General features: G+C 56.4%; 2 protein-coding genes and 1 long non-coding RNA gene across 6 annotated transcripts; 2 read left to right on the forward strand and 1 right to left on the reverse strand.

Annotated features, from left to right (window-relative positions):
• The first annotated feature begins 21,231 nt into the window (after positions 1-21,231).
• Positions 21,232-41,521, forward strand: BLCAP (BLCAP apoptosis inducing factor). 2 transcript variants are annotated; one of them, XR_011379914.2, is made up of 4 exons: positions 21,232-21,246; positions 21,495-21,661; positions 29,557-38,066; positions 38,301-41,521. XR_011379914.2 is itself a non-coding variant. In XM_008256011.5 (2 exons), exon 2 carries the CDS (start codon positions 29,732-29,734, stop codon positions 29,993-29,995), a length of 264 nt encoding a protein of 87 aa, XP_008254233.1. In that variant the 5' UTR covers positions 21,579-21,661; positions 29,557-29,731; the 3' UTR covers positions 29,996-31,554. The 2 variants fall into 2 exon arrangements, 1 of the variants encoding a protein (XP_008254233.1); XM_008256011.5 differs by lacking the exons at positions 21,232-21,246; positions 38,301-41,521 and having other exon boundaries at positions 21,579-21,661; positions 29,557-31,554.
• On the reverse strand, positions 25,350-29,557 carry NNAT (neuronatin). Of its 3 annotated transcripts, none has more exons than XM_008256010.5 (3): positions 27,602-29,445; positions 26,598-26,673; positions 25,350-26,363 (listed from the first exon to the last, which is right to left on the reverse strand). In XM_008256010.5, the coding sequence occupies exons 1-3, from the start codon at positions 27,671-27,673 to the stop codon at positions 26,134-26,136; spliced, it is 378 nt and encodes a 125-aa protein (XP_008254232.1). In that variant the 5' UTR covers positions 27,674-29,445; the 3' UTR covers positions 25,350-26,133. The 3 variants fall into 3 exon arrangements, with proteins under 3 accessions (XP_008254232.1, XP_002710820.1, XP_002710819.1); XM_002710774.6 differs by having other exon boundaries at positions 26,593-26,673; positions 27,602-29,438; XM_002710773.6 differs by lacking the exon at positions 26,598-26,673 and having other exon boundaries at positions 27,602-29,557.
• An 11,123-nt stretch (positions 41,522-52,644) lies between the features above and the next one.
• On the forward strand, positions 52,645-61,550 carry LOC149123368 (uncharacterized). Its single transcript, XR_016216585.1, has 2 exons — positions 52,645-53,081; positions 61,276-61,550. It is a non-coding gene; the product is annotated as an uncharacterized LOC149123368 (long non-coding RNA).
• Positions 61,551-68,638: the final 7,088 nt, after the last annotated feature.

Genomic DNA, 68,638 nt, shown 5'->3' on the forward strand with positions numbered 1-68,638 from the left:
GGCCACTGAGGGGGCGGACAGCTGGGCCGGGTGATGGGTGGTTTTAATATTTAAACACAGTTTGCCGCTGCACAGCCCAAGGCGAAAGCAGCTGCCTCCTTTTTCTTCTCTTCCTCTCCTTCCTTCCTTCCCTTTTTTTAAATCTTTAATGTCTCCTGCCAGCCACGGGTGGGGGCGGCGGTGCCCGAGCGCCATATTTCAAAGGGTTGCCACAGCTGGAGGGAAGGCCACGGCGTTTGCAGCCAATCCACTGTGTATAAATATATAGATATAGATATAGATTGGTTTCATTATCCCCGTCAGGGCTCCCAGAGAATATATTCCTTTAATATGTAGAATATATTTGTGCTGCTTCATGGCTCGCGGGAGGGGGCATGGGAGGCAGCCCACAATTGACATTTCAGAGGCGTTTCCAGGACAGAGTTGGAAAAGGGGAGGGGTCCACTTAGCGGAGGGTGGCCGCGTGGCTACAGTGCCTCCAGGTGGGGGTGGGTTTCCGATATTGTCCCTGCTTGGGGCCCTGGGCTGGCACAGGTGCCTATGTGATGCTGCGCGAGGATCCAGCCCACTCTGCAGAGTAGCCATGGATTTCTGTTGCTAAGCGGTGTCCCGCTCCAACAAAGGACTTGGGGCCGTGTCTCCTGCGCCTGCTGCAGCTGTGCACAAGTTCAAGGCCATGTGCTAGCTGTGTGGCCTTGGGTGAGCTGAAGCAGTTGGACTGGAGACTCTTCCTGTTCAAAAGGAGCCAGCAGCCCCGCCTGGCAGGGCAGGGGAGATCTCGGGTACGCACGTGGCAGGGCGGTGCAGGGCCAAGCGGGGGCTGCCCTGGGGATGCGACCCAGTAACAGGGTGAGGGAGGGGCTTCTGGAGCAGTGATGCTGGTGGGGAGACCCAAAGGATGACCCCCCACAGTGAAGCGGGTCAGGGAGACAGAGCAGTCCCTGCACCCCTGAAACCTGCCAGGGCACAGGACACTTTGGCCCTTTGAGACCCACCAATGGGATGGCTGCAGGGAACAGGGCCACCCCCGCTGCTGGACTTGGCTTGGAGCGAGCCCAGCGCCCAGGGCCCCGAGGCGTCATCCTTTCCCGCGTGTCCCCGGGGAAAAGTGCAGGTGCAAGGACTTCAGCTCTGGGCCCTGTTTTGCTCACTGGTGCCCTCTAGGGGTTCCCTCTACCCACTTCCTGGCAGGCAAAATAACACCTTGCTTGGTAGCTCCGACCACTGGATAGCAGGCCAGAAAAAGAGGGCGGCTTGTTTCTCCCCAGCACTCGGTGGTGTCTGGGACTCTCCAGCTGCCTCCGTGTAGCTGTCTCTCTTGGGGCTCCCCTCTAACTCTCCAGCCACTGCCCTCTCCCTCACCTGCGTATGGCCATCTGGAAGACGAGGGCCGAGGTCACCAGGCCTGGTGGCCACAGAAATCCTGCACTCTGGCAGTGGCTCCCACCTCTGGGGCCCCCTGAAACATCTGGGTCATAGACCTGGGACCTAGGAACCTCTTATCCCAAAGCTCCAGGGTGACTCAGAGGCCGGGCCAACTCTGGGAGCCTGAATCCTTGAGCTCAGAGCCACGGGCAAAACCCCAAAGGCCGGGGAGTAAGAAGGCAGGGCCGCATCCTGCCCTGGAATCCTGGGCTCCGGCCACACTCTTACCTTCGATGCTCCGCCCATGTCCCGCCCTTCTCCACACCGGCAAAGGGCACTTCCACCCGTGCACGTGTCCAAGATTCGGCCTGGGTTCCACGCCGTCCCCTACCGCAGCCCTAACAGCAAGCCCAGTAATAGGAACCAGCACCTCCACGCTCGCTGCTCCCCGCCCAGCACCCAGCACCCAGCACCCAGCACCCAGCGGGGCTTTCCTGGCGCTGCTCCCCCTCTCCTCTTGCTCTGCCTCGGCAAGGCTGCTCCCACTCACCTCCCAACTCCTGTTTAAAGGCAGCCTCCTTGGAGGGACAGCTCCATCGAGAGTAGCCTCCCCCTCCTCGGGTTTTCTTCTTTAAATGTTTATTTAAACATTTAAACATGAATTGAAAAACAGAGAGAGAAAGAGGGAGAGGGAGAGGGGGAGGGGGAGGGGGAGAGGGAGAGGGAGGGGGGAGTGAGGGGGAGGGGGAGGGGGAGAGATCTCTTCCACTTGCTAGTTCACTCCCCAAATGGCCACAATAGCCAGGGCTGGGCCAGACCGAAGCCAGGAGCCTCTTCTGGGTCTCCCACGTGGGAGCAGAGGCCCAAGCACCTGGGCCGTGACCCGCTGTCCCCCAGGGTGCGTTAGCGGGAGCCAGAGCAGAGCAGAGCAGCCGGAGGAGCAGGGCTTTCTTGCTTCCTCCAGCGCTCACCAGGATGGCAGCGCTTGCTGCTGTTGGCTTGTTAGCCTGCCTCCTGCCCATCCCCTTCTGAGGTCCTGGCCTCTCTGTTGACTGCTCTCCCCCAGCGGCCAGCACAGGCCTGGCACACAGTGGCTGCGCTATAACACAGAGGAGCCAGAGGCACTACTGAGTGGCTCCAACTCATCAACTGGGGCCAGGCTGCTTGGGGCACGGAAATGCATGCCCTTGGTTCAGAGGCCACCTGTTGTCCGAGTTACCAGATCCAGGAGCCTGCAGGTGGCTGTGCCTGAGCAGGGCCAAGAGGGAGTCCCCAGGATGGCGGCCCGGCCACCTCTGAAGCCCCTGGCTGATCTCAGATGAAGCAGAAAGGAAGGGAGTGACCTACAGGTGCCTGTTGCCCTCGCACCCATTTCACAGATGAGGAAACAGGCGCTCACACAGCAACCTCCAGGGAGCGAGCCCCAGCCTTGCCCGTCAGACCTCACCTCTGAGCTCACTGACTTCCCTGCAGCTAACGAGGATCTCCGAGGGGACAGAGGTGTCATTGGGTCCATCCCCCTGCCTCTGAGCAGCCCAGCTGAGGATCTGACTCTTCTCATTCCTTTCTCCCCCTCTGAGTCTGGAGAGAGGTTTGGGGCAGTTCACGTCCCTCCTGGGCCTCAGTTTCCCTCTCTAGGCAACAGGAAGGACCTGGAGGCTCCAGAAGACACTGAAAGGCCTCTTTTCCGCGGAACGCTGGCGCCCCCTGCTGGCCCTGGGCGGGCTGCAGGCTGGGTTCCCAGGCCGCCGCCGCCGAGTTTTCCCAGTCTGCTCACCCACCCGTGGCGGCGGCTGTCTGGGCGCGGACGGCTCAGGGCCTGCAGCAGCGCCAGGCACGGGAGCACAGAGGGCTAGAGATACAAAGACCCCCGGGACTCAGAGATCCAGACCCTGTGTCGCGGAGGCGCAGGAAAGCGAGGGCGGCTGTGGGTGGGCTGTGTGGGCGCGGCGAGGCCTCTGTCCCGGCGCCCACGGGCGGCTGTGCCCTGGTATGGAGAGAGGCAGGGGCCGACCAAGATCCTGCGGGAGCTCACAGGAGACCCTCGGGATGTCCCTGGTGTGAGCAGAGACCCCTAGCATGAGTGCCGCAATTTCTACTTTGGGAAACGAAATGTCTAGGCTCCCTCCGCCCCCACACACTGCCCTGTCCCAGCGGGAGCCTTTGGCTTGGGAAGAGGACACAGGAGAACAAAAAATCCCTGGCCTGGAGGCCTTCTGTTTGTAAATCAGGTTTGTTGGCCTTTTCCCTGTGCACCTGCTACCACCTGCTGTGTGCACCTGCTGCGTGCACTGTGGTTGCTGGGCGCTGTGCACAGCAAAGCCACTGCCCTCATGGCCCTTTCTTCTGATGGGAGGTCAGACCGGCAGCAAAATAAGCAAACAAAAGAGGATCCGGGGTGGGTGTCTGATCCAGCATTGAAGATGCGGCCGTGCTGTACCTGAGCACCAGGTCTGAGGCTCCACTGCTGATCCAGCTTCCTGCTAACGCACACCCTGGGAGGTAGCAGGTGATGGCTCAGTGCCACCCACGTGGAAGACCTGGGTGGAGTTCCAGGCTTCTGGCTTCTGTCTGGTCCATTCCTGGCTGTTGTGGGCCTTTCAAATAGCATGAATAACAGTAATAATAATAACGTAATCCCCCGGTATCTGACGGGCACTGTTCCTAGGCCCCCAAGGAAAACAAAATTCACGGATGCTCAAGTCCTTGTGTACGTGCCGTAGCCTGTGACTCGAGCCTGCAAATCCTTTCCCCTACTTTAAGTCATCTCCAGATTATTCTATAAGACGATGTAAATGCTCCAGAAATCCTCACCCCGTGCCACGGACGTGCGCCGTGGCCTGTTGGCATCGACGCACATTCTGCTGGGCTGAAGACTCCAACACACAAGCAGACACGCAGGCGTGAGTTTTAGCCTGTCCGTCGAGACAGCTCTGTCTCTTGTTGGAATACCCGGGTTCGATGGCTGCCCCTGGTTCCTGACTCCAGCTAATTCCAGCTCCGGGAGGCAGCGGTGATGGCTCAAGTCGCTGGGTTCCTGCCAGCCACACGGGGGACCTGGATGGAGTTCCTGGCTCCCAGCTTCGGCCCTGGCCCCACCCTTTAAGGGCATTTGAGAAGTGAGCAGGCACATGGGAGCTCGCTCTCCCTCCCTCTCTCTCTCTCCCATCAGTCTGTCTTTCAGATAAAATTTTTAAATAAATACATTTAAAATACATATTTAAAAAGTATATATGTATATAAATACTCCAATTATAGATATATGTATATGTGTATGTATATCTATATCTATATCTATATCTATATCTATATCTATACTCCAAGAGCCACAGAGACTCCAGGATGGAGGAGAAAGAGGAACATTTAGGACAATGGGGGCAGAGAAGCCTCTCGGAGGAGGTGATAGCTGAGCTGAGCGCTGAGTGAAGTGGGGGAGCTGAATTTGGGGAGATCTGAGGAAAACCTCCCAGGCAGCGAGACCAGCAAGTGCAAAGGCCCAGGGGCAAGACGCCCCCTCCCACCAAGCAGCAGCAGCCACAGGAATGCTCGCAGGTGCCAAGGGCTGCCAGTTGCTGATTCATTAAAACAACCATGGGGGGCCTGCTGCTCCCTCACCCTCCTCCCCCCAGCTTGCTGCTTGTGCCCACGACGTCTGCTGGAAATGCCGGGCTCCGAGAGCCCACAGCAGCCCCGGGTGCGATCCTGACAGCGAAGCCTGCAGCTCCAGGAGAGACCGGAAAGCAGCAGTGACCCCCACATTTCTTGCCTCTTTGGGGTACAAGACAGTGATTTGGGTGCATGATTTCTTAGGGAGGTGGTCCCCAACAGGGCAGGGAGCAGAGAAGAGACGGAAGCCAGCAGAGGGTTGCTAGCAGGGGAGTTCCTGCTGTTGGCACCTCAGCTCAATCTGGGAGACTGCACGGGAGAGCCGTGCCCCCCACCGGGAGAAGACTCCGGGCTACTTATCAGGCTCCTAGCTTCCACTGGGCAGGGCAAGCCCTAGGCCTTATCTCCCTTGGGCACCTCCCGCTTAGTGCCCTACTGCCGCCAGCATTGCTACACGGTGGATTTGGCTGCTACTTGTGACATCAGCATTGTGTATCAGAGTGCCAGCTGCTCCACCTCCAATCCCCTTCCTGCAGATGTGCTGGGAAGGCAGAATATAGCTCCAAGTACTCGGACCCCTGCTCCCCTGCGGGAAACCTGGATAGCGTTCCTGGCCCAGCCCTGGCTATTGTCTTCATCTGGGGCGTGATCCAGTAGGTAAAAGATCTCTCTGCCTCTCTCTCTCTCTCTCTCTCTCTCTCTCTGTCACTCTGCCTTTCAAATACATAAATAAATCTTCAAAACAAAGCCCCTTGGGCGACCTGGGCATGCAGATCTGGTGCAGTTTCTCTAGACCCCGCATTCACCCGTGCCTCTGCCCTCCTGCCAGTGCTATGCGACCTGAGTTTCAGTGGCTCCAGAGTGAGACTTCATGTCGAGTATGGTAATTCCTCTCCCCTGGTTCTTTGGGCTTTTTTTAGTCTATGGTTTGTGCCTTTCTCTATGAATTTTAGAATAATCTTGTCCGTGTCTACAAAAGCATCTTCCTTGGACTTTTACAGGAAGTTCCTTACACAAGCAGGTCACCGGGGAGAACTGACATCCTCGCGACGGTGAGGCTGCCGCCCGGTGAGCAGCGCCTCTCCATTTATTTTGGTCTGCTTTGATTTTGCTCACTGGTGCTTTGTAATGCTCAGCGCTTGTATCCCGAATATATTGTTGAGTTGTTAGTATATGGCAACAATACAAAGTTACTGGATCTGAAGATGTTAATGCAGGGTTCCATTACAGCTTAAGAAGCAAAAAGCTACAAGAGGGACTGGCATTTGGCACAGCAGTTAGAGCGCTGCCCAGGATTCCGCTTCCAGCACAACAGTGCCCGGAGTCAAGTCTCTATTTCCTGTCCAGCTTCCTGCTCTAGTGCCTGGGTCCCCACCACCAACCTGGATTGAGTTCCAGGTTCCTGGCACTGACCTTACCCAGCCACCAGCAGGTGGAAGATCTCTGTCAGCCTGTCTTTGCCTTTCAAATAAATAATTTCTTTTTTTAAAAAAATAAAAGCTGCAAGAGAGTATTGCCTTTGGCTGATTTTTCTCCCAGAGTCCATCAGAGATCTGAGGTTGACACAGCAAAGTGAATTCTAGGGGCTACCAGCCTGCTACAGGCAGAGACAGGACCGCTGCAGAGACGGCTCACTCTTCCTGCTTCAGCCCCTGCCTCCGAGACGGCTCTGTGCCATAACACAGAACATGCTCACACACCCGCACACACACACACGCACACGTACACTTGGTCACATGCACACAGGCACCAACACACACATGTGCACACCTGCACACACCTGCAGACACACACACCTGCACACATGCACGGACACACATGCACACACACGTACACTTTGTCTCGTGCACACAGGCACCAACACACACATGTGCACGCCCGCACACACCTGCAGGCACACACACATGCACACACACGTACACTTGGTCACGTGCACACAGACAGCAACACACACACATGCACACCCCCAAACAGCTGCAGGCACACACACCCACACATGCACATGCACACGTACACTTGGTCACGTGCACACAGACACCAACACCCACTCACATGCACACACCCACACACCTGCACACACGCATGCATATGCACGCACACACCTGCACACCTGCACAGACACGCATGCACACGTACACATACTTGGTCATACACCCTCACTCACACATACACTTGGTCACATGCACACATACACCAACACACACACATGCACACATACCTGCACACACCCATGCACACACATGCACACTCAGTCACTCCCAGCAGATAGTTAGTTTCAGGTAGGCAACAGAGGGCAGCACAAGCCCGGGGTTCACGCTGAGCTGCTCTCACAGGCTCAGGGAAGCTGCCCCAGGTAGACGAAGTCCTGTCTACACGTGCCCCACTTGCACCGCTGTGAAGGGACTCAGAAATAAGTCAGTTCAGGCCCTGGGGGAATAGGACACGCTGGGCGGAAGCACAGAGAGGCACCTGTTTCTAGAGGAGGCTGGAGCAGCGCCCAGGCTTTTCCAGCCATGCCTCCGGGTCCCAGGAGGCCGCCTCCCGGGACATTCTACACTTGTCAGTAAGAGCGACAAGCAAGAAAAGAGGGAAAACTGGGCTGGCTCACAATGACCCAGAGAACGGCTGTGCACCCACAAATAACAGAACACATGAAGATGAGGCAGCCGCCACCAAGGCGAGTGCCCGGGTCTGAGTGCCCAGGTCTGATTCCGGGGAGTGAGTGCCGGGGTCTGAGTGCCGGGGTCTGAGTGCCGGGGTCTGAGTGCCAGGGAGTGAGTGCCGGGGTCTGAGTGCCGGGGTCTGAGTGCCGGGGTCTGAGTGCCGGGGTCTGAGTGCCGGGTCTGAGTGCTGGGGTCTGAGTGCTGGGGTCTGAGTGCCGGGTCTGAGTTCCGGGTCTGAGTGCTGGGGTCTGAGTGCTGGGGTCTGAGTGCCGGGTCTGAGTGCCGGGTCTGAGTGCTGGGGTCTGAGTGCCGGGGTCTGAGTGCCAGGGAGTGAGTGCCGGGGTCTGAGTGCCGGGGTCTGAGTGCCGGGGTCTGAGTGCCGGGTCTGAGTGCCGGGGTCTGAGTGCCGGGGTCTGAGTGCTGGGGTCTGAGTGCCAGGTCTGAGTGCTGGGGTCTGAGTGCCGGGTCTGAGTGCTGGAGTCTGAGTGCTGGGGTCTGAGTGCCGGGTCTGAGTGCCGGGTCTGAGTGCTGGGGTCTGAGTGCCGGGGTCTGAGTGCCAGGGAGTGAGTGCCGGGGTCTGAGTGCCGGGGTCTGAGTGCTGGGGTCTGAGTGCCGGGTCTGAGTGCCGGGTCTGAGTGCCAGGGTCTGAGTGCTGGGGTCTAAGTGCCGGGTCTGAGTGCCGGGGTCTGAGTGCTGGGGTCTGAGTGCCGGGTCTGAGTGCTGGGGTCTGAGTGCCGGGTCTGAGTGCTGGGGTCTGAGTGCCGGGGTCTGAGTGCCAGGGAGTGAGTGCCGGGGTCTGAGTGCCGGGGTCTGAGTGCCGGGGTCTGAGTGCCGGGTCTGAGTGCCGGGGTCTGAGTGCTGGGGTCTGAGTGCCGGGTCTGAGTGCCGGGGTCTGAGTGCCGGGTCTGAGTGCTGGGGTCTGAGTGCCGGGTCTGAGTGCCGGGTCTGAGTGCCGGGTCTGAGTGCTGGGGTCTGAGTGCCGGGTCTGAGTGCCGGGGTCTGAGTGCCGGGTCTGAGTGCTGGGGTCTGAGTTCCGGGTCTGAGTGCCGGGTCTGAGTGCCCAGGTCTGAGTGCTTGTGCCCCCCAGAACTCCAGTGGAGACCTGGGCCCCACAAGCAGGTCCCAGAGAGCTCACTCACCCTTCGCTGGGTGAGGACGCAGCTGGTGGGTGCTAACCGTGAACCAGGAAGCTGTTCCTCACCAGACACCAAATCCACTAGGGCCTTGATCTTGAACTTCGCAGGCTGTGGAACTGTGAGCAGTACGTTTCTGGAATCAGTGAAGTAAGACACAGACAGAAGACGGAGCTTTGCGTCTGGCCGCGTGGACGCTGTCAGTAGCCCAGGAGAGACTCCTCCAGGGCAATGGAGAACCCAAAACCCAGGCTCAGCTGCCCTGACACGAAGAGGACTTGAACCAGAAAGCGACGTGAGCCGGCTGTAGCAGAGCACGCAACCTGTGCCATCCCCCGGCCTCCCTCCGCCTAGTCCTGTGGGAGCCCTGGGCACCTGTGAAGACGGACAGGTTCTCTGAGCCCGTGGCCAGACAGGGCACCCAAAGCCATCAGTTGTAGCTGAAGAAGCCACGTGGAGACTACCGTGGTGCCCAGCTGGAGCCCAAAGCAACATCGCCTACCCAGCCACAGAGCAGGTGACTACATAAAAGAGAAAAACCATCATATCTTATGGATACAGAATCAATGAAAAAATATCATAAAGCCAAGAAAGAATCAATGGTGAAAAAAGCTGGTTCTTTGAAAAGATCAATAAAATTAATTTTTAAAAAAAGATTTTATTTATTTATCTGAAAGGTAGAGCTACAGGCAGAGAGAGGGAGAGACAGAGAGACCCTCCAACCTATGGCTGCAACAGCCAGAGCTGCGCCAATCTGAGGCCAGGAACCAGGAGCTTCTTCCGGGTCTCCCATGTGGGTGCAGGGGCCCAAGGACTTGGGCCATCGTCTACTGCTTTCGCAGGCCATAGCAGAGAGCTGGATCGGAAGTGGAGTAGCCGGGACCGGAACCAATGCCCATATGGGATGCCGGCACCGCAGGGAGAGGCTTAACCTGCTACACCACAACACTGGCCCCTACTATTACTATTAAAAATGTTGAATTCATAGGTTGAAACCAAGAAAAATCTAAGCTTAGCTGACTCTGCTGGTGATGCACACCAATCATTTTTAACAATGTTATTCATGTATTTATTTGAAAGAAAGAGAGAAACAGGAGCCTTCGATCTGCTGACTCACTCCCCAAATAGCTACACAGCCAGTGCTGAGCCCGGATGCAGGCAGGAGCCAGTCACTCCATCTGGGACTCCACGCGGGGGGCAGGACCACCATGGCTGCCTGCAAGGCGCGTTAGCAAGAAGCTGAATTGGAAAGGTGGAGTAGCTGGGGCTTGAGCCAGGCACTCCCATATGGGATGTGGGCTTCCCCAAGCAGTGACCTAACCCACTACAGCACAGCTACCCTCAAATAGCCAATGAAGAAATGATGCCGATTCATACAATGTTTCTTTTTTTTTTTTATTTGACAGGTAGAGTTACAGAGAGAGAGAGAGAGAGAGAGAGAGAGAGATCTTCCTTCTGCTGGTTCACTCCCCAAATGGCCACCACAGCCGGCGCTGCGCTGATCCGAAGCCAGGAGCCAGGCACTTCCTCCTGGTCTACCACGTGGGTGCAGGGGCCCAAGCACTTGGGCCATCCTCCACTGCCCTCCTGGGCCACAGCAGAGAGCTGGACTGGAAGAGGAGCAACCGGGACTAGAACCCGGCTCTCATATGGGATGCCGGCGCCGCAGGCGGAGGATTAACCAAGTGAGCCATGGCGCCGGCCCCCATACAATGTTTCTTAACAACTCAAGGGAATACTTCACAACTCATTCCGTGAGAGCCATGTTACCCGAATAGGAGAACAGACACAGACATTAAAATAATGTAGATACAACCCATAATAACATCAAATCCAGCAAAATATAAAGAGGATGATGCATCATGATCAGGTGGATTTTATTCCGGGAACTGGGCGCTGGTTCAATCAATGCAAACTGAAAAGACAGGAATATAGATGGTCGTCTCTGCCGGATTCCACTGCTATATAATTCTGCAACACCTGCCCACGGTTGCCTGGAGACAAGGGCACAGACAGCAGCAGGTTACAAAGGCACGCGAGGACGCTGCCAAATGTTGCCGGAAAGGTTCACTAGCCTGGTTAGAACCACGGTCTCCCCGATGCTCCCGAGTCCCAGGAAGTGGACCTCCACGTGGCTCTTAAAGAAGGAAATCTTTCCTTAAAATGGGCTCATTCGATTTTATGTAAAACACACCTTAATAAGGTTGATTTCTAAAAATACCATGGTTCCCGGGCAGACATCTGGTGCAGTGGTTAATGTGCCCCTTGGGCTGCCTGGTTGGAGCCCTGGTTCCTCTGCTTATGATCTGGCTTCCTGCCGACACACACTGGGAGAGGCAGCAGGTGATGGCTCAACTATTTGGGTCCGGGCTTCCCTATGAGAGCCCTGCATGGAGTTCCTGCCTCTTGGCTTCAGCCTGGTCCACTCCCAGCTGTTTGAGGAGTGAACCAGCAGATAGAAGACCTCTCTCCATCTGTCTCTCTGGCTATCTCATTTCTGTCTCTCTTCCCTTCAAATAAATTGAAAATAAATAATAATTTAAGTCATGAAAAATCATAATCAATGCCATGGAAACTTCGATGCCATCAGAAGGAATGAGTTGCATCTCTTTTACTGATCTACATTAGGTATCTGTCTTTAAAGATTTATTTATTTGAAACGCAGAGCTACAGAGAGAGAGGAAGAGACAGAGAGAAAGAGACCTTCCATCCACTGGTTCATCCCCAGATGGCAGTATCAGCCAGGGCTGGGCCAGGCCAAAGCCAGGAGCCAGGAGCTTCTTCTAGGGTTCCCATGCGGACGCAGGGCTGGGCCATCCTCTGCTGCTTTTCCCAGGCCATTAGCAGGGAGCAGGATTGGAAGTGGAGCAGCCGGGACACAACCAGCCCATCTGGGATGCTGGCGCTGCGCCCCAACACTGATCACTGCATTCTGTATTTTTGCCAGCACTAAGCTGTCTTGATTCCTGCAACTTTATAACAGGGTTGAGATCAGGTAGAATTAATCTTTCATCTTTATTCCTTTAAGAAAACAAAAGTACTTTGGCTGCTTTAGGGCCTTTCCACAGACTTTAGCATTATCTCATCCATTCTACAAGGCTCTTCTGGAATTGTGCGTGATGTTGTGTTTAATTTGGAAGGTCAACTTGGCGAGAACTTATTTTCTTTTTTTATGATTTATTTATTTACTTGAAAGTCAGAGTTACAGAGAGGCAGAGACAGAGATAGAGAGAGAGAGAGAGAGAGACAGAGAAAGACAGAGAGAGAAGTTTTCCATCCGCTGGTTCACTCCCTAGATGGCCGCAACGGCCAGAGCTGCACCGATCCAAAGTCAGGAGCCAGGAGCTTCTTCCGGGTCTCCCATGTGAGTGCAGGGGCTCGAGCACTTGGACCATCTTGTACTGCTCTCCCAGGCCATAGCAGGGAGCTGGATTGGAAGAGGAGCAGCCAGGACCAGAACCAGTGCCCCTATGGGATGCCGGCGCCACAGGCAGCAGCCTCACCCACCATGCCACAGCGCCGACCCTCTGCCTTTTAAATAAATAAATAAAAGAGAGGAGCATGTTAGGGCGTGGGCATCTCAGTAAGGAGAAAGAAACAGTCGTGACGAATGAGAACAACCCTGTTGGCCAGGCGCGGCTCAGCCCTGGATGAAGATGGGAGTCTAAGCAGTAACTAGATGGTTCTCGCCTTCCGATTTTCTTTTTAATATCCAGCCGTGAGAGTCTCCATCCCCTTGGCTATCCACTCAGGAAGTTCTCAGATTCACTCAGTCATTCAACAACCACCACTGAGCACCTTCATGATTCACCAGGCAAAAGCAGACCTCTGTGCACCTCAGTGCTGCTGGAAGAACAGGAGTGGCCGACGTGGTCACAGCACAGACCCTACGGGGCCCAGCTGTGCCAGGACGAGCCCCCGTGTCCCTCCCGGATCACAGCGCGACCCTGCACGACTGACTTCCCGCGGCAGCGTCCCACGCTGGCCCCGGGGCCAAGGGCTGGGCACACACGGCTGAGGCACAGCCTCCCTTGCCAGACCAGCGGGGTCCCCAGCTGGAGCGCATCTGGAGCCTGAACTGGAAATACTCTTCTGCCGCCGGCAGCCGCTGCGGTTGGGGAGTTGTCCGTCCCTGCCGCGTCGCCTCCGGGCCGGTCTCCGTGCTGGTTTCTGGAGGAGCAACAGGAAGCGACGCGGACTTGGTGCTGGCCCTTGTGAAGTTCGCGGTCTGCTCGGGAAGAAAAATGCAAATCACATTCGGTCGCGATTATGCTGTGAGCTTCAGAGGAAGAGGGCTTGATCCTGGAATAGCATCGGCCACGGGCGCCTGACTTCTTCCACAAGCTGGCAAGGATTTTGCTGAATGCTAACACCTTCAGAGTGAGTTGGGGTCACCAGATGAGAAAGGCAGGCGGGATAGTCTGACATGGAGCCGCACGTGCAATAGCCCTGGGGCAGCGAGGGAGCCTTGTGGGCTCCTAGTGCCTTCCAAGTGTGCTGCTTCCATTGCCTCTCAGTTGCACAAGCCCCAAGAGCCTGCTGACGGTTTTCTTTTCTAAAATGAACTGGGGTTCCACTGATTTCCACCAACGGAATAAAGAATATACTTTGGACTTTTTGGCCTTAGATCCTGCAGCCTGTCTCAAGGTCACGTCAGCGAGAGTGTCTCAGATAAGCTCCCACCTCAAGGGTCTCGTGCTAATGGATGGTGCACCCCTCCGCTTTTCCAAGGAAAATTCCAAGGCATCCTTTGGAGCAGCCAAGCTTCAGGGCTGGCTCTTCGAAGTCCCTGGCCCCCTCCAGGGGCCTGGACAGTAGAAGCCAAGGGGCTCCTGGAGCAACACTTCCGGCGCCCACTTCCTCCTTGCACATTTGTGCTGGGATGATTCAGAGCCAAACAGAAAAGAGTCTTGCCTTCCACGGGGGTAGATATGCACTCTGGTGCTCCCAGGCCTGTTCCCCTTCGGTTCCCCCCACTTTCGGAAACGCATCCCATTTCCAAGCCAAAACCCCAAGGAGCATTGGGCATCCTTTGCTCCCACCCTCGCGTTCAAGCCGGCCCCCACAGCTCTGCCTCCAGAATAAGTCACACGGCCGCCGCCTCCCTGGTCACCGCTGCCCCCGGCTCAGCCAAGCCTTGCTCCAGCCACTTCCTCTCTTGCTCTTCGAGCAGTTCCTTCAGCCAGAGTGACCTGGAACGCCAACCACATCGCGCCCCCGCTCTGCCCAAAACCTCCCACTGACTCTCCGTCGTCTCCAGGACAAAACTCCAATGCTTTTCTCAGCTTGTAAGACCCCATGTGACACGACCATGACCCAGCCTGCTGCCTCCTCGGTTCCAGAGGTCCAGCTGGGTCTTTGGCTCAGCGCTCTCTCTCTCTCTCTCTCTCTCTCTCTCTCTGCCTATCACGCTGTTCTCCATAGTCACAACCCAGAGCTCCGGTCTTGGCCGACGGTCCGAAGCCCGCCTGTTAATGATGCTCCCGCGTCACGCAGGGCCACGCCTCTGTCCTGTGCCCCACGTCCAGCTGCTCTGTCTTGCCCACCGCTGTCTCCCTGGTGCTCAGCACAGTGCTGGGCTCACAGGAGGCGCTCGCTCCGTGTTTGCAACAGGGGTGGCGAATGGCGGGTATGGGCGGATGACAGCTGGGACTCCAGGGCCGAGGTTCCACCACCGGGCCTTTGCAGCGTCTCATTGTCCCCTGGGGAGGACTGGGCTCCCTGGGATGGAAGAGCTCCCTGCATCCTAACTTCTCCCCTCCACGGAGGGGATTCTACAGCTGATCTAAGTGCGGGAGTCTGGCCCTCTTTCCCCCTGCATTTATGACCTGTATGAAGACAGGAAAGGGGTTACCATGTTTTCCCAATCCTCGTTCAAGGGCCTTACATAAAGGGGTTCAAGGTCAAACTTCAGATCCGGGTAGCCTGGGTTCAGGTCCAGCAGTCCGCTCTGGCTGTGCAGACTGCAGCGCCTCTCTTCACCTTTCTGAGCCTTCCTTCCCATTTCTCTAAAGTAATAACTGTCTATGTACAATTACATTGACAACTTATCAGGACAGTCCTGTTACAGCCAGTGTCCAGCACATAGTAAGAGCTTAATATATCATTATGATTTGCCTTTAGTAAGTTGATGAAAATTAAAGTAAGGCAGTTCCCCATTCTACCACTAGGTGGCAGCACAGGCTTGGCTAAAATGACAGCTCTTTCCAAAGAGGAAGCCCTAAGCAGCCTGGCACAAAACGGCCCCAGAGCCGGGAAAACTGAAGCTAGGACCTCCAAAGGTGGTGAGAGCAGGTTGGGGGCTTGAACACAATCGTTCTGCCTCCATGGCTAGGAGGGGCTGCTATAGCCCGGAAGTCTCCCCTAAAAGTTCATGACCTCCAAATTCCTGCGTCAATGGTATTTGGGGCGGGCCTTTGGTCGGTCCTTTGGCTGAGATGCAGCCGCGAGCGGGAGGCCCTCCCGATGGCGTTGGTGGCTCTGCAGAAGAGGAAGAGACCAGAGCTGGCAGCTTGCCCGTCCCTCGCTGCCCTGCCGCAGAGCCGACGCCAGGGCTGTGTCTGGAACTTCACTGGCAGCCCAGTGCACTTGTCTTTGCAAGCCAGCCAGTTTCCAGTGTTTACTGATAGCAACAGGAAAGAGGCTGAGCCAGGCCCCTCCCTGCCCCGAGATAGGCTCTTTTCTCCACTTGGAACAATGGGTTAACATGACTGAGAACTGTGCAATAGGTGCTCTCATAATCACATTAAGATACGAACGCATCGGTTCCCCACGAACGAACAACCGTCTGTGGGAGAGTCACATTCTTCCCATTTTACAGATGGGAAAGGTGAGGCACAGAGAGGTTGCAGAATTCGCCCAAGGACACACAGAAGCGTAGATTGGGACTATCAGCCCCAGCCTTCTGGTACAGTCTGTGCTGTCTCGGGGCTTCCTTTATTCTTCGGTCACCTTAGTAACACCCTTTCTGATGACATTCGAGGTCTGTTGGACTCACTCAGCTTCCTCGGGGCTTTAACATTAACTCTCCTTCCACTACGGGTTCAGGTTCCTGAATCTAAGCCTGGATGAGGAAGTCACGCGGTTTTCCAATGAAGGAAAAGGAATCGTCCCCAGAGAGCTGGGATAGAAGGCAGGTGCTGTGATGGCGCAGACGCTGTTCTGTTCTCAATGGGACCGTCTCCCGATTCCTCCTCATTTTTTAAAGATTTATCTATTTATATTGAAAGGCAGCGTTACAGAAAGAGAGAGAGAGAGAGAGAGAGAGAGAGAGAGAGGTCTTCCATCCGCTGGTTCACTTCCCAGATGGTCGCAACAGCTGGAGCTGTGCCGATCCGAAGCCAGGAGCCAGAAGCTTCTTCTGGGTCTCCCACGTGGGTGCAGGGGCCCAAGCACTTGGGCCATCTTCTACTGCTTTCCCAGGCCACAGCAGAGAGCTGGATCGGAAGAGGAGCAGCCGGGTCTTGAACCAGCACCTGATACTGGCACCTCAGGCGGAGGCTTTACCTGCTGTGCCACAGGGCGGCCCCGGTTCCTTATCATTTAGCCCAGTTCTGCCCTGCAGATCCAGGCGGGTTCCCTGGGCCTGGTTAGTGGCTAACTCGGAGCACAGATGGGTGCAGGAGGAGCGGGGCCTGGCCATTCAGCTCTCCCCACTTCCTTCTCCTCCGGGCTCTAACATGAGCCTCAGGGAGCTCGGGGCAGGGGGGCTTCGCACACACAGGAAACAGCTCCTGTGTGGCCTTGCAGGATTGCTCATTCCTCCAATGTCTCTCCCACTCCTCCTCCTCCTCCTCCTCCTCCCCCTCCTCCTCCTGCCCTATCCTCTTCCTCTCCCCTCCTCATCTTGCCCCCCCTCCCCCCTCCTCCTTCCCCTTCCTCTTGTCAAGCCTCTGATGTGAATGCATGGTCTCCCCCTCCCCTCCCCCATCCACCCTCCAGTGTGAATGCATGGTCTGCCTCTCCCCCTCCCCTCCCCCCATCCACCCTCCTGTGTGACTGCATGGTCTGCCTCTCCCCCTCCCCTCCCCCATCCACCCTCCTGTGTGACTGCATGGTCTGCCTCTCCCCCTCCCCTCCCCCCATCCACCCCCCTGTGTGACTGCATGGTCTGCCTCTCCCCCTCCCCTCCCCCATCCACCCTCCTGTGTGAATGCATGGTCTGCCTCTCCCCCTCCCCTCCCCCATCCACCCCCCTGTGTGACTGCATGGTCTGCCTCTCCCCCTCCCCTCCCCCCATCCACCCCCCTGTGTGACTGCATGGTCTGCCTCTCCCCCTCCCCTCCCCCATCCACCCCCCTGTGTGAATGCATGGTCTGCCTCTCCCCCTCCCCTCCCCCATCCACCCTCCTGTGTGAATGCATGGTCTGCCTCTCCCCCTCCCCTCCCCCATCCACCCTCCTGTGTGAATGCATGGTCTGCTCTGGCCTCCGTGCCCAGCACAGTGCCTGGGGCAGCTCTGGTGCCCGAGACATAGCTGCTGAATGGCTGCAAAGGCTTCGTGGAGGCAGTGGCCTCTGACCTTGGGCTTTGGGGCCTGGAAAGATCTCGACAGGTAGGGGGGAGGGGATGCCCCCTAAAGGGGAAGAGTGACAGGGGCATTTGAGAAGAATCCCCCTGGCTGCTGTGGGGAAGACCCTGGTTCTGGAGGAGACCAGTGAGGAGGCTGGGGCAGGGCCCAGGAGAGGGAGGATGGCAGCCTGGGCCCAAGTCTGCAGAGGGGACAGGAGCAGGAGAGGGCAGAGGTCCCCGGTGGGTTTGGGGGTCTGATGGATGGGGGCAAGTTGGGGCCTTGGGGGAAGCTGAGGCCTGCACGGCTTCATTAGAGGGCAGAAAGCCCTCAAGTCAGAGCCTGCAGGAGCGTTCCTGCCACCTGGAACTGAGCTTGGGGGGCAGTGCCCGCCGGGCACACGGAGGAGAGGGGCCAGCTGAACAGAGCCCTGCCTCCTCGCTGAGGAGCAGGTGGGCCACGGAGGCCTTGCTGGCGCTCAGGGCTGGCATGAGTTCACTAGGAGGTGGCGTCCCCCCAGAACAGACCTGCTCCTGGCTCAGCCGGGGTGACGGAGCCCCTGCCTTTTATTCTGATTGTTCTCGAAACGTGACCTACAGTGAGTCTCCTTGTAGTCACCAAGCCGATGAAGACACTGGCCCCTCTCAGCACTCCAGAAAAGCCCTTCTTGCTCCTTTCCCAGCCCCAGTCCTGACCTGGACCAAGTAACTACTAGTTTAATTTCTGTCACCATAGATAAGACTTGAACTTGAACGTGAAAACTGCTCTTGAACTTTATATGGAATCGTACAGTATGAGCTGCTTCTGTGCCTGGCTCCTCTTAATCCATGCAAAGATTTCAAATTTTTTTTGCACCAAAATAATCTTTTTTAAATTTATTTTATTTGACAGGTAGAATTATAGACAGTGAGAGAGAAAGGTCTTCCTTCCATTGGTTCACTCCCCAAATGGCCGCTACGGCCGGTGCTGCGCTGATCCGAAGCCAGGAGCCAGGTGCTTCCTCCTGGTCTCCCATGCAGGTGCAGGGACCCAAGCACCTGGACCATCCTCCACTGCCCTCCAGGGCCACAGCATAGAGCAGGACTGGAAGAGGAGCAACCGGGACTAGAACCCGGCGCCCATATGGGATGCCGGCACCGCAGGCGGATGATTAACCAAGTAAGCCATGGTGCCAGCCCCAATCTTATCTCTTAATTTATTCTCCAACTTCTTGAAGTCCATGCCATTCATCCCTGGTGCTATATCGACAGTGGGCTGTTCTTTTCTATGTGAAACACAGCACAGTCACCCTGGGGACCCGTGGGGGACTTGTTCCAGGGCTTCCTTTGGACATCAGTATCTGCAGGTGCTCAAGTCCCTCACAGGACACAGCAGGGGTGGGGGCATCCTGTGCTGTGGTTGGGACGCCACTGGGGATGCCCATATCCCATGTCAGAGTGCCTGGGTTCAAGTCCCAGCTCCACTTCCGATTCCAACTTCCTGCCCTGAGAGGCAGCAGGTGATAGCTCAAATATTTGGGTTCCTGCCACCACAAGTGAGACCAAGAATGAGTCTTAGACTCCTGGCTTCAGCCTGGCCCAGCTCTGGCTGTTGCTGGCCTTTGGGGAGTCAATGAATGGATGGATCTTTGTTTCTCTTTCAAATAAATAAACATGAATTTAAAATTTTTAAAAGTTCCTGGTGTTAATGATGTGTAAATAAGTTGCTATCCTGCATTGTTTAGGGAGAAAAATGTTTTTACATGTTTCACAGGCACAATTTTTTTTAAATAAAGGAGTCCTTTCTTTAACAAAAAAATTTAGTTATTTATTTGAAAGGCAGAGTTACAGAGAGAGGGAGAGAGAGAGATCCGTCAGTTCACTCTCCAAATGGCTGCAATGGCTGGGGCTGGGCCTGAATGAAGCCAGGAGCCTGGAACTGCATGAGTCTCCCACATGGGTGGGTGCAGGGGCCCAAGCCCTGGAGCCATCTTCTACTGCCTTCCCAGGCCATTAGCAGGTAGCTGGATCAGAAGTGGAGCAGCCAGGGCCCAAACCAGTGCCCATATGGGATGCCGGCATCGCAGGTGGGAGCTTAACCCGCTGAGCCACAGCGCCCACCCCTCATAGACACCATCTTTTAAAAATAATTTTGATTGTCATGGAGACAGGACCTGCAGATGCGGAAGCCAACCCTAACCCATGGAGGAGCCTGCTGCCGCTCACCCCCTCTCCTGTTCATAGGCATCACGCCACTTCCAGCCCAGCGGAGCTGTGAACAAACTCACACAAGGTCTGGATGCCCACATACGCACATCCCCTGCTCTTGGGTAAACGCCTGAGCCTAGGAGTGGAGACTCCCAGTCACAGCTGGGTGTGTGTTCAGAGGTAACTCACCTGACAGTTTTCTCAAGGGGTTGCCCCAGCAGCCTCTGCCACAGGAGAACCTTATTGCTGCACCTCCTTGTCAATATCAGCCCCTCTCCTCCACTCCAAGAGACCTCGTCCCTGCGGTGTGGTGCACTGGAGGTGCTGAGCGTGGGCACATTGATCTCACAGCCCGTGAGCAGCGCAACGGTGAGCGGCCATAGCTAGGCATGAATGGCATCACCTTGACTTGGCTGCGGCCCCAGAAACCCGGTGGCCAGGGGCATTCCGTCAGCACAAGAATGAACCTGGCTGGGTTCCTGACGTTGCCAACACACTCGTCATCTGCCACTAAGTGCAGGCACTTATTTTTTTAAAGCCAATTCAGGGTTTTTTTTTTTTTTTTTAACTTCTAATATAAAGTCCACCAAGTCTCTTTCTGCCCAATCCAGTGGTGCCCAGTGCTCCGTAGCGGTCAGTCCCACTGAGTACGCCTTTCCCCTGGGCTGCCCCTGCCCCATGACCACTGCTTCTCAGCCTCCATTCCTGGCTCCTCTTCTGCCTACTTTGCGGTCCAGCTCCCGCCTCGGGTTCCCATCCAGCACCACCATATGCCCACCTGTTGTCTCCAGCCCCGGCCTCCGACGACACCTGGGCACCCTCTCCACCTCCGCGTTGCCCAGGCATTTCAAACTTCACTTCGAGCAAGCTTGTCATCTTGCACCCCCACGTGGGTCAAGGGCTGCTCTTTCACCTCTTCACCTGCTCACGGCTGAATCCCAGGTGTCACCTCCAACCTCACACTCTTCCCTTCTCTGCCTCCCTGACTCAGTCACCTTCCTTGGAGCCTGGGAAGTTGTAGTAGCCTCCTAACGGGTCTCCCCACACCTGCTCCCAAGTGCAGCCAGAGTGGCCTTTCCGAAACCCAAAGGTGGTATCATTTCCCGACCACAGATGACCACAGCCCCCCCCCCCTTTCCTCCCAAGAGCCAAGTTCACTGTGCAGTGCCACCTGCCCAGTCCTCGCCTCCTTACCACCTCCAAGTGGGGGACAAATCGTTTGCTCTGCCTTGAACATTTGCCCCCGACTCTGGCCCTTTGCAGCTCCTCAGGCTCCTAGCTAAATGCCGGCTCCCCAAGGAGGTGCTCCCGAACCCCTCGCCCACATTAGAGCCCTTTCCGGTTCTCTCACCAATCTCTCTTCCCCCTCGCAGCACTGGCTGATTTTAGCTACGTGTTGATTTTATTTAAAGAATTCATACATAGTGACTATTCGACGCCTGTCTTTCCCAACATAACACCTCCAGCGCCTTGAGGTCAGGGTGGGACCCTGCCTTTAGCATTGTGCCGGACACAGCGCTCCAGGCACGTGCTTGATCCTAGCCTATTCAAGGCCCCCTAAGGACCCCGAGGTGGGCATTTTATCAGACAGCAAGGAGCTGAGAGAGTCGGGGTGCGCCAGCAGCTGTCTCTCCCGAGATACAAGGCAAGGGAAGAAGTCAGGTCCTGTGGTCCCAAGTCCTGGGGCCGGACCTTGCTGCTGGTGAAAGAGCGGGGAGGGGACGGACTCTGACCCAAGAGGTTTTCCCAGAGCAGAGATCACGCACCCCGGCCTCGCGAACCAGGTCTGTGTTACGCCGCCAGGCTCTCAATGAGTACAGATCACAATCTGCTGCATATGCATGAGGGGACCGTGGGAGGGCCGGGTTCGGGGTTGCCCAGGCTGCGCCTGATTAAAAATTTCTCCCGCTGGAAGCCTTAGATCCACCCAGAATTGCTCCAAAGTACGAACAGAGTTTCCCAAGGGTCGTATGTGGAGACTATTTGGAGATAACTGGCGAGATGACCCCCCCAATTTTGGCCGTATGATCAGGCGTCTGCTGTGGGCAGCCCGGGCCCAAGCCGGGTCTTCAGCCGGCTCGACTAGAAGACCAAGGGGGCGTCTCCCCAGCTTCCTGCGGCGTCGGCGGCGAGCGGAGGTGGAGGGAGGCTGCGGCGGCGACCGACACAGTGGCGGCGACGCCATGGCAGGGCTCGCAGGTACCGTGGCGTCAGCCTCCCGGGGGCGGGATAAGAGGCCCTCCAGGCGGCCGCGCCGCCATGTTGTCCCTTCGGGGTCACCTTAGGCGTCGCTGGGTCCTTAACTGGGGTTTTCCTGCCCGCACCCGGGGGTGGGGGACCACCCCTGTCCGGCGTCAGGTGATTGCCCTGCTTGGCCCCAGCCTGGGCCTTAGGGATCCCCTCCCGGCCCGAGGGTGGGTCACCGGGCTCCTGGTTCTCGGCTCCAACCTCCCAAGGTCAGCGCCCTTCCGGGATGTGGCAAAGCAGGAGGGGCGCGGGGCTGCGGAGCGCGACCACCACCTCTTCCGTCCGGGGTCCCGCGGCAGGGGCCCGAGCTTGTGAGACGCCCGTCATTGTTTCCCTCCACTTCACTTCCTTTTTTTTTTTTTTTTTTTTTTTTAATGAGAAGGGGCGTGGGGAGAGAAGGGGGAAAGGGGTCTCCCGCCCCGGGCCCCCCCGCTTCGGCGTCTGGAGTGATAACCTGGCTTTGGGCTCGGTGGCCGGTGCTTCCCGCTCCGAACTTGACACCAAGTCTACGCATCCGTTCCCTCTCCCCGGTCCGTAGGGGAGTGGCCGCCAGGGGAACTGGAGGAACGGAATGCCTGGCGGTGAAGGCCTGGAAAGGAAGAATGGGGGATGGGGGCGGGTGCGCTTCCCTCCGCTCTTTCCTCCCTGGCTGCCTTGTCTCTTTTCAACCCTAAGTGTTGGGGGATTGGGGTCTGGCCTAGGAAATAAACAGCCTTTCACCCCTTTCTGGTGCGTTGACACGGTCCAGCCACCCCGCCAGCCTTCTGGACAGCACCCCCAAAGCAGGGACCCCACCCCACCCCGCCTACCTAGAAAAGTTCCAGCTAGCGTGCTAATGCCAAGTGTTCCATCTGGTTGGTTTGCCTTAAACCAGAGACTAATGAATGTCAAGCAAATCTGTTAAAAGGCTCAGGCGCTGGAAAGCAACCAGCCTTCCAGTGGAATTGACCGAGTGAATTCCGTATCTAAAATTGATCTCAGAGTCGCTGCCAAAAACAGTTTAACCTTTTATCTGGAATTCGTCTCCAAGAGGAATCTGGGCTAGGCTGTCTGTGTGTGTTGTTCTGCTATCTTTGGAACACACACATTTCCATTTTAAGCCGGGTACTGTGCAATGGACTGAGGACCATGTGTTGCGCGCCTCTGACTTGCAGCTGGGGACTCTCAGGAATCCCGATCCTGTCGGGGTTTGGGCCCCGTGGGAGGGCAGGGAGGGAGGATGAAGGGCACGTTCCCGGAGAAGACGGTGACAGCACGTCTCTGGGGTGCACAGAGGAAGTCGGAGGGCGCAGGGGAGAAGAGACTTAGTAGATGTGTGTGTGTGTCAGTCTCTCGGGGATGGTTGACTGCAAAATCCGAATCTCCCTTTGGCTCCTGAGGCGGGCCAAGTTTGGAAATACGTATGTAGTAAATGGCTCAGCAAACCTGCTCCCCCGTCCAACCCACGTAATAAGCTGCCGCTGACACCCAGTTGAAGCTCCAGAAACTTGGCCTCTGCCCTGCCCCAGAACAGCCAGCCTTCCTCAGTCACAGCCCGGGTCCTTAACTGAGGGCCGCTGCACACACCCTCCGGGCCTCCGCTTCAGCCGGTGAGCTTCTGAAGCTAACAGTCATCTCAGGCTTCGTCCCATGACCCTGCCTGCTGGAGCCCCCACCCCCACCAGCCACCCCCACTGCTAGTCCCTCACTACTTGCCTCTTCTGGCCTTGGCCTTGTGGGCATGGTGGTGGTGACAGTTAGGGAAAAGCTCCGAGGACTACGGGCTTTGCAAGAAAACGCTAGTCGTTTGGAACTCCTCCCGTTGCTTTCTGTCAGAATAAAATGTTTTCACGGTATAGCTTGTGGAGAAGTTTATGAACAAGACGAGACTTCTAGGCTTTGCGTGGGAATGGAAAAAGCACACCTTCCTTCTGTCTTCGGGGGGGACAAAAGTGGGGAATTGACATTACACATTGACGCCCCCCATGCTGCCCCTCCCCAGGAGTGTGTCATGTGACGTCACAGAGCCCTGCTGGTGGATGGGTGCAGGAAAGGGCCTTGCCAGACCACCTGGGAAGTCCCGGGCCACCAGCTGCCTCCTGCCCTCTGAGGAGGGTGGGGGCCGTCCTGTGTCCAGAACAGCCACATCCTCCCATGCTACCTGGCCTCCTTCCTTGAACTTGGCTCGCTTGTAATCTGGACTGAGGTCACAGCGTCTCAGGCAGTAGGGCAGCGGGCACGCCCCTCCAAGGCTCCAAAGGGCAGCCCTCACTGCAAACACAGGTTGAAATGTGTTCATGACTCCGTGAGTTGAGTGTGGAAAGGCACAGAAACTCCCAGTCTTGAGGCCTGTCGGAATACAAGCTTCTGCAGGCTGTGGCGGGACTGGGTGAGTGACCTGGGGCGGGAGGAGCCCTGCCTCACCTTTAGGCTGTGAGAGCCTCTTTCGCCATCTTGAAGATGGAGTGTCAGATTGCACGTCCCAGCTGGTGGGCATGCTGATGGCAGAAGGTTTGGTATGCTGGGCTTCACCAGGCTCTTAGAGGCCGGCTTGCAGAGGGGAAGGCAGGTACAGGGTAGGAGGTGACTGCACCTAGTCCCCTGGGCAGATCTGCGCCCCACCATTCTCATGTGAGTGCCGGTGGAGGTGCCTTCATGGTGCTGGTGATGGGGCTGAGAGACAGGGAAGGGAGGGACGAGCCGGCTCAAAGGGGGTGAGGTGCTTCATGCTCCAGAACCTTCATGACAGCTGTGACTAAGGGATTTGAGGAACTGGCAGGAAGAAAGATTTATGGCCTCCAACTCCCTTCCTTGGTGTTGACCCAGGAACAGGTGCGTAGTGACAGGGACACAAAAAAAAACAGAGATGAGCCTGAACAGGCGGTAGGGCCATTTGGTGAAGCAGTCAGCTGACCCCATGTGAAAGGATCCCTGGTTCACTGAGGAGTGGGAGATGGAGAAGTGGGGGCACAGAAGGCCAGCCCACCCGCCCACCCCGCTGTGATGGCTGGAGCAGGGTGCAGAGACCTGGTAAGCACTCTGAGGATAGAGAGGCTGGTGCTGAGAAGGCAGGGAGCCTAGCGATGGGGAGAGCGAATGGCCAAGAGGTTTCTGGGACAGGGTGAGGGAGGCCCTGGAGAGCAGCCAGGCCAGGCGGGGTGCCGTTGTAGTGCTTTGATGGGGGTTGGGGGCCTGGGACATTGAATTGGGTAGAGGAGGCGCCACCTCTTGCCCCAGGCTTGTCCAGGCCGGTGTCCACCCTGCCCAGTGCTCCTTTCCTTGAGGGCTGCAGGATGAGGCCTGGAGCGAGGCCTTGTGCTCTGAGGCCTCCCTTGATCCTCAGTGCCCCATTTTGAGGGCTGCTGCCACTTCTTTTCCTCCCATCTTGATCAAAGCAATGACCTGCTGTGGCCCTTTAGCCCGGGACACACCCCCACTCTCCGAGGAGGGGAAGTGGCCCTTATTCTGGGACCACAGGTGGAGGTGTCCAGCTTTCTTTGGGGAGGGGGAAACAGTGTTTTATGTGAGGACACCTGAGATGGGGCTGGGTATGTGAGAGCCCCAGTTTATCCCCAGTCCTGCCCCCACCAGTATGCCCCTCCACAATAGACACACCAGCCCGGTCTTAGAAGAGGCCGCAGAAGAAACCACAAGAGACAGGTTTTTGGTGTGCCTCCACCGCCCCGCAGGGTCCTGGGACACTGTGCGGGACAGGGGAGGGACTGGTTTTTATTTTTTGTAGAGGTGGTCCCTGTCCTCCAGGAGCTTACAATCTAGCTGGGGAGACACAACTAACGCACACTTAAACAATCAGTACAATTAGCGAATACCACAATATTGACCACAACTGCGTGAGACCAGGGAAAAGCAAGATCAGTGAGGGGCAGCTCAGAGAAGGTATTTTTAAAGGCGGGATTCGTTTACTGGTTGAACAGGTCCAAATCAAGTGGCACATTTGGGGGGGGGGGTGCGGGGTGAGCACTGGAGGCAGTGAGGGAAAGGGGAGTGGAGAGAGCAAAAGGCAGCAAGGCTGGAATGCACGTGCCCTAGCAGGGGCCGGCGAGAAGGCCCTCACTGGTTCCCACTGGTTCCTAACCATCTCCCCCCGCCCTCCAGTCCCGGCACTCGGGCTCGCAATCTGGCGCCTTCTCTGCTGCCCCGAGATTCTGGGCTTCAGCTGCTGATGTCCGGAGGCACATTCTGCTGGCTGGTGTGGTGCTTGGATCTCCGTGGTGGGGTCTGCTGGCATGGCCTTGGCTGTGGGCTGGGATGGCGCTGTCCTGACTTGGTCCAGATCAGAATGTGATGCCTAGGCCCAGATCTCAGGGGTCTGCTCCCCCCACCCCCCTGCCCCCGCCCCTGCCCCCACAGTGGGACCGGTGCACAGGGGAAAGGGATCTGGTCATCATGGTCGGTGCTGCTTCTCCGGAGGACCTACCGGCCCCTCACTGACCTTGGCAAGTGCTCCTCTGGCGAGGGAGCACGGGGGACCCCCCATTCCTGCGCGGCACTGGCTCCCATGCTGGCTGAGATGGACAGGAGCACCTGATGACGCGGCCGCCCAGGGCTGGGAGTTGGGGCCTCAGTTGGGGGCTCTCTGCCTGCGCTCCCCCAGCACCTGCCGCCCGGTCCGCGACACCGTGTACGCCAGCTTCTGCAGGGAGTACCTGAGCACCTGCGGAGAGACACCCAGGACCCGCCCTTAGCGGAGAGCGCCCGCAGCCCGCCTGCCGTGCTGCGTGCCCACCCCCGCCCCGCCCCCTGCCCCGCCCGCCTGTCCGGCCGCGGGCCAGAGAGGCGGGCGCAGGGCACAGCTTGTCCACGAGTCAGGGCAGCTGGAGCTTTTCCAACTGTGCTGAGAGCTGCATGGCGGCAAGCTGATTGGACCCACAACTTAGGTATACCTCACTTCTCGCAATGGGCTGTGTCCCTGGAGGATTTCGAAAAGCGAATCCTACCCAGTAAATGCAGCATTCCAGGAACACCTTAAAGGAAATATGCGATTCCTTTGGCAAAGGATCCCTTTAGCAGGGAATTCTTCCTGCAAAGGGAGCCTTTAGGGTACATGATTTTATGGGCAAAGTGCTTTCTTCCGAATTTTGTTTTATACAGAGCACTTTCATCTCCGTGATTTTTGTCTTTATAAAGCATTTTGCCCTCTTCTGGAAGCGCCTTTCCCCCCTTTCATTTTTCCTGCGAAGAGCTTTTTCCTGTGTTTTCTATAAAGCATTTCTGTCCGACTTATTTTTACCTGTTAGCTCCTTTGTCTTAATTTTTCTGCAGTGCGCTTTTTATCTAATGCATTTGTTTTGTGCCACGTGCTCTTGTCTGATTTATTTTTCCTGCAATGCGCGTTTTCCTCCTCTCCTTTTTTCCCTGTGAATTACTTTTCCTCTAATTTATTGGGGATTTTTTATGAAGTATTTTTTCCTAAAAAGTACCTTTTTCCAACTTGTTTTGCGTCCCACTTCTGCAAGCACTACACACACACACAATTTTTTTTTTAAATTTCCCCGCAGTGCGCAATTTTTAAGATGGAAAATTTTCTTTATGAGAGCTGTAAAGTCTCACAGTACAGAAGTGCCCCCGCCTCCCTCCTGGGGTCGAGTCTGGGCATAGCGGGTTTTTCTTACCGCGTAGGTAGCTAAAAGCCTCGGCGATCGTCCGCGGCAGGCGACCGCCGCGCCCGAGTCTTTGTTCCCGGCCTGGCGCGGGCGCACTAGGGAGGGTCTGCGCGAGGAGGAGGGCGCAGGGAACGGGCGGGGGACACGCGATGCCGGCAGCGGCAATTGGGCAGGGATCGCGGCAATCGGGGTAGGACGGGCTGGGAAGGCGGCAATCGCGACGCGGGTTTGCGGGAGTAGGGTGCGCGCATGGGGAGCAGGTCCCCACCGGGAGTCGCGACACACTTACCTGCAGCAGCACGCGGAAGATGTACCAGCCGATGATGAGCAGTTCGGCCGAAGCTGCCGCCACTGCCGCCATGGTTTCGAGAGTGGAGAGCGGTTGGTTGAGAGCGAGGGTTCGCCGAGGTCCGCTGATCTCGGAGTCCGCTGTTGGGCGCACTGCCGCAGCCGCGGTGGCCGTGCCTTAAGTACCCGCCCGCCGCCTAAGTACGCATGCGCGCTTGAGGTGGGGGTTTCATGAGGAGGGGTAGCCCGGGGCGCTCATTCGCCAGGAGAGAAAAAAAAATAATCCATCTGCTCTTTCCACACCGACCCCCGCCTCTTGAGTTCCATTTACGCCCCCTTCCAGAAGATTCCGCCTTGCCCGCTTTTGAATTTTGGTGTAAAATGGAGGGAGGGGTGCCACGGTCCTGGGTAGAGCAAGGGGCGAGGGTAGGGAGAGACTCTTAGAGTGGTGCCCCTCTTTCTGAACCCTGGCCGAAAGGTTCGAGCGCAGCCCAGTGGCGCTGCAGAAAGCGCCTCAGGCCTGGATGGAAAACCCGAGTTAGGGAGGGGTCATCTGCCCGAGACCGCGCTCAACCCTCTTTTCCCAATATTCCGTGAGTGGTAAGCCCAGTTCTCTGCTGCCCAAGGGTCCCCGAGCGTGTATCCCTTTCCCGATTCAAGGGAGCGGCGAGAGCAGGAGCTTTGGTAGCTGCGCTGACTCTGTAGGGAGCCCGCGGGAGGGGTGGGGCAGCCAAGGAATGAGGTCTCCCAGGAAGTGGTCTGGCTGCGCTCCGGGAGACGTCCCTGGCCAGGTCCTTTCAACCTCTGCCTTCCCTCCCCTCCCCCACTCCCGGACCCTGGCAGGTCTGCCTCGCCGGCGCGGTTCTTTGCACCCGTCGCGTTAGGTGGTGGCTGGAGCGCTGAGCGGAGTTCCGCTACTACCAGCAGAGGGTCGTGGCTACTGCAGCCTGGGTTCCCGGGGAGGCGGGTGGCGCACGACGCCCGTCCGGCGGTCCGTTTCAGAGCGCGGGTTTTGCGGGTGGGAAGAATAAAAGGCGAAAGGCGGCTATGAGCCCGGCCGCAGCGCTTTCACAAAGCACCTCTCTCCAACAAGTCGCCTGGCACAGGAGCCAACTGGCATTTGCCCCTGTGTGGATAGAAAATTAATTTTGATTAAAAGCTCATAGAGGTCAGTTTCTGTAAAGGGCCAGCAGCAGATGGAGGTGTAATGGTCCAAGCTAGTTCAGCTTGGATGAAGTAGCACAGTGATTTTTTTCCCCCTACATTGACTTTCGAAGAAGTTGGCTGGTTTTGGCAAAACGGTGCTGGGCTATTTGAAAAAGGCAAGCTTGGCCCAGTCTGCTGCTGTGCTAAAATTCTTGGGGCTGCGCTGTTGCCGTGGCGGCGACCTCCCCGCGCTCGGGAGGATGCGTTCATTGCCCGCGGTCTCCAGCCCACAGTGCACCACTCAGTGCTTCAGCTCGCCACTCCTTGCCTACCGCGGGAGAGATGCTCGGTACAAAAGCCTGTCGCGCCTGGCACGGGCACAGCACGGAGCCCATGGCTGTCCTGTGGCAACCGCAGGGCGGGATTGAGAGGTCTGGGCCCCCCGAGGACGGGCCGCAGCCCCAGGAGGCGATACATGATCTCTGCTGGGCAGGGCCCAGGCGAAGCCAGTGCACTGTGCAGACCGTGCCACAGAGCCCTCTCGGGAGCCCCCAGGAGAGGCCCAAGGAAGGCACCCAGGAGACTTCCCGAGTTGGTGACTTGGAGAGGAATAGAACCTCCACGGGTGGGCAGGGAGGAAAGGGACTCACATTTGCTGTTGTTAACCATGATCCATTTTCCCAAATAAGTATACATTCTGTTCCTGTTTTTTGTTTCTGTTTTGTGTTTTGTTTTTTTTTTTTTTTTTTTGTTTGTGTGTGTGTGTCTGTCTGTCCTTTGTCTGTCTGTTGTGTTGACTTTTCTCTTCAGGATCCCTGCTGCCTTGGTGATCCCAGGCTGACAGCCAGAGAGCACAGCGGCTCAGCTCCTGGAGAGTGAGGGTTGAAGAAAGCGGAGGGCAGCCGCCTGCGCCCGCTGACTCCCATTGGGTCGGTTCCTGCAGCGGTGCCCGGCAGCCTTGGCGAGGTCCTGCCCAGCAGAGATCATGTATTGCCTCCAGTGGCTGCTGCCCGTCCTCCTCATCCCCAAGCCCCTCAACCCCGCCCTGTGGTTTAGCCACTCCATGTTCATGGGCTTCTACCTGCTCAGCTTCCTCCTGGAGCGGAAGCCTTGCACGATTTGTGCCTTGGTCTTCCTAGCAGCCCTGTTCCTCATCTGCTATAGCTGCTGGGGAAACTGTTTCCTGTACCACTGCTCCGATTCCCCGCTTCCGGAATCGGCACACGACCCCGGCGTGGTGGGCACCTAACAGCCGCCCTGTTAGCTTTCCGAGGAAGCAGAAGACGGGAGGGGAGGCATTGACATAGGTCATAAAGCATTGGAGTTTCAAATCCCGCAGCCCCGCGGGTGCTACATTCCTGACGGCGCCTTGTTGGCCTGTGATGTTTTATCCTTATAATGTGAATAATGGCACTGCCCGGTGCTTTTATTGTAGAGTCCTATAGTTGTGGGTGGTCTTGTGTTTGTGTGTGTTCTGTCCCCACCTTGGTCCCAGCTGGCGGGATGGCCACCCCCCTTGCCTCATTACTGCGAGGAATCTGTGCCCATCCTGGTCAACCGCCCCAGCACGACCTGGGCAGATTAAATGCCAGACTCACCGTCCCCTCCCCGTGACGCCCCCCGTCCAACCCCACCTGTCAGGGTCTCCTTCCTTCCCAAGGTGTTACTGTGACCCTGCACTCCCTCTCCTGGCTTCCCTTTAGTTCTCTGCCCCTCTCCTTTTTGGGGGAGCACCTGTCCATGACAGGGCTCGTCTTTGCACTTATCTCGAACTTGAAGAGATTGCTGACGCCCGAGAGCCTCGCTTTTCCATCCCCCTTTCCCTGTTCGGCAGGCTAGACAGAAACATGTCTTGACTGTGTCCCGAAGTCTCCAGTATTTTTCCCCCACTTCATTTTTAAGGAAGCAGCAGCAGAGAGATGTTGCTCTTCACCTGGTGTCTGGGCTCATGCTTTCCCGCCCAGCCTCCCTTCCCCCTTGCCCTGCCTCCTGCCTTTCTCAGCCATCCCCAGGAGGGGGGGCCCCACTCATCGTGTGTCCCATGCATGCTCCGCGGGACTGAGATATGGCGTGTTCGTGTAGATCTAGCAGTCCCCAGCGAGTGAATGAGCGAGCACGTGTGTGTTTGATAGCAGCCACACCATCCCCTGGATAGGTGTTTGGATATTTCTTGGTGTGCCGTGAGTGAGTGAGTGAGTGTGTGTGTGTGTGTGTGCACATGCGCACACGCGTGTGGACGTATGCATACAGGTGCACGTGTACTTCCTTTTAAAGAAGCTTTACCGAACGTGTTCTGATTTCGAGGTTTAGCAGTAGCTAGCTGTATTAGTGCCGCTGCAGTATTTCTTTAGCATGGGGATTGCCGAGTGACCAGCACGCCGGACTCCGAGGTGTTCAGACAAGACGCAGGGGAGCCGTGGCCGTCGTCCTCCAGGCCAGGAGCCTCTTCATCCCTGCGCGTGGGGACTGTGCATGATGAAGAATCCACAGGAAGACTTTGTGACTGTCACTTGCTGCTTTCTTTTTCTGCGCTTCCATAACAAGTGTTGGCCCATGGGACTTTTCTTCTGGCCGCTGCCCACTGGGGCTCAGCATGGTCGTCCTTCTGCTGGGAGCCGTCCGTCTCTCTTCGCCCGAGGAGGGAGGGAGGCGGGCCAGGCAGTGGACAGAACTGGAGGCAGTCCCTCTAGGGAACGGGACTGCAAGACCACACTTGGGAAACATTTGGACTGCTGTTCTGGAGCTTTTATTTCTGGTGTGTTCGTTGCACAGCTGTTTGAAATGTTTAATAAAGCTTTATAAACTTTACTTTGTGGCTTTGTGTGGCTGCAGTCCATTTGAGTGGTGGTGTTGGGTTTCTGAGTTGGAGGAGGCCAGAGGCAAGCACGGAGGGGCTGAGTCCTTGGCGCCAGAGTACCTTAGCCCGAGAATTTGATCTGTTCTCTGGAGAGCAGATGGTGGGTTTTGGGGGAGGGGGCTCGGGGGCCGGAGCAGGCCGTGAACAGGAGGGAGCCTGGAAGTTTTCCGAGATGAGACGTTTGCGTTTCTCAGCGCCTGTGGCTTCCCGCCCGAAACTGTTTCCCTCCATAGGAGACTGGAGTAACTGATCCTCGACAAACAGCGGAGGACAGCTGGAGCTCTAATCATCAAGGATTTTTTATGGTGCTGCTTTTGAAATAAAAATAAAGCGGAACCCCTCATGGCATTTCAAGTGGAAAAATAAATAAGGCTGGCTGTCCAGCGAGCGGGCTTGAGCCGACGGCTAGCAGTGCACGCGTGGAGCGGTTTCCCGTGGCGGATCTCAGTGTGCTCCCCTGGCCGTGACTTTGAGGCAAAGCAGCGTGGATGGTTAGGGCTGTGCCAGGCGCCCACCTCTGCATCTCTCCTCCTTTCTTCTAGAAAGCATCTGAGAGCACCGCCACGGTGTGGGGCTGCGGGAGGCTCTCTGGAGATAACAGTTGTGAAGGGACTCGGTCCTTGCCTAGATCACCTGCTCTACCCGACTGCGACTTTGTTGCCATGAAGTTGTGTGCAGTGTTCTGCTCTCTTAAATCTCCCCGTTGTCACTTGATCCCCCCTTTTTTTTTTCATGCCTGGTCTTGCTTATCACTACTTTCTCCTCTTGATCAAAACTTGCCTAAGATTTCTCTGTGTCAGAGGTACTTGCAAAGAAGCAAACGTTTATCGATTCTATCTGCTGGGTGTTTTTCCTGTCTGATTCCTTTGTGCTTTGATCTCTGAATTCTTCTCTGAGTTGCTGCGCACCTTCGGGGTTGTGCAGTCTTCAGCGGAGGAGCCACGAACACCGACAGACAGCGTGGTTTGTTCCACACACGTTTACGCAGCGCCGCTGTGCTCGGCCCACGGGGGTCTCGGGCCAGACCCAGGCCCGACTCTCCAGGAGCTCATGATTCTAGCCTGGTGTGGAGACTTAACAAAATAGATGATCACAAATTCCAGAAAACAAAACAAATAAACCAGAAAGGCCTGGGTGTCACTCCTCTCCTGCGGAGGCACCTGGATGATAAATGAAGCCAAGATGATTGCTTATTTTGCTCTCCCCAAGAAAGCAGCTCTCTGTTTTCAGTCCCAGAGAGGCCTCCCTCCGGAAGATGTGTGACCCTTCCCAGCAGGGAGCCTGCAGCCCACTGCCCCCAGGTGACTGCAGATCAGCGGTCTCAGCCCTACAGTGCATTCCACCTCCCAGGCACCTCCCTCACCCTGAAGCACTTTTCAGGAAGTGGTTTTGTTGTTTTGAGGAACAAGAAAAGTAGGTCCCTCTGGTGGGAAAGAGCAGGGGCACCAGACCTTCCACAGGTTGGTCACCGTGCCGCTGCTCCTGTGCCGCCTGGTAACTAAGCAAAGACCCCCAGGGGGCCTCGGTCTGGACTTCTTTAGGAGCTAGTCCGAGCCTTGCTCTGGGCCCCAGTTTCCTAAAACGCGGGCTTTGGAACACACACAATTTTCCCAGCCCTGACGTCCCGAGATCCTTTCTCCCAGGATCGAGGGACCTCCTGGGCCTGCTGGAAGGTGGCTGAGCTCGGACTAGTGGCAGTGCACTTTCAGTACAGTCTGCATGTGCTTTATGCTTTAGACAGCACCACTGTCAGGAAGCTTTCCTGGATTTCTTCTCCCTGGAGACCCACCTGCCTCAAGCCAGGCACACTGCCCCCTCCTAGTGACTGAGTTCTGGGGGCCGTGGCCCCTGCCTCCCCCTCTGCCGGCCATCATCCCCTGCCATCCAGAGGGAAAATCAGAATCCCATGCGGCACAAGGCCTTGGCATCACCACGCGGTGGACAGGGTGGGACAGTTCCCGCCGTCAGGGAGGCCTCCACGTGGATGGGAAAGGGGTGACATTGAGGACTGTGGCAGGTGCTGGCAGACGGAGCGGGCAGCTGGTGCAAGCCTGGGAGGACAAGTGCACATGTTTGAGCAGTGAAGTCACAGATGAGATGTTAGTTCTCACCATCTGATCAGGCATCTCGGATAAAGGGACTGGGCTGACCACTAACATCGGCACCACGAGTATGTGGCTGTCCTAGAACCAGAACCTCAAAAGGCTTTTTCAGCTAAAGAGACCAGTCTGCTTAACTCTGGAGGGCTGCTGGAGGCCCCCAAGGGGCGGGGGCCTAGGGTGGAAACGCGACGAGCCCCAAAACTCAGTCCCCACGACGCTCCCACGTCTCGCAGACTGGCGCCATCGCAGAGAAGGACCTGCTGGGGGTAGGGGGTGACCAGTGAGGTGGGATTCCTTCTGCAGGGAACAGGACAGCCTTGAACAGCGAGCGTGGCGGGCCCTTGGGGAGGCCCTGCCCTGTCCTGATCCCTGAAAATGGGGAGTAGTGGGTCCAAGGGCAACTGTGGGCCAGGAGGGGTGGTGAGCCCCGAAGGAAGGAGAGGGAGCTCCCACTGAGGAGCTGCACAAGAGGGAACCTGCGGGTGCTGTCACCTGTGTCTAGTCTCTCGGGAAGGCCAGAGCCCAGCCTCCTGGCTTCCAGTGCACAGCTCACCCCTCCCCCCACATGGGTAGGAGGGGCACTGTTCAGCAGGGCTGGCAGAAGACCCTGACTGAGGGCCAGCCTCTGCCCCCAGGGGCTTCCTGGAAGGCCAGTGCTGTGCCAGGCTTTGGGCGGTCAATTCCGTGGGTGAGAATTTTCCCCTGCAGAGTAGATGCCAGGGGAGGCTGCGAGGCTGGCAAGCGGCAGACAAGTCCCTGGTTTCCCCGTGGGATGGGAAAGGGGCCCAAACACTGAGAGGGCCCGGGCCCTGATTCAAGGCCTCAGGGAGCCCAGGCCTTAGGGGTGGCCTTTGTGGCTGCACCTCCACAAGCCTTAATTTCCTCACCTGTGAAATGCCCGCCACAAGGCCGCCTCTACGGGGCTTCCTCTCCCAGCCCTCACAGGCCTCAGGCCTCAGGGGTGGACTCGGATCCTCCAACTCATGCGCTTGACCATTCACGCTACCAGCATTTGCCAGGCTTCCCACCAAGCTCTGAGACGCTGGAACAGAAAAGGACCCCAGCACGCCCCCCTGGAGAAGGAGGGAGGCCCCGAGGCTACGCTGTAGGCAGATAGCTACTACGCTCTGGTAGGGTTAGGGAGAGACGGGATTTGGATGACCATGTCAGTCACTCAGCGTGAAGTCCCTTACTTATTTCCTACATCTCTGCTAAAAGACACAGCTTATTCCTGGGAGGCCTGGGCCTGAGGCTCTGCTTGGCCATCAGCTTGCCCAGCATCCCCCACAGATTTCCCTCTCTGAGAGAGTAATGCCCGCCTGTCCAGTTCCTGCCCGGGAGGAGCCAGTGTGTGGAGCTTTGTCAGCGCCGAGAGCCTGAGCCCTCTCCAAAGACCAGTCCTTCGGGCGGTTCTGGCCTCCCGCTTCTTCCTGGGCACTTACGTAGCTCACCGCCTCTTCCAACCAAAGCACTCTGCCAGCCCAGGCTCGCCCCAGCCCCATGGAGGCCGCCCTCCCAGAAGGGCAGGAGCTAAGACCCTAGGCCCAGTGGCTGCCCACTTCCCATGTGACCTTGCTCTCCTAGGAGTAGAAGAGCACTCCCCAGGTACCGGCCAGGCACAGGAGGTCTTTAAGGCGTCCATCTTTCCTGAAACAGCAGTGAACTGTATCTTTGCTTCTTCAGTCTTAGAAACATTGCTTTACATCTCGAGGGTACAGCACTGTCAAGAACCTGGGCTCAGAGCCAAGACAGACGTGGAGGGGTCTCGGGGGAGAGAGAGCACCTTCCAGTGGCCCCCTGTGCCTGTGCTCTCCGTTCCTCAGCGTGCTCCTTCGGGCCCTGTGCAGCCCCTGCAGACAGGCTTAGGTTCTGTCCCATGCCCAGGTGCAGAATCTGCCTGCCCAGGCCTGACGCAGGACCTGTTGTTGCTGGCCTGGCGGGTGCAAGGCCCAGTTAATCACTAGACTCCCTAAGGAAGTAGGTGGCCCAGTCTGTCCTAGAAAGAAGGGAATTGCCTCCTAAGTCCCCTCTTGGCAACTCAGAAGGGCCAGACTAGTGCTTTGAGAAGGATCCGTGAGAAGAGCCGTGTGAGAGGTCCTCCCCCTGGCCAGCTGTCTACGTACGTACGTGTGGTTCGGGAGTCGCCCCCCCGCCCCAGTAAGACCTCCCGGCTCCCTCCCCACTTGTAAGCTGAGGGGCTCCCCTCTTCTCCCCAGTCTCCATCCTACACCCCATCCCCCCAGATGGGACTGACTCCCCACACTTTCCCACTTGGATGAGCGCCTCCTATCCCCTGGCAGGCAGGTGAGCTGACAGGAGGGCAGGGCACTGCTTCACCAAGAGCCGGCTGAAGCCCGGCCAGAGGCTGTCCTGCCCATGGGCGTGCAGCTGGGCCCCGCTGGCCTCGGCCCTGAGCTCCGATCCCCGCACTGGGCTCCGCATTGCTCATCGTCCCTCCCTCAGAGCCGATGGGGGTCCTCTGTAGGATCTTCTCAGAACTCCCTCCCCGCAGCCCACCCCTCAGACCCCCTGCGAGCCCCTCACCGAGACGCCAGTCCTCCCCTCCCCATTCCCTCAGACCCCTGACTCAGCAGCAGCACCAGGGGCGTGGGTGGGCTCCTGTCTCAGCGGGCCAGGGCCAGTGAGCCTGCCTGTTCTCCCTGGAGAGATGCCCTAGGGGAGCCCACGAGACTGCCCGGGGAGGTGTTCATCCAGGGGGTCTGAGAAAGAGGGTGAGGTCCTCCCACTGCCGAGGAGGCCGTTGGAGGGTTTGTCCTCCCTACTGGGCTTAGCAGTGTCAGATGCAGATGTCAGCCCGCGGACCGAGAGGGAGAGGGAGAAGTAGAGAGGAGAGGGACACAGTGCCCCTCCCAGTGAAGGCAGGAACGGGGGAGAGGCGGAGGTGGCCCGTTTGCACTGCTCTCTTTTTATTTAGCTAATATTTGGCAAGTTCCTTTCTGGATCAGGCTGGATAAGCATTTTGCCAGCAATGCTTTCCAGAAGCCGTGGTCACAGGACTTGCTCAGGTCGGCACAGCTATGCCTGTCCCACGGAGGGGGTTCCAGAGATGAGGATGGGCAGGGCTGGCATTGCACCCCAGTCCACTACGCTCCAGAGCCCCACCGCCCACCTTGACCACCACCTTGTCCTCCCTCCAGCCAGGAGGGCAAGGCCCAGGTGGAGGGTGCGAAGCAGGGAGGAGCCCGCGGGACGTCGCTGGGGTTCACATGGGACTCAACTAGACACATAACTTCTCAGAGGGGAAAGAGGTGCGAGGGAGAAGCCAACTAAAAGGCAAATGGGAAATAGGAGCCCATTGAAAAAGGGGGTGGGGGGTTGAATATTGAATACGTTTCTGAGTGAGGGCCCTCCTCCGGGCTGAAGAGCAAGGGAATGACATCAAGAAGGCAAAGGCCCACAGTGAGAGGGGCGTGTGACGGCCGTGTCCCAAGATGCCTGAGCGGACCGGATTGGACGGGCAGGTAGGGTCTTTGCCTTGGAGAGCCAGCATCGCTGTGAGGCCCAGCACTTGGTGAGTGACGTGGTCTGGTTCAAGCCATCACTGGGCGGTGCTGAGTAAGTATTTGCTGATGTGAAGCAAATATCTGAGATGATACATCAGATCGAGGAGGGAATGTCCCGGTGTTAAGCTATGGCAGAAGGGAGCCACGGGCCTCATCCTTGGCGGGCAGGTGGGGCTGCCTGGGGCTTTCAGATAGGTCGACAAGGTGGTCAGGATTCCGATGATCAGCCCCTCCCCTGGGCACAGTCTCTATGCTTACAAGGGTCTCACACACACCCAGGGCCTTGAGGTTTGAGGACCTTATGTAGCCTCACCACCACCTGTTGGGCGAGTTTGCTTCCATCAGCTGGGATTCTTGATTATCCCGTTTCACAGAAGAGAGAGCACAGTCCAGCTATCCCGGCAAGAATTGCCAGACACAGACTTGTCTCTCTTGAACACTGGTGTCCCCTCTATACACTGCGCGACGTCTCTGAACAACAGCCAGGTGAACTATGGGATTCTTTTAGAACCAAGGATGTTCGGTGATCAAGATGAGATGGACTAAGTCCCTGTCCCGAGCTCTCTCAGCAGGGATGCTTTCCCCTCGCTTGCTTGGAGGCTGTTAGTCACCTCCCCCACTGTGCCTCACTTTCCCCATTTGTAAAACAAGGCAATTGGGCTGCATAATCCCCGAGTTCCTTTCCAGCTCTGGCATCATCCTCAGCTGCCCAGATGAACATGGGACATGGTGACTCCAGGCTGTGGGTCAAGTCCACATCTTGGAGTAGAGAGAAATTTGGTGATGGCTGTGGCCCCTGGAAGCTGACCTTGGCGGAAGCTGGCTGAATCCATGCAGGTAGGTCGGTGCAGGTGAGAGGGGGGTGGGGCGCTTCCTCTCTCGCCCCTGAGTAACGTCTCCTTGCATCATTGGAAGCCTCCAGGCCTGGTGATGCCAACTAGATTGAGCGTTTGTGTTGATAACTAGACCCATTCTCCCACATACACTTCCCGCTTTCCTCTCCCACCCCTTAAATGACTCCCCGTTTTCATTGTCACCGTGCCTTAATCATACCTCCCTGTGGCCTTCCAGTTCCTGACCAGTGGCGTGTTCTCTGAGAAGACTGTGGCCGTGAACGCCATAATCACCCAGGAATGGCTCAGCTCAGAGACGGAGCCCAGAGAAGCAGCCTCGTCCAAAAAGGAAGCTTGGACTTGGGGTTTGCATTCACTAGAAAGAAGGGGGGAAGCCATCCGACCTCTCCTTGGAGCACACACCCAAACTAAAAAATAATTGTGTAAGGTCAAAAGGAGATATGAGCCTGTTAAAAACCGGGAAGAAAAGGAACTGAATATCTGGCAAGTGTCTAAATGGGAGGGGGTCCATCTAAGCTGAAAACCAACAGAATTACATCAAGAGGCAAAGGCCGATCAATTTGGCTACATGAAAATAAACATTGCCAAAGACAAACAATGTCACAACCAGAAAGCAGAGGCTGAAATATTTGCAGGTCCACCGCGTGGGAGAGAACTCACCCAAAACTTCAACCGGAAAACACAACAGGTAATTCGGGAAGGACCTCAACAGAAGAGGAAATGGAATTACCAAAAAATATATATATACAGTTTAATATTTAGCCTCACTAATAAACAAAGACCCACAATACAGAAGTACATTTTCACCAGCCAATCGGGGGAAAGGGTTTGAGAATATCTAGTGTTGAGGATGCAAATAGGCACTGTTCGATGCTACCGGGGGAATGTGAATCGATTTCCACTTTTCGGAAAGGAAGATGGTAGAAAGGGGATGAAAGTGTCAAGAGAAGGTAGATGGCTTCTGTATCTCTCCATCGTCTATCAAGTGCTTTGTGTCGGGCATCGTGCTGGGTGTTACAGTGCAGAGGTAAATGAGACACAATGCGTGCACTTGGGCGTACAGAGAGGTAAGAAAGATTCTAAAGTGACACCTAGGAAGTGGGAGGCCAGAGACAGGCTGGGGACGAGCGCAGAGGGCGGCCTGGCTCCCAGTCCGGGTGTACAGCTTCACGGGAGCCCCGAGGAAAGGCCCTGGAGAGGTGGCAGGAGCGGGAGTTAGCGCAGGTGGAGGTGAGAAGCACCGTGGACGAGCTCATCGATAGCTGAGGGGGAACTGAGCTGAGCGGGAAACAAGAGGCCGGGAGGAAGCAGGGCCTGTGTCTGCTTGAAGAGCGGGGTTTCAGTTACAGCAGGGAGCTAGCAGAGTATTTTGAGCAAGCGGGTGCCACTGTGAGACGTCTGGCTTAAGGTGATAACTGGTTGCTTAGACGAAGTCAAAGGTGCGAGGGCCAGTGAGGAAGTGATTACCTTGGTCTTGGTAGAAGGACAAGGCCTGAATTAGGGCAGAGGCCAAGAGGATGAGAGAAGTGATCAGGTGTAGCAGGTAAGGTTAGCAGAACCTGACTGACTGCTGACTGGTTGGTGACTGGGGTTAGAGAGAGTCAAGGATGCCTTTGCCTTGCCTGCTGCCATCTTGGGGCGCTGGGTGGACGGGAGACCATCCGGAGGAAAGGACTGGAGGAGGAATGAGCTCAGTTTTGGATACACTGAGTCAGAGGTGGGCATCCAGGTGGAGGTAGCCTGCAAGGAGCTAGGTAAAGGGTCTGGATTCCTGCATAAGATTTAAGCAAGAGATTTGGGTTGCAACTGATAGTGGTTGTAGCCATGGACTTGGGTGAACTGGCCCTAGAATACGCTGAGAAGAGAGAGGGAAGAGGCCCAAGAATAAGAGTCTCACCCCCATTTACGAAGCAGACAGAAAACAAAGCCCACAAAGGGGAAACAGAAGAGAGACACGGAAAATGCACCTGAAGCCTGCGTTGGCATGGAAACCCCGGCGTGTGGAGAGAATAAACAAGAGGCAGAGATGCAGGCTGGATCGATACGGCCAGAGAGCCCACGGAGGCAGTCATTAGGGGCCACCAGGCCCGCTGCAAGAGCAATCTCCTGTGCAGCGCGGGGAAGGGGGCAGTGAACAGGGAAGGGGGAGCAGGTCCCGTGGCCGCCTCCCAGGAGAAGCTGCTGGGGTCGTGCTCTGGCCAGGGACAGCTTCTGAGCTGGAGCTGGGCTAAGATGGAAGGTTGGACTGAGATGATGGGAGAAGTCCACGGGCTCATCACCTGTAGCCCCGTAAAGTCACAGGCCAGATTGAAGGACATGGGCAGTGAGGGAGGCACTGATCGTGGGTGACCTTGACTGGAGCTGTCATCCAGTCCTTTTGGAGCCCACAAGAGCAATGTAGGCATCTCGCAGCAAGCATAGACGCAGGACCAGGGGACGGCCCTGAGTTCACAGGAGCGAGGCCAGAGGCTGATGCTGGGGTGGGTCCAGGAACAGCAGAGGAGGCCAAACAAGCAGGGGACCCAGCAGCCCAGCAAAGGGAGCTCCCAGAAGGCCACAGGGGCTGCAGGTGGGCCCTCCGCACAGAGGCCAGGCATGGCCAGGTGCGGCCACAGCACCCATGACGGGCACAGCAGCCTGGCTGGGAGCAGGAGGGAGAAGGGCTGGAGGGGCGCCCCCCCACACTCCCCCGACCCCCGCCCCATGCAGGGAGCAAGCTGGAGGCACAGGGACAGGCGTGAAAGGGGCCTGGGGTGCTGGGATTAAGTGTCGCGGGCAAGGGATTAGCTGTGTTGGTGGGAAGGGACAGAACTGAATCATGTACATTCTACCGGGGAACCTGATCTCCATGTTCCCCGGGCGGCCTCTGCTCTGCCCCGGGTGCCGACTCCGGCCCTAATTAGCAGCCGTTCCATCCTGCTTGTGGCGGGGGCCCTGTCTGGCCCCGTCTGCGCCTTTGGGCACCTAGCAACAGGCATCCAGCTAGGCAGGGGTAGGATCATTGCTTTTTGCTTGAAATCAAAAGTCTGAAACAGGTGACCAAATGTATTTTATCACTAAGACTTGCGACAACTTCCAGGGAATAAATGAGAAATAAATGTCCAACTTGAGACCTTCTGGGGGCCGGCGTTGTGCTGTAGTGGGCTAACCCCCTGCCCACAGTGCCAGAATCCCATTTGGGTGCCGGTTCAAGTCCTGGCTGCTCCAGCTCTCTGCCATGGCCTGGGAAAGCAGCAGCGGATGGCCCAGGTCCTTGGGCCCCTGCACCCGCATGGGAGACCTGGAAGAAGCTCCTGGCTCCTGGCTTTGGATGGGCTCAGCTCCAGCCGTTGCAGCCATCTGGGGAGTGAACCAGAGGATGGAAGACCTTTCTGTCTCTCCCTCTCTCTGTCTATAACTCTACCTCTCAAATAAACACAATAAAATCTTTTTTTAAAAGAGAGAGACCCTCTGAGTCTCAGGAAAGGCACTGTGCACTCTATGGGTTCCTTAATTTAGGCCCTGGGGTCAAGGCCATTTTCTCTTCCAGTCATCACAGCCCCTCAAGTCCCTTCTAGGGAAGCAGGGAAAGAAACTGAGACCCAGAGAGGCAGTGTAGTATAGGGAAGGAATAATAAGCAATGACAGGTTCTAGATCACAGTTTTTTTGTTTTGTTTTGTTTTTCAAGATTTATTTATTTTGGCCAGCGCCACAGCTCACTAGGCTAATCTTCCACCTAGCGGCGCCAGCACACCGGGTTCTAGTCCCGGTCGGGGTGCTGGGTTCTGTCCCGGTTGCCCCTCTTCCAGGCCAGCTCTCTGCTATGGCCCAGGAGTGCAGTGGAGGATGGCCCAAGTGCTTGGGCCCTGCACCCCATGGGAGACCAGGAGAAGCACCTGGCTCCTGTCATCGGATCACCGCGCTGCGCCAGCTGCAGCACGCCGGCCGCGGTGGCCATTGGAGGGTGAACCAACAGCAAAGGAAGACCTTTCTCTCTGTCTCTCTCTCTCACTGTCCACTCTGCCTGTCAAAAAAATAAAAATAAAAAAAATTACTTATTTTGAAAGTCAGAATTACAGAGAGAAGGAAAGAGAGAGAGCCTCTGTTTGCTGGTTCACTCTCCAGGTGGCCGCAATGGCCAATGCTGGGCCAGGCCAAATCAGGAACCAGGAGCTTCATCCAGGTCTCCCACGTGGGTGGCAGGGTCCCAAGCACTCGGGCCATCTTTTGCTCCTTTTCCCAGGCCATCAGCAGAGAGTTGGATCGGAAGTGGAGCAGCCTGGACACAAACCAGCAGTGTCGCAAACAGAGGCTTTGCCAGCTACGCCGCAGTGCTGGTGCCTGGATCACAGCCTTGAATGCTGTATTCAGGGCCTCAACAGCAGTTCTACCTGGTGGTAGCTCCTGGAGACTGGATACATCAAAGTCAGAGAAAGCCTGGGTTTGGCTGGCAGAGCCCAGGCCTGTGCCACCCCTCCCACAGGAGCACCTGTGCCAGAAGAGGCAGGACCTGCAGGAGAGGACTCTGTGGCTTCCACGTGAAAGAAAATCCAGGTCCCACCACAGCCACACAAGACGGGGAAGAGGGGATTTCCTTCACGGTAACAGGCAGAATAAGGGAAGCGAGAGAGCCAAACATGCAGCTGTCCAGCGTGAGAAGTGACGAGCCCAGAGGCAGAGCCAGGCCGGTAGCAGAGGCCTGGGCTGCGTCGGTGCAGTCTGGGAGAAGCAGAGCAGAGGCTCGTGGTGGAGAAAAGCGGGCACTGGGTGGGAGCTGTAGGAGAGAAGTGAAGCCACAGGTGGCAGTGAGCGTGTGTCCTGGGTGGACGCTGGGAACGGGACCCAGCAAAGCCGGTCTAGGGGCAGGAGAGCGGACAGCCTAACAGCTGGGCCCTGGGCTAGGCTCAGAAAGGGACTCAGGCTCCTGGGCTAGGGCTCAGAAAGGGACTCAGGAAACGCTGGCCCAAGGCCATGGCCACTCCGAGTGAGCGGACCTAGAGAAAAGTGGCACGAGGCAGTCAGGGTGAGAGGGGACGGGAGAGGGCCACGAGAATCGTGAGTTGCAGACATGGCAGAGCCTCAGGAGGTGTGGGCGGGCAGGCGGCAGAGGAGAGAACCAGGGGCCTGAGAGAGGCAACAAACAAGGCAGAGAGGGGGTTGCTGTGGCAACCAAGGTAGTGAAGGGTTTCGGGGAGAAAGCGACCAGGAAGGCAGCAGAGAATTCCAGCAAGATAAAGGCGGACTTGTTCCTTTGGCCGTCGTGACTGGCAGGCTTCTGGCGGCTGTATCAGAAGCGTCTTGGGGCGTGGTGGGGATGAGGTGTGAGGGAGACTGGAGTCCGGAAGGAAGACTCGAGGGCGGGAAAGAGGATCAAGTGGCCAGGGGCAGCCCCGAGTGTGGTAGGCACCTGCCGGAGTGCCACAGGCTCGTGCGTGTGCCCCACCGTGTGCCTTACTCTGTGGGTACCTCGGCGAGGGACTCTAAGTAGGCAGAATCCCCATTCTCCGTAAGGGAGCAAGAGGCGGTGAGATCGCCCCACAGCCTGAGGGGCCGTCCCACCACCACTGTCGCTCCCCCTCTTCGTGGAGGAGCAACACTGAACCCTGCGCTGTTCTTTCGTCTGCTCGGCCCTCCCCGGGTTTGCTGCTGGTTCTTCCCGGGTTGGCTACTATCCCTTCCACCTCCGTGGAAGGGCAGTTCCCCCTGGCCACATTCCCCACTTCCGCAGGGGAGCGGCACACCGCCGGCCGGCTTTCTCGGGGGGCTGCACAGGTGTTCCTTCAGCTAGATAGTCCCCTTAGATGTTCCCCATAGATGTTCCTGGTGCATGCCGTCTCTCTCCTCCTTTATAGTCCTCCTCTGCCAATCCCAACTCGGCTGCCCACACGCCGAGTACGCTGCTCTCCTCCAATCAGGAGCAAGTCCTACAGTTTATTGGTTGAACTGGAGGCAGCTGTGCAGAAGCTGTTTACTTCTCTCCCAGCGCCATATTGTGGGAGAGCAGATGCATAGAATAAGTCTTAATTCCAGTAACTCAGTCTAGTCCGGGCTGCTCCCCACACACCACCACCGACAGGCACCTGCAGGAAGGATGGGGAGCCCAGGAGGTGCACAGCCAGGGCCCAGAGACCCCACCTCCAAGGGGGCGACACCCCCAACCAAGTCGAGAGGGGGCAGGGAGTTCACTGGGCAAAGGCAGTTGGGGGAAGACAAAGGGAACAGCCCGTGCAAAGAGCTTGACCTGAGAGGGCAGAGAGGCGCTGGCCACGGCTGGGCAGGGCTGCCTCCTGAGAGCAGGGGCCTGCCCGCTGTGTCCCTAGTATCCAACACTCCGGCTGTTCTGTGGAGACGTCATCAGAGAAGCAGGGGCGGACTCATGGAGACCACTTGGGAAGCGTTGGCTGTCATGGCAGACAGGATTTGAACCTGATCTGGCGTGTTGCCGTTGGCCTTTGGTGCTGGCTAGAGGCAGTGAGAGGAGGGGGCGTTTAGGATGACCCCCCAGGGGGCTGGCTTGCCCTGCTAGGGAGCCGGGGAGCCGTGTGTGAGGCAGACCCCACGTCTGGTGGTGCCTTCGCGGGGATGGTGAGAAGGTGGTGGATGCGTGGCTCCCGAGCCCGGAGTGAGCAGTGACAGTGACAGAGGCTGGCTCAGGGCTCCCGGGGATCCGAGCACAGAAGAGGGTTGGGACACAGACAGGTTCCAGGCAGTATTTTGAGGCCATGGTGATGGCTGAGGAAGAAGAGACCAGAAACCAAGCCCAGAAAGCACCAACATTTGGAGACTGGGAGGGTTCAGCAGAGAGCTGGGCCGGCCAGCAGTGAGTATGTGTAGGGAGGTCAGGGGGCAGGGTGACCCCTGAACCCCTCCAGAGTCAACTGCACTATCCCCCAGCACTCCTGGAAGTGAGCAGGGTGGGGGCCCTGCTGACCGGCACCCCAGAGCAGTTTGGGAGGGAGCCAGCTAAGGAGAGACGGGGATGGAGCAAGAACTGGGGCTCGTGCGTTTCCGGCGTGCAGGGAAGAGTCTGGCTATTCTACGGAAGGAGCCGGAAACTGAGCCATGGCGGGGAGACGCTTGGTGAGATGGGCTCCCGGGGGCCGGGATCATTAGGCAGGCAGATAAATGAGTTTGGTGCAATAATGTATATTTGACTGAATAGGACAAAATTAAATTATTTACCTTTTAGTGAGTAACTTGATCTCTGTGTTCTTTGGGGCGATTTCTCTGACCTGTGTGTGCACTGACTATAGCTCTAATTAGCACCAGCTTCATCCTGTCTCCGGGCTGGGATCGGGTCTGACTGGTTGTGTTTCTCACCGCCTAGCAACAGGCAGTAAGCGCTTCGGGTACCCAATCACTATTTTTGCCTTGATGTGAGAGAGTAGAAGTCAACATTCACTTATTCTGGCCAGCAGAGAACCTCTGACAGGTCTCCAGAAGTCACAGGGCGAGCGGGAGAAACGGGTGCTCAGCCTTGGGCAGCAGGGGGTCTGGGGGGGCGGCGGGGTCGAGGCGTCTGTTCCCCTCGTCCTCGCAGGCTCCAGGCCACGTTCACTGTCTCGCGGGACCTTCGCACCCTTCCCCGAGAAACCCAGTGTCGCCCCATTTTATAGAGGAGGAGACACACTAAGTTCAGCACAGTGGCAGTAGGCTCGGTCCCTCTGCCCCAGATCAGGCTGAGCTGGAGAGGAAGAGGCCAAGGGCTGCGCGGGGCCTGCAGGGAGACGCTCGGCGGGCCCTGGCCCGAGAGGACCGGCGACTCCCGGATATGACAGCAGCCAGCACGGTGCGATGGCATCTGTGGGGCTGTTGCTGGGGCAGGCAGGGCCCGCCACGCTGGGCCGGCCACTGCGTCTGCATCTAAAACATCTACTGCTGTTGGAAATGCCTCTGCCTTCAGCCCATCTGAGCTGTGTTTTGATACAGTGTGACACGGACATCCCATCTGATCTGTCTGCAAACCACATCCGGTTTGCTAAGCACCATCTATTGTCCGCGAGACTACACCCTTTACTTCTCCTCATTTCTGGGCCAGCGCCACAGTGTAATGAGCAAGTTTATAGTGTCTTCTGCCTGGAAAGGTAAGCTCCTCCCTCCCTCCAGCTCCCCGTTCTTGTATAAAAAATTATCTTGGTGGCTGGCGTTGTGGCGTAGCAGGTAAAGCCACTGCCTGCAGTGCCGCCATCCCATATGGGTGCCAGTTCGGGTCCCGGCTGCTCCACTTCCCATCCAGCTCTCTGCTATGGCCTGGGAAAGCAGTAGAAGATGACCCAAGTCCTAGGGCCCCTGCACCCGTGTGGGAGACTCGGAAGAAGCTCCTGGCTCCTGGCTTCGGATCAGCACAGCTCTGGCCATTGTGGCCATCTGGGGAATGAACCAGTAGATGGAAGATCCTCTCTCTCTCTCTTTCTCTCTTTCTGCCCCTCTCTAACTCTGCCTTTCAAATAAATAAAGATTCTTTTAAAAAATTATCTTGGCCATGGTGTTCCTGGGCTTTTTCATAGGCATACTATGATCTGCTTAGCAAAGTCCCTCCAAAAAATCTTGGTTTTTTGCCTTTTTTTTTTTTTTTTTTTTTTTTGCGTTTTTGAGAGGCAGAGACACAGAGGACAGAGAACGCCCATCCGCTGTCACTCTCTGAGTGCCTGCAACAGCTGGAAGCGCGCCAGGCCAGAGCTGAGAGCTGTAACTCCACGCAGGTCTCCCGTGTGAATTGCAGGGACCCGAGGACCTGGCCAGCACTGCTGCCCGGCAGGCTCTGCGTTAGCGGTGACTGACATCCAGCCCGGGGCCCTGCAGAATGTCTCAGCTGCGAGGCCACCCTGCTGGGATTTTGCGTGGACTTGCATTGAAAGGAAAAAAATACATCTTTAGGGTGTCAGTTCTTGCCTCTGTGAACAGCTATCAGCCCCCCTTTTAATCAGCCTCATGTGTTTTATTCCGTTCTTGCCTTTTAATAAAGCTTGGTCGCTGCAGTCCGTTCTTTCTTTCTTCTTCTTCTTTTTCTTCTTCTTCTTCTTTTTTTTTTTTTTTTTTTGACAGGCAGAGTTAGACAGTGAGAGAGAGAGACAGGGAGAAAGGTTTTCCTTCCGTTGGCTCACCCCCAAAATGGCCGCTACGGCCGGCGCCAATCCGAAGCCAGGAGCCAGGTGCTTCCTCCTGGTCTCCCATGGGGTGCAGGGCCCAAAGACCTGGGCCATCCTCCACTGCCCTCCCGGGCCACAGCAGAGAGCTGGGCAGTCACAGCGTTTCCACCTGTCTTCATCGGCTTATTCCTGAGTACCTGATTCATTTTGTTGCTTTTGTGAGTAGGGAAGCTTTCCCTTTTTGTGTGTGTTCATTTGGCTTTCCAAATTGTAATCAATTTCCTAATCACTGTGCCTCATCCACAGACATACACACAGAGTAAAAATGTGCTTTGTCCCTGGGCACACAAATGAGAACACAGCACACATGTAAATCAAAGTTAATTGGCTAGAAATGAATTAAAAATTGAATTAAATTTTAATTATACAAGTAATACACGAATACATGTCCTTTAAATAAAATTAGAGTGTTCGATAAAGAAGTCCCCAGGGGCCTTCCCCGCACCCTCCCCCGGCCCCTGCCGTGGCCGCAGCTCCTCTCAGGCGCTGTGTGCAGCCCCAGCGTCTCCCTGTGCCGTTGGTTCACGTTGTCTGTGCACAGCCGTGCTGATGTGGCGACTCCTGGGCTCAGGGACCTGCCTCTTGTCACCTTCCCTGCTGGACGGGATCGGGCCGCTGGCAACTGGCACTGATCAGGCCGCGTGGTGTTCAGTTGTCGTCTGTCGATCAGCTACTGAAATGCTGCCGTCGTGGCTCCACTAAAGCAGACCCGTTTGCTCACGGCCAGGTGTTTCTCCGGCCTCACCCTTAGAACTGGGATTCATGGGCCTACGGCAGACACATCTGAAACTGTAGTGGAAGCTACACCACCAGCGCTGTGTGAGCACCTGTGTCCCCGGCTGCCTCTGAGGCTCACGTTTGCACTGATCTGATGGGGGCACAGCATCTGGTTTTAGGGGATGCTTTCCTGAGCTGCCAGTAGGGTTCAGATCTGTGCATGTTTACTGTCAGAGTCCTTACCCTGGGGTGCTTGTCCGTATCTCCTGTCCATTGCTTCCTTTAAGGCAGCTGTTTTTTCTTGCAGATGTGTTGGATTCTCTATGTATTTTGTATACCAACACTTTGTTCAATATATTACAAATGTTTTCATCATTGTGATTCTCATTTAATTTTAAATTTTGATACAGTTGGATCTATGAATCTTATTCTTATACCTTTTTTAGTATCTTAATAAAGCCTTTCCTACATCAAGATAAGCATTTTTCCGTATTTTCTTCTATGATACTTATAGTTTACATATATAGATTTAATCCTTTATACCATATTAAAAATAAATTCCATATGCATGAATCTCAGGATCTAACCTTAATTTCCACCACACACACACAGTGGGTAGGAAACTGTCCCAGCAATCAGGCATCATTTCCCCACTGATTTAAAATTGCTACTTTGGGGCCAGCGCTGTGGCGCAGTGGGTAAAGCCGCTGTCTGCAGTACCGGCATCCCATTGGGCACCGGTTCAAGTCCTGGCAGCTCCACTTCGATCCAGCTCTCTGCTATGGCCTGGGAAAAGAGCAGAGAATGGCCCAAGTCCTTGGGCTCCTGCACCCGTGTGGGAGACCTGGAGGAAGCTCCTGGCTCCTGGCTTCAGCCTGGCCCAGCCCTGGCCGTTGCAGCCACTTGGAAAGTAAACCAGCAGATCTTTCTCTCTGTCTCCCCTCACTCTGTTGCTCTGACTTTCAAATAAAATAAATAAACCTTTTTAAAAATATAATAAAATCACTATGTTTGTCTGAGACAGAATCCCAGTGTGGGTCTCTGCCGGGCTCTCAGGGTCCAGCGGTCTGTGTGTTCCCGAGATTGATAATAAGCTCCACTAATGTGCAGAACAAATCTCGCCTTCTTGGTTGCTTTTGCAAAACTGCTTTGGTCCCTCTTGGGTATGCGTCTCACACATAGTTAGCCTGTCAAATTTCCAGAGAATTCCCGCTGGGATTTTAGTTGGGTGCACACTGAGCCTATGTACAGGCTTTAAAATCAGTATCGCAATCCTGGAGGCCTTCCTGCCATTGCCCGCCGCTCTGCCCAGCTCAGGGTCTTTGACAGCAGTCTTAGCGCACTCACCAGCTACACTTTGGTGAATTTCTTGATTCGCTTATTCCCCAGCGCGGCCAAAGTCTCGCTCCTGCCCAGCTCTCGTTGGCTTGGCCCTTGTTTCCCATCTCCCAGCTCGGCCTGTTTAGTAACAACTACGCCCGGTTGGCGCACACACAGGGTAAACCTTCTCCCTCCGTGGACGAACACAGGCGGCAGCACTGGTGGGAAATAAATGAGCATCTTTCACATTATGCGCTCATTAAGCAGATAGAACATGAACACATTCCGCGCTGTAGAAGGAGGCTGAGAGGAAGTGTGGCTAAAGTTCTGTTGGTCCACCCGGGAGCCTGGTCCCACCCCAAGGTGCAGCCCCACCAAGAGTTCTGTGTACCCCTTCTACAGTGATGTGAGAGTCCTTGAAGAAGTTTGTGGAGAACTGGATTTAAAAGATACATTTATCTCATTGCAAAAGAAAATTTGAAATCCATGCATAGTTTTTCATAAAACACATTTCCATGAACTTTTTGAAAACACCTCTTATTGGCTGGCGCAGGCTAATCTTCCGCCTGCGGTGCGGGCACACCAGGTTCTAGTCCCGGTCGGGGCGCCGGATTCTGTCCCGGTTGCCCCTCTTCCAGGCCAGCTCTCTGCTGTGGCCCGGGAGTGCAGTGGAGGATGGCCCAGGTGCTTGGGCCCTGCACCCCATAGGAGACCAGGAGAAGCACCTGGCTCCTGCCATCGGATCAGTGCGGTGCGCCGGCCGCAGTGCGCCGGCCACGGCGGCCATTGGAGGGTGAACCAACGGCAAAGGAAGACCTTTCTCTCTGTCTCTCTCTCTCACTGTCCACTCTGCCTGTCAAAAATAAATAAATAAATAAATAAAAAAGAAAACACCTCTTACACAGTGTACTACTGATGTAAATATTTTGAATAAATTATCCCATCATAGATATTCTACAATACTCTGTGTTTTGTTTTTTTTTTTTAATCAATCTGTTTTTTATTTGAGAGACAGACAGGTCTCCCACCTGCGGATTCACTTCCTAAATGCCTGCAACAGCCAGGGCTGGGACAAGCTGAAGCCAGGAGCTGGGAACTCCAGCCAGGGCTCCCACCTGGGTGGCGGGAAGCAGCCACTTGAGTTATCACCTGCTGCTTCCCAGGGTGCCCATAAACACGAAGCTGGAATCAGGGACAGAGCCAGGACTTGAACCCATGCCCTCATATGGGATGCAGATGTCCCAAGTGGTGTCTTAAACAATATGCAAAGGGGCCAGCCCTGTGATGTAGCGGGCTAAGATTCCACCTGCAACACAGGCATCCCATATGGGTGCTGGTTCGAGTCCCAGCTGCTCCACTTCCCATCCAGCTCTCTGCTATGGCCTGGGAAAACAGTAGAAGATGGCCCAAGTCCTTGGGCCCCTGCACCCACGTGGGAGACCTGGAAGAAGCTCCTGGCTCCTGGATTCAGATCAGCTCAACTCCAGCTGTTGTGGCCATCTGTTCGATGGAAGATCCTCTCTTTCTCTCTCTCTCTCTCTCTCTCTGTAACTCTGCCTTTCAAATAAATTTTTAAAAAAATTAAAAGCAATCAATGTGCCAAATTGCCACCCCTGTGTTTTTCACTTAGTCTATTTCTGAGATCCGTCCATGTCAGCTCTCTGGCAGCTCTTCCTCTGTCCCTGGAACAGCTCTGTCACACCGCTTCGCACCGACGGTCCGCATTTCTTCCCCCGTCTGCAGCGTGCCCGGACCTTCCCCTAGTGATCTCCTCTCTGCTACGAAGAATGCGTGGAGAGAGTCTCGGGGCTGCCTCTGGAAATTGCCTCTTGGGTTGGCAGCAAGAGTGGAACTCTGGGTCCTAAGGTGTCTTCCCAAGTGACGGTGCCAACTTAAACGGCCCACGGCACACGCGAGAACATAGGATTCTCGTTTTCCCAGACCATTGCCTACCAGCTTTCAAACTTTACAAATCAGATGGGTGAAAATAGGGCTTCTCCGCGGCTTGTGTTTTCTCCGTGGCTGGTCATGCTGTGGCCTGCCTGCAGGTTCACTCCTTGTGTCCACTTCCTCTTTCTGGAATCATCTGTGCATATCCTTTGCCCATCTTCCTTCTGGGTTCATGGGCAGTGTTTGTATTTCTTGATATCGATTTCCTATCTGTTCTATGCTTTGCATTCAATTCTCTGCCATTGAGACCCTTACCTTTTAACTATGCTATATCTTTTATTACGGAAGTCTTTATTTCCGTGCTAAATTTAGAACGGTATCTTGCCAGAAGAAGGCTCTGCCTAGACCCAGGTCACAACCACATTTTCTGTATTTTTTCCCTATAACTTGGTTTTCTTTCTTGCTTTACATTTTATGTGATTTTGCGGTTCTCATTTATTCCTGTATATGAGGCTAAATTTTTGTATGATGTTGGTGTTGATGTTAGATTTAGTGTTGAAGATGCCTTCGTCCTACGGGGGAGAACCTGGGCTCCATGCCCAGCCCTGGCTCCTGACCCCAGGAGGCAGGGTGACGGCTCAGGTAAGCGGTTTTTGCCACCCACACGGGAGCCCTGGATTGAGTTCCCAGCTGTCAGCTTCCAGCCTGGCCAAGTCTCCGCTGTCCTGGGCATTGGGAAATGACCTAGCAGAAGGGAGCTCACTCTTGTCTGTTTCTCTCTCTCTCTCTCTCTGCCTCTCAAATAAATAATTGAAAAGGAATAATGCTAAGAAATTGTGACGTGGGTAATGCATTTTGTTTCCAATACCGTTCGTTGACTAACCTAAGCTGCTGCCACTGTCTGTCGCTAAATCCGAAGGCAGGTGCATGTCAGGGCTCTCGCTGGTGCGCGGATCTGTTTGCTTCTGGGCGTTGTGCTCGCCAGAAAGGCAAATACTTTCCTGTTTGCTGTTTTTACACAACCGCCTTGCTCGCTCTTGCGAATCGTCCCACCAGCTAAATTTTAGAAGCAGCCTGTCTCATGGCAGGGGAGTTTCTGCTGGGGTTTCCACTGCAGAGCGGGGACAGCTTTCACTGCGCAGACTCGTCCTGCCGGTGCCCGCCGTCTGCTGGGTCTTGACAGCAGCCTTAGCGCTCTCGCCAGCTACACTTAGGCGACTTTCTTGATTCGTTTATTCCCCAGCACGGCCAAAGTCTCGCTCCTGCCTGGCTTCGTCTGCTTGGCCCTTGTTTCCCGTCTCCCAGCTCGGCCTGTTTACTATGGCTATGCCCGGTTGGCGCGCACACACAGAGTAAACCTTCTCCCTCCCTGGGCGCAAACAGGCGGGCGCGGACGAACACTCGGGTGGCAGACTGGCCGGAAATAAATGAGCATCTTTCACATTGTGCGCTCATTAAGCAGGCAGAGCAGGAACACATTCCGCGCTTTAGAAGGCGGTTGAGAGGAAGTGTGGCTACCACGTCCTTTGGCCACTCTCACAGTTGTGTGCGTCTCCGGGATTTTGGATGAGCGCTACCACGCTATGGGGATTTCACTTTAAACTGCGTTTTGTGCCCGGTCCTGTAGGTTTTACCATAGGCCCCTATTGCTACCCCTACTTCTCGCCCTTTAATGGCTGCCCTGTGTTCAGTCCACACTGAATCGTCCCCAGGGAGCGCGCACCTTGCGGGGCTTCCTCGGTTGCCACCCGAGCAGGGCGCGCTGCTCGCGGGACGGTGCGGACACGGAGCGCGGGCTCTCCCCTCGGCTCCCCACACTTTGAGTTCCAGCGGACAAGCCACAGCGTCCTCTGGGAGCTGCAGCCCTCAGCGACGGCCTCAAATATTTGCCGATGGGGGAACAGCTGAATCCTGCTTGGAACCTGTATCGTGCTGTTTGCTGGTGAGATTTCCGCTCTGTGTATTGGGCGTTCGTAGCTTTTCCTTTCCTGGATACCAGTTTATTTGTGCTCACTTTAAACAGTAGATTGTCTTTAGCTCATTGGTTTGTGGAATTTCCTAATAGAATCTTCTGTGAGCGTGTGACCAAGATTTCCCTGCAGTGTGTTGCCTTTAGCTCTTCCTGGCATCCTTGACTGAACAAGAGTTATCAACGTTGCTGTGGTTCCAAGCATCAGTCTCTCCTTTATCCCGTCTGTATGTCCGTGTCTGGATGTATGCTTAGTCTTCCCTGCTCCCAGTGTTTAAGTGTATTATTCCTTCCTGCTGGTTTTACGAAGGTGTCTTTATGTGCTCCGTGATCACACCTAGAATAGATTTTGTGGTTGTGCTTACATGGGCTCTAGTCTCCCCCAGATGCACAGCCTGGTGGGCTGGCTGGTGCCTCCCCTCCCTGCCCTCCCAGGCTCAGGTCCCTGATTCCCTCACCCATCTGTGTATTCCTGTCAGGAACAGTTTTTTTTTGTTTTGTTTTGTTTTGTTTTGTTTTGTTTTTTTGCTAAATGTCCTACCAGATTTTTTTTTTTCATTTGACAATTAGAGTAATAGACAGTGAGAGAGAGAGAGAGAAAGGTCTTCCTTCTGTTGGTTCACTCTCCAAATGGCCGCTATGGCCGGCACACTGCGCTGATCCGAAGGCAGGAGCCAGGTGCTTCTCCTGGTCTCCTATTCGGGTGCAGGGCCCAAGGACTTGGGCCATCCTCCACTGCACTCCCGGGCCACAGCAGAGAGCTCAACTGGAAGAGGAACAACCAGGACTAGAACCCGGCACCCATATGGGATGCCGGCGCCACAGGCGGAGGATTAACCAAGTGAGCCACGGCCCCAGACTGTCCTACCACATCTATCACTTGTGAAATAAAATGCCACATTCCATGCATTCCCTTGCCTGTCAGCTCCTCCACACGCATTTCAGAAGCATCTTGTCGACTTACAGGCGAATTTGGGGAAAGTTGACATCAGTGCAAGGCCGAGCCTTTCCTTCCCCATTCTTTTTATTTTTCTTTCTTTTTAGAATATTTATTTTATTTATTTGACAGACAAGAGTTACAGAGAGAGGCAGAGGCAGAGAGAGAGAGGTCTTCCACCTGCTGGTTCACTCCCCAGATGGCCACAACAGCTTGGAGCTGGGCCGATCCAAAGCCAGGAGCCAGGAGCTTCTTCCAAGTCTCCCACGTGGGTACAGGGGCCCAAGGACTTGGGCCATCTTCTACTGCCTTTCCAGGCCATAGCAGAGAGCTGGATGGGAAGTGGAGCAGCCAGGACTCGAACCTGCACCCATATGGGAAGCTGGTGCCACAGGCCAGGGCTTTAACCCACTGCGCCACAAATCCTCCCTTCATGTTCTGACCTCTGCCCAAGCACAGCGGCCCAGGCGCTGGGCCCAGGCGCTGGGCCTGGTCCTTGAGCAGGTCCTTCACGTTTCTCCGGGTAGAGCGGGCCCAGCCCGGGACACGTCCACTCCTGCAGGGTTGACTGGTGTTGCGAATGCACTGTCTCTGCACCCTCCTCTGTTTGGCTTTTGCCTGTTTCATTTCCGTGTAATCTGCTGGCTAATCACTGCGCTCCATTCACAGACACACACAAAGTAAACCTTCTCGCTCCCGGGACACAAACACGCGCGTGCAGCCAAATCCACTGAGCCCGCATCATTGGCTGCAAATGAATGAGAATTTTTTCAAATTAAAGTTGAACGACACAAGCAAAACATGAATACATTGTCCCATTTAAAAAGCATAACATTGCCGCTGAAGCCCAGGTCCCCTCTGGCCACCCCCTGCCTGGCCAATTTCCTTCGTCCCCCCAGGGACAGCCACCACCATGGGCTTGGCGCGTGCTTTTCTGGACCTACAAACACGCACATGTGTGGATAGGAGCCCACGGGAACTAGACGGTGCGGCTTCTCAAGTGGGGAGAGTCCCCTTTCCTGCCTGGCTTTTGTGGGCACTCACTGCTCTGGTGACCTGGATCTCACTGTGGGTACAGACCAGGATCCCATGTGGCCGTCTCCGCAGTGTGCAGGGAGAGTGAAGCCAGAGGCGGCTGCAGGTAGGGGCAGAGGGGCTCTCGGGACAACAGCAGGAAGCGGGAGCCGCCGCTTGCACACGGCAGAGCAAGGGACAAGGTGGCAAATGGATTTCTTAAGAAGATGCCAGTAGAGCTGCCTCGGAGCTGGGGGCGTGGGAAGGAAGCAAGGGCTGAGGGAGCCTAATCTGGGACGTGGAACAGCTGTAGAGCTCATGAACTTGAAACGGGGTGGAGCACGTTGTTTGGAGAACGCGTGTGACTCAGTTTTGGCTTTGGGCTTGCGAGGGGAATCCGCAGGGCCTCAAGGGAGCACATTTCTCCCTCTGTACCCTGAGAGGCTCCTGGGCTGCCCCTTCCTTTCTACCGAGGCGCTGGAGGATGCAAAGGCGATGTCTTGTGACCAGGAGGGGACAGCCAGCAGAAGTGCAGCTCAACCCCAGAATCCCTGCCGCTGGACGTCTTGTTGTTTGAAAGAAATAAATTATATGGGTACCAGTTCAAGTTCTGGCTGCTCCACTTCTGATCCAGCTCTCTGTTAATGAGCTTGAGAAAGCAGTGGAAGATGGCCCAAGTGCTTGGGCCCCTGCACCCACATGGGAGACCCGGAAGAAGCTCCTGGCTCCTGGCTCCATTGTGGCCAGTTGGGGAGTAAACCAGTAGATGGAAGATCTCTCTCTCTGCCTCTCCCTCTCTCTGTCTGTAGCTCTTTCTTTCGAGATTTATTTATTTATTTGAAAGTCAAAGTTACACAGAGAGAGAAGGAGAGCCAGAGAGAGAGAGAGGTCTTCCATCGGTTGGTTCACTCCCCAGTTGGCCGCAACGGCCAGGAGCTTCTTCTGGGTGCAGGGGCCCAAGGACTTGGGCCATCTCCCACTGCTTTCCCAGGCCACAGCAGAGAGCTGGATTGGAAGTGGTGCAGCTGGGACTCGAACTGGCATCCATATAGGATGTCAGCACTGCAGACAGGGGTTTTCCCTGCTATGCCACAACGCCAGACCCTGTAACAAGTCTGATAAGAAGTATGTCACAGTGTGAGCGGTGGGCACCTCTGGGCACCCTGCAGTTCCCTAAGAGGTTCGTGTGTCACTTGTCTAATTCCAAGCAGAGTGTCAACGACCAGAGCCTTAGGAGCGGGGCCGGAGTCAGGCCACGGAGTTTGCGTTTTCTCCCGAGGTGACCCAGTGGCTCGTTCCCGCTCTGTCCAGTCTCTTCTTTGCCACTGAGGAAACTCACACAAACCAGCGGAGGCAGAACAGGGATTCCACTGGCATCCGTAAGCGAAGCACAGAGCAGGCAAGGGCCGGCTGGGCCTCCCGGTTCCTGGATCGTCAGACCCTGCCTCTCCCATCTCCCGGCTCCTGGCTCCCAGCTCCCGGCTCTGTGGGCCGGGCCTCCCTCCCCCAAGGCCTGCTGCTTTCACAGCCCAGCAGGCAGGGCTGCCAGTGTTCCCCATCCCTCAAGTTCATGACGGTGACGACGCTGAGGGAGCAGGGCGGGAGCTTGGTTGAGAGGCCACACTCCGGGAGGTGCTACTTGCCCCTCACCGCTGGTTCTGACATCTGTGTTTGGTGTCCGCACCATGACCCCTGCACCAGCCTGGAGCATGAGAAGGTCAAGGGGAAGAGGCCTGCTAAGTGCTGAGCCTGGGCCCCACCCACAGTCAGGGCTCCAGAAATGTCGCTGTCCACACCCAGATCCAGAGACCCAGGCTCCCATTGGCTCAGCCTGAGCCGGAGCCCACCCCTGGCCAATCAGAAGGTGCACTCCATTCCAAGCAAAAAGGCTGGGGTGGGCAGTGACTGGTGGAGGGGGTTGGGGGTTGGCACTGCCCTGGATCAAGAAGGTGGGTGGTCTCGCCAGCCCTCTAACCGCAGGCAGCAAAGTCAGGAGGGGCCCCACTGGAGGGAGACCCCTAAGAGGCGTCACTGTCGGCCAGGTGAGAAGCAAGGTGGGCCTGAGCTAAACGCCAGACAGAGAGAAGCTGTGCAGGTAGAAGCAGGCAGGGAGACACCGAGCAGCCAGCCTCCTGTCCCCTGTGCTCTGGGCCAGCCCCGATCTCCTTCGGGAGCTGCAGCATCACCCGGTGTGGGCACCAGCTGACTGTCGGCAGTGTGCAGGAGGCCACAGCCACCGTCTGACCCCGCTGAGCCCTGCCTTCCCCAGACATGAGAAACAATAAACGCTGGGTAGTTTGTCATGCAGCAACCCAGGGCTGGGCCCGGGAGCGCTCTGCGAGCCGGCGTCGCACCTCACAGGCCACATGGAAGCGGCAGGAGCAGTGGGGGACATGGGGGTGACCATTGGTCTGGCTGGGTGAGCGGGAATGGGCAACGCAGAGGGACTGGGGACATTCCAAGCAGAGGGACCAGCACAAGCAGAATCCTGGAAGCGGGAGGCAGCAAGGCCGTCGGTGTTCCTGGACATGAGGGCAGGCAGAGGGCACGGGCAGAGCCCAGGCCCTGGACGGCACCCGTGGCGAGGAGCCTGGACCCCGTCCTGCTGTCGGCAGCACCGGTAGAAGTCGAACGCCAGGGGAGTGAGCCCTCCAGCCGCGTGGCTGGGCGGATGGCTGGGGGTGGCCGTGGTGGCCACTGTGAAGGCTACGTTGGGAAGGTGACGGGGTCCAGGTAGGAGCCTAGAAACGCAGGAGGAGGCTTGGCTGGGAGGCAACAGAGAAGGCCGAGCCAGGGGCCACCTGCATTTCCTTGGGGGACTCTCGGTGGGTGGCGGGGGCCCTCAGGAGGGAGGCACAGCAGGCGGGTAGTGTGCCAGCAGTGGCAGTGGGCTCAGTCTCAGAGAGCGAGAGCCGAGGGGCTGGGGGCCCAGCCAGCACAGCAGGGTGGAGCCCGCAGGCAGAGCCTGAGATTCAGAGGGACCAGCCCCCCCCACAGGGGTCAGTGGGAGCCCCATAGAGGGGGCCGGGGGCGGGGCAGGAGCTGTTGGAGACATCTCCAGGCTGCTCCGGTGCAGGTGGGCGACAAAGGGGAGGGGGGAGGAAGGGCCGGAGAGAAGCAGGGGCCACTGGGAGAGGCGTTGCCATGGCAACCCAGCTAGGGAAAGATTTCCAGGAGGCCAGGACCAGCACGGCTCTGGGCAGGCACCCCCTCCAAATCCAGCAATCAGGGGGCTACTGTAAGGCTTGGCAGGAAGGGCTTCAGGGGCACAGAGCTGACAGCTAGCTGTGGGGAGGGGAGCCACAGTCCCCTCCCTACAGACAGTGATGACCAGGGGAGGAATGGGGCAGGGAGGAGCTAGAACAGTGTGGGACACCAAGGGAGGGGCTTTGAAAACAAGAGATCTGGCTGAAAAGCCCATGAGAGCATTTCAGGCAGGGAAAGCCAAGACACTGTGGCAAAAAATGTCCTACATGAAGGACCTCGATGGGTGAGACCCCAGTGGAAAGAAGCGGTCATCAAAGAAGGAGGCAAGAGCTTCCACTTTGCTTATATTCTTGCTTAAATACTGACAGAGTTTGTGGACTCAAAAGGCTTCCACAGTCTAGGCAGCTCATGTCAAGAGCCTCGGGTGATCACTGACGTCATATGTAAGAGTGTTCATTGTTAAATTAACAATAGGATTCACTGTGCACTAACTCCCCATGCAGGACCTCTGTCCTCCAAGAGTTGTATTATAATTATGTCTAAGTGCTTGCAAAAGATGTATCATTCTTATATGCTTCTTTAAAGTAAGTTTCTTAAAAAAAAAAGCGAAATTAACTTCAAGATGCAATGACTTTGAACAGCCCTTGTCTCCACTCTTGAGGAGTGGTTTTTTGTTTTATTTTGTTTTCTGTTTTTTTTTTTTTTTTCCTGTGTAAACTGTTGAACTCTTTACTTAGCATAGAGTTGGTCTTCTGTGTATAAAGTTAATCAAAAATGGATCTTAGTGGAGAATGGGGCTGGGAGTGGGAATGGGAGGAGGGGGAGGGGTGGGAGAGTAGGTGGGAGTGTGGGTCTGGTGGGAAGAATCACTGTATTCCTAAAGTTGTACTTACGAAATGCATAAAGTCTGTGTTCCTTAAATAAGTTTCTTTGGGGGAAAAAAAGAAAACGAGAGAGACCCCAGAATGCTGCAGTCTCGAATGGGGGCAGACAGGATGAAATGATATTTGTGAGGCGCTGGGATCTGCCCTCCAAGCCTCCCAGAAAGGAAGCAAACGGCTGTGACGGGCGGCGAGGGGCAGAGGGCGCGGCGGGGAGGAGCCCCTGGCGGTGCCCTGGCTGACCCCAGGAAAGCTGAGCCGGGGTTGGCTGCGCAGTCGGCCCTGCGGGCTGGCTCAGGCTACTCAGCAAGGGGCAGGTGCCTGGACCTGAGCGGCCAGGACCCCACTCCCCAGCGGCCTCTGCAAGGCCGGTCCGCAGCTTTCCACTCCGTGCTGGGCTCCCCAGCTGACTGCGACCGAGACCTGGACCGACCTCGACACCGCGCAGGCGCCTCGATTTGGGCTTCTCCTTGTCTGTGAGCAAGGGAGGAGGAATGGGGAGCATACGCAGGGGACACCACTGCTCTCCCCCGAAAACCCCAGGTGAATCTGTGAACCTGCTGGTCTACGCTGTATGACTCGCACAGTGGGAGGGTAGCCAGTGGTGAGGCAACCAGACCTGAGCCCTCGCCATCCAGGAGAGACCCAGATGGCAATCAAGCGATGAAAGCCATGCTTCATTTCTGGCTCGGGCAGGTGGCACGGAGACACCTGCCTGGATCAGGGGCCTGGCCAGGAGTGGCAGAAGCCAAAGGCACAAAGGGGCCATCCTGGCTGGGACAGTTGTCAGTGATTTTTTTTTTTTTTTTTGACAGAGTTAGACAGCGAAAGAGAGAGAGAGAGAAAGGTCTTCCTTTTTCTGTTGGTTCACCCCCCAAGTGGCCACTACAGCCGGTGCTGCACTGATCCGAAGCCAGGAACCAGGTGCTTCTCCTGGTCTCCCATGCGGGTGCAGGGCCCAAGCACTTGGGCCATCCTCCACTGCATTCCCAGGCTACAGCAGAGAGCTGGACTGGAAGAGGGGCAACCAGGACAGAATCCGGCGCCCCGACTGGGACTAGAACCCGGTGTGCCAGCGCCGCAGGCAGAGGATTAGCCTAGTGGGCCGTGGCGCCGGCCGTTATTTCGACACACCTGACAGAAAGCCAAACTCAAAAATGCCTGACCAATAATAGATGTAGCGTCACACAGAATGGGAACTCTCAAGGGCGGCAGCCCTAACGTCACTGGGGACCCACATTCTAGCCGTTTTTCAACATATGGGTTCTTGTCCCCGTGGTCACAAGATGGCTGCAGTCATTCCAGACATTCTTTGAGCTTCTACATTCTAGTGTCCAGAGATGAATGAAAGGCAGCCCTTCTTTATAGTTCTATTGAAGATAGAAACTTTCTCAGAAGACCCCCAACACACACACGTGCGCACACCACACACACACACACACACACCCTTCCTTGATCAGGTCTCCATCAGTGTCCACTCTTAAATAATCAGCAGCAGGACAAGTGGGCCCGCTCACCACAGAGGACCCCTGGGAGGGCCAGGCCTCCTCTGATGGCCGTGGAGAGCGGTCTCTGATAGCAAGAACCAAGCGGAGGAGCCAATGCTGTGAGGCAGCGGGTTAGCCCTGCATGCCGCAGCAGAGTTCCCGCCGCTCTGCTTCCAATCCAGCTCCCTGCCTTTGCTTCCTGGGAGGAAGTGGAGATGGGCCAGGTGCTGAGGTCCCTGCCAGCCACACGGGAGACCTGGATGGGGTTCTGGGCTCCTGGCTTCAAACTGGCCCAACGCCGGCTGCTGCAGCCACTTGGGGAGTAAACCAACAGATGGAAGGTCTCCCTTGCCCTATTGCTCTGCCTTTCACTTCAGTAAGTCTTTAAAGAAAAAAAAATACACAGAACCAAGGAGAAAGGACCATGGGTCAGACCCCCATGGCCCTGGGGCACGGATTAGGATGAGCCTGCAGACGTTCAAGTTTGGTCTTTGAGAGCCGCTGAATGGTTTAAGTAAGAGGTGGGTGTATAAAGACCCCCAACGAGGGCCTGGCGCCGTGGCGCACTGGGTTAATCCTCTGCCTGCGGCGCCGGCATCCCATATGGGCGCCAGTTCTAGTCCCGGTTGCTCTTCTTCCAGTCCAGCTCTCTACTATGGCCTGGGAAAGCAGTAGAAGATGGCCCAACTCCTTGGCCCCTGCACCCGCGTGGGAGACCAGGAAGAAGCACCTGGCTCCTGGTTTTGGATCAGCACAGCTCCATCTGTTGCGGCCATTTGGGGAGTGAACCAACGGATGGACAACCTTTCTCTCTCTCTCTCTCTCTCTCTCTCTCTCTGTCTATTACTCTACCTGTCAAATAAATAAATAAATAAAATCTTTTAAAAAAGAAAAATAAAAGACCCCAGTGAAACCCGTGGTCTGCTTCATCTTCATTAAAAGGGAAAGTCCAGTGGAAAAGGAAAACCAGACCGGGCTCCTCCTGGGTCACGTCTAGATGACCGCGGTGGTTGGAGCAGGGTCGGGCTCAGAGGAGAGCCTGGCCTGGAACAGGAGCGTGGACTCTAAGGAGACGTGGAGAGCTCCAAGAAGGCCCGAGTGGGCAGCAGTTCTGGGAAACAGCCCCGCCGAGATCGCCAAAACTTCGGGGGTGCACAAGATCGGGGCAGAGGCGCCCAGTGGAAGAGAAGGCCGGGGCCTGAACCCGCGCCACATGGGCACTTACAGGCCGGAGCTGGACGCGCGAAGCAGAAATGGACAGACAGGGAGGGAGGGAGCTGTAGAAGACCACAGGGGCTGCAGGTGGGCCCTCCGCACAGAGGCCAGGCATGGCCAGGTGCGGCCACAGCACCCATGACGGGCACAGCAGCCTGGCTGGGAGCAGGAGGGAGAAGGGCTGGAGGGGCGCCCCCCCCACACTCCCCCGACCCCCGCCCCGTGCAGGGAGCAAGCTGGAGGCACAGGGACAGGCGTGAAAGGGGCCTGGGGCGCTGGGATTAAGTGTCGCGGGCAAGGGATTAGCTGTGTTGGTGGGAAGGGACAGAACTGAATCATGTACATTCTACCGGGGAACCTGATCTCCATGTTCCCCGGGCGGCCTCTGCTCTGCCCCGGGTGCCGACTCCGGCCCTAATTAGCAGCCGTTCCATCCTGCTTGTGGCGGGGGCCCTGTCTGGCCCCGTCTGCACCTTTGGGCACCTAGCAACAGGCAGCCAGCTAGGCCTGCCGTCAGCTTGAAATGGAAGGACGATCAGAACCTTTCTTCTTACCGAAGGTGTGATGATGACTGGGGGCGATGCCAGGAAAAGGGGCACTACGGTGGGTGAGGGTGGAGGGTTCGGGGGCTTCAAGTGTGGCCTGGCTCACTGCACAGCTGGGCATGTGCTGGCCACCGGAGGACTCAACCCAACGGGGGCCCACTCTCCCAGCTGGCCCGGGGCTCCCCCGTCCCTGCCGCCCCCATCCTCTTCACCTGTTCTTTTGGACAACTCCCACCGTGCAGCCCAGAAAATGCTTTTCTGCCCTAGCTCGCTCAGCCTCGTGGCAGCATCTGACACAGCCAACCCCCTCCGCGGAGCAGCTCTCCTCGGCTTCTGTATGACACCTACACCCTACTCCCCACGGCACTGTCGGATCCCCTGTCGTCCACCCTGGCACCCTGAGTGGCCACAAACGACTCCATTTTCCCAGCTCCCTGGGCCGCCCCAGTCAGAGCACCAACAACTCTTTCCCGAAACTCTGCCCCCCGCCCCACAAAGGGTCTACCCTTCAACCAATTTCCCAACCAGTCCCCTCCCTGCTCACTCCCAGCCAGTCCCTGCGAATCCTGGAGCTCCCGTCCACAGAACCATTCCAGGCTGGCCCTTGGCCCTGCCCCACTGCCCCACTGCCCCCCCCACTTTCTTGCTCCCTTCCCCGCCCCACGCCAACCCCTCCCCCACCACGGCCGTGTGTCTCCCAGAAGGGAAAGCAGATGCCCTAAGACCTGGGTCTCCTCATCCCTCTTCTTGTCGCCACCTCCCCTGACCTCTCATTGCCCTTGGGACGTGTCTGTCTCTTGTTAAACCTGCCAGGCCCCCCGGATCTGCTCTGTCCCCCATCAGTGCCCTTGGCTGCTCCAGGTGCTGCCCTCCATCCACAAAGGGAGTCTGGTATTTATTTGTTTATTTTATTTGAAAGGCAGAGACAGAGATGGAGACGAAGGGAGACCTTCCGTCTATTGGGTCACTCCCCAAAGGGCGTGGGTGGGCCAGGCCAAAGCCACTATGAGGGAACTCAATCCAGGTCTCCTTGATGGTAGCAGGCATTACTGAGCCATCAGCTTGAGCTGTCGCCTGCTACTCCCCAGGGCGAGCATTAGCAGGAATGGTGGGAGTGGAGCTAGAACTCAAACCCAGGTGCTCCAGTCCGGGCTGTGGTTGTCACAAGCAGTGTCTTAAATGGTGCATGAAATATCCGTCCCTATTTTTCTTTCTTTTCTTTACTTATTTGAAAGGCAGAGACACACAGGGAGCCAGGCAGATGGACACAGAGAGAGACAGTGAGAGAGAGACGCAGCATCTTCTAGTTCCTCAAATGCACCACGCTGGCTCCCGGCTCGGAGCTTCAGCCCCTGCAGTTGCTTACGCCTGGCACACTCGTGGCTGCACCTGCTCCCAGTCACCCGGGTGCTCCCAGCAGCCCGCCCCTGCTGCCCCAGCGTTCTGTGGCGCTTGGGATTCCGGCTTTGGCTGGCACCCTTCCCCTCCTTGGCGGAGAACTCTCCCCTAATTGGCCAGCGGGAGGCCGGCTTGCAGGAGCTGTCTCTGCCTGGCCCAGCCCATTGCACGGCTGACAGGGGCACGGCTCAGGCCTGCGCACAGCACGGGCAGGCCATTACGGAGCGCGATGACACCTCCTGCCTTCCAAGGAGAGGAAGCTGCTAGAAGAATGTATGCCTGTGTTAAAAGGTGGCACTGTGGGAGCCAACGTGAGAGACCAGCGTGGAAGGCAGCTGTGGGTGTCAGACACTCGGGCAGCCAACCTGATAGGAAGCAGAGATGTCCAGTGCTCTGACCCTAACAGGCACCGCAGCTTCACAGCAAACAGAATCACATTTTTACAGAAAAATGAAGGCCATCTCAAAGGAACAAGATAGAAAGCGCAGATGCCAGACCCTAGATAATCACATTGAATTGTGGGAGCGGAGCCACCACACAGGAGTGGGGACTACAAGGGTTTGTCACTCCGAGGGCCTGGAAACAAAACCCAACTTTTACCTTCCTTTATATCAGGTGTCTAAATCCATGTTAGTGATTTAAATGCAAAAAAAGCAGACTAATAAGTAGAGAAACACTGAAATGAGTTATGATCTAAACCATGGCTGAAGGAGGCCATTGCAACCCTTACAGCAGCAGAGAGACTCATAATGGAAAGCAAACATCGCTGACCATAGGAAATGCAAAGCTTGCACGTGTGTCGAAAATTCTCACAAATAAAACATTCCTAGAGGTGGTGAGAATTTTCAGAACGCAACGTCGGGGTCATAAAAGGAGGTAAGTAGGCTGGCACTGCGGCTCACTAGGCTAATCCTCCGCCTTGCGGCACCAGCACACCGGGTTCTAGTCCCGGTCGGGGCGCCGGATTCTGTCCCGGTTGCCCCTCTTCCAGGCCAGCTCTCTGCTGTGGCCCGGGAGTGCAGTGGAGGATGGCCCAAGTCCTTGGGCCCTGCACCCCATGGGAGACCAGGAGAAGTACCTGGCTCCTGCCTTCGGATCAGCGCGGTGCGCTGGCTGCAGCACGCTGGCCGCGGCGGCCATTGAGGGTTGAACCAACAGCAAAGGAAGACCTTTCTCTCTGTGTCTCTCTCTCTCTCACTGTCCACTCTGCCTGTCAAAAAATAAATAAATAAATAAATAAATAAAAAAGGAGGTAAGCGTCCATTTACGAAAGATGCCGATCCACAGGCAAGTTCAGTTGCAAACATTGAACTTCTTCGTAAGAAAATAAATGCAAATTGGAATGCGGAGCTCTCACTCTCGGCCCCTGGAGCAGGCACTCACCCACCGCTCACTCAGCCCTACGGCGTCGGGCCTCTCTCGTGCGGCTGGCGGGACTGTCAAGTGGCCAAGCTCTCGAGGAGGCGTGAAGAGCCTCAGGAAGCCTCACACGGTTCCAGTCGGTAATTCCATTTACAGGCAGCGCACCCCAAGGAAACGATCTGGCGCGGCGTCCAGAGACGGGTGCGGAAAGCCCTGCTCTGCGGCTCTGGTCGTAAGAGCCAGGGAGACAGAAACGAGACAAAAGGAAGCTGTGAAACTCTCCAGCTCCGGGGATGATGAGCCAGATCAGGTTCTAGTCATTAAATGGATTACTGGGCAGCCGTGCAACAGGGCCACTACGAAGGATGTTGGCTCGCACGGGGCAGTGTTTCCATATACTCCGTGCACAAGGGAATAAAAATCACGGGGGAGAGGAAGGTAGGTAGACGGATGATAGAGACGATGATGCTGCTGGATGATGACACGTCCCGATAGACAGACAGATAGAAGATACTTGGGCAGACAGATGACAGATAATAAAAGCATTCCGTATAAATACAGGCATGAAAAAGACCAAGAGGAGAGACACTTTTCAGAACACAACGGTGGATGCTGAGCCTCTCGTTGAGGTTCTTTTGGTTCTTCCTGCCTTCAGTGACTCTCCAAATTGTCTGCTGTGTTTGGATGTCACTGTCCTTATGATCTTATATCTCAAAAACACAGAAGACAGCCAGGATAATGTAATGAACACAACACACAGTAGATCCACCAGCCAAGGTCATGTGTTTCCTTTAGAATAGGAAAATCGAGAAGAAGGAAGATAAGTGAGGGAATGGCACCTGCACCAGGCGAGGTTTGGAGTCAGTGCGGAGGATGGGCAGGGGAGGAAAGACAGTGGTGCAGCAGCAAGGGGGCTACCTGGGTGAGCCCCGCAAGACCATCAGAGCCAGGGAGCGAGGGGCTTCGAGTTCCTGGTGCCCACTGCCCAGCAGGTGGTGTGCCCCTCCCCGGATATGTAGAAAACCGCCCCCACATCCCATCCTGAGCCCCTCAGCTCTGCGGGCAGTGGCTCTCCCTGTGCCACGGCCACTCTGCACAACCGCCGTGGCCCTGGCGTGGCCTTGTGGGACACATCCAGTCCTTCTCCTCCTACTGTGTTCCCACCGCTTGTTTTTCTTGCTTAGAGTGATCTTGGCTATCCCTGCCCATCTCCTCTGCCACGTGACTTGGAGAATCAGCACATGAAGTTCCATTAAAGACTCCTGGTGGGATTTTGATTAGGAAGGCATTGAATTTGTGCGTTCATTTGGAGAGAATTGACATCTTTACAATATCGAGTCTTCGGGACCCTAACATTTCAAGGGTGGTTGAGTCAGAGGCTCTGATTAATGAGACTGGGAAGGAAAAGTCGTCATAGAGATGGGTTAAAAACAAGGAGAGGGTGTTGTCATGGAAACCGAGAGAGCTGAGTGTTTCAAGGAGGCGAGAGTGATCAACAATATCAGACCCTGCAGAGAATTCCACTAAGACAGGGATGGAAAAACAGCACTAAAGGTGGTAATTAGGAGGTTATCGGAGCCCTCAGCGAGCGCAGATCCAGGGCTGTGGTGGAGCAGAACCCGCCTGCAGCGCCTGAGGATGACAGATAGTGGGGCGGGGAGGACGGCCCTGTTTGAGAAGTTTAGATAATTAAGTTTAGATAATTGGAAAAGTTTAGAGACAGATCGATCGTCTGGGAGCTGGGGAGTCGAGAAAGTTCCCAGCTCAATCCAAACCCATGTCTTCTAGGCACTCCTGGCTGCTGGCTGGGCATGGAGAGACCCCGGGGGACAGGACACACCCACCCCTGCCCACCTGGAGCATGGCGTATATGCAGGGACCCCCCACCCCACCCCATCACTGGTGATCGAGGAAGATGGGTGTTAACAGTGAGGAGACCCCACTGCCAGAGGCGAGAGAGGCCAGGACGGTTTCCTGGGAGGGACCAGGAAGATGTCAGCCAGGGCAGGAGGTGCGGAAGAAAGCACCGTCCCTGCAGAGGCCACGGCCCTGCAGCCAGAGGGAAGGGCCAGGGGACCAGGGGACCAGGGGTCAGCAGGCTGGGGTGCTTTGGAGGCGCTGACACGCAGCAGTGAATGCTCCCACGGGCACAGTGGATGCGGCCCGGCTGCAGAAAACCGCTTCCTGCCCACTGACCAGTGCATGCTGCTGGCCACTGGGACGCGGATGCTGGGGCGGGAAAGACCTGGACTGTGGATGGGGTGTGAGGCAAGTGAGACCCCAGGCACCTGCCCTGACGGCTCCAGCCCTGGGTCGCCAGAAGAGGGGTCTGTTGCCTACACTGAGGATGAGGTGTTTTCAGATGTCTGGGTTCTACAGGCCAGAGACCGAGCAAGGTGGCGGGGAGGGGTGACAGTAAAGGACAGAGCCCAGGGGAGAGAGCGGAGGCCAGAGGTCAAGCCCAGGGAGGTGAGAGTCCCATAGGGCAGAGGGTCCGAGGCAGGGAGCAGGGGAGGGCGGCCTAATTGGCCTTTGGGGCCCTTAGCCAGTTTGGCTAGGAGGACAGGGAGGGGAGGTCAGGAGCAAGAGCAACCCAGGGTCCCTTAAAGGGAAAAAGGAGAGAAAGGAGGCAGAGCCTGTGGCTCGGTAGCGGTGTTGCCAAGAGAGCAGGACTCACGCATGAGTTTTCCCCGGGGAGGCTGCCTCTGGGGTGTGAGTGTGGGGCAACGAACTGAACAAGGCCTCGGAGGGAATGAGGCCACGTGGGAGAGCCACGCTCCATCTGTCCATCTGTTGCTCTGCCCATGGCAGCGGCTTCTCTGCCTCCCCGGGGGAGTTCGCGCGGTCTTTGCCTGGGTCACCCACGTCCCACGTTCCTGCAGGGAGTCTGTCTGCGGCCTTTGTGTCTCCTTTGGCAGGAGCCTCCCTCCGTCCCGAGGCTGGGACCCTGGCTCCTTCATTCTGGAACCAACCCCACCCCAGAGCAGCCAACGGGAGGCAGCTGGATATTTTCTAGTTTGAAATAAAAGGTCTGAGCTGGAAGGTTCAAAACGTTTTCAGCCAAAAGGAGTCTGTGGCCTGCGGGACATCGAAGGCCACGCTTCGCGCGTGTGCCAGACGCTGCTGGGCAGAGCAAAGGGGAAGGTGGGAGGAGGTGTCAGGGCCGAGGGCCTGCGGGAGAGAGGGCGGCCCGCCAGCCTGGGCACAGCAGGTGAAAGCCGCTGCCGCCACACGGGGACGGAGAAGGCAGGTGAGCTCCTGCAGGGCGCGCTGGCTGCTGAAGACCTCGGCGTGCGTGGCAGACCACGGACTCCGCCTCTGCGCTCTGGGCCTCTGGCTCCGGCATCCCAGGGTGAGCTCTGTGGGGCTCCTGTCCAAACTGAGCCGGGGAGGGGCGGGAAGGAGGTGGGGAAGGGGGGCCCAGAAGGTGAAGGTCATGCTGGTGAAAGCCAAGTTCCCCGTCGTTAGGAGACAGGACGAGAAG

The sequence above is a fragment of the Oryctolagus cuniculus genome, chromosome 11 (assembly GCF_051225735.1).
Source record: "Oryctolagus cuniculus isolate XC-2025 breed Fujian yellow rabbit chromosome 11, ASM5122573v1, whole genome shotgun sequence".
Lineage (NCBI taxonomy): Eukaryota > Metazoa > Chordata > Mammalia > Lagomorpha > Leporidae > Oryctolagus > Oryctolagus cuniculus.

What these genes read in the sequence shown, in the direction of transcription:
- BLCAP (XM_008256011.5), top strand. Translation starts at nt 29,732, where the DNA reads ATGTATTGCCTCCAGTGGCTGCTGCCCGTCCTCCTCATCCCCAAGCCC.
- NNAT (XM_008256010.5), bottom strand. Translation starts at nt 27,673, where the DNA reads ATGGCGGCAGTGGCGGCAGCTTCGGCCGAACTGCTCATCATCGGCTGG. An exon ending in TCTTCCGCGTGCTGCTGCAG is followed by an intron (nt 26,674 to 27,601) that starts GTAAGTGTGTCG and finishes ATTTCCTTTAAG; the next exon opens with GTGTTCCTGGAATGCTGCAT. An exon ending in GACACAGCCCATTGCGAGAA is followed by an intron (nt 26,364 to 26,597) that starts GTGAGGTATACC and finishes GTCTCTCCGCAG; the next exon opens with GTGCTCAGGTACTCCCTGCA.